The sequence below is a fragment of the Camellia sinensis genome, chromosome 6 (assembly GCF_055761805.1).
Source record: "Camellia sinensis isolate YWXY chromosome 6, ASM5576180v1, whole genome shotgun sequence".
NCBI classification, from domain to species: Eukaryota; Viridiplantae; Streptophyta; class Magnoliopsida; order Ericales; family Theaceae; genus Camellia; species Camellia sinensis.
This window is the reverse complement of record NC_138966.1, coordinates 189760549-189825710: the sequence shown is the minus strand read 5'-3', so window position 1 is coordinate 189825710 and position 65162 is coordinate 189760549. Positions and strand designations below refer to the sequence as shown.

Below are 65162 nucleotides of genomic sequence, written 5' to 3'. Positions count from 1 at the left end.
CAATGCAGAATATATTTTTGTGAAATTTTTTCAGAAATTAATTTTGGGTTTTAGAAATTATTTTCTGAGTTTTCATTAATTAAAATTCTGATTTAGTATTTTAATTATTGAAGTGTTACAGAATTTATTTTCTATGTGGAATTAATTTGATTAAATAAAATTTTATTTTATTTCCAAATTAATTGAAAAAATAAAAGTTATTTTCTTATTTCTTTTATTGTACAGAATTTAATTTTTTGTGTGGAATTATTTTGGTTAAATAAAATTTTATTTTATTTTCAAATTAATTGAAAATAAAAGTTATAATTTTTATTTCTTTTATTTTACAGAATTTAATTTTCTGTGTGGAATTAATTTGGTTGAATAAAATTTTATTTTATTTCCAAATTAATTGAAAAATAAAAGTTATTTTCTTATTTATTTTATTTTACAGAATTTAATTTCCTGTGTGGGATTAATTTGGTAAAATAAAATTTTATTTTATTTCTAAATTAATTGGAAAATAAAAGTTACATTCTTGTTTCTTTTATTTTTACAGAATTTAATTCTGTGAATTTGGATTAGTTTTCTGTGTGGAATTAATTTGGTTAAATAAAATTTTTATTTTATTTTATTTCAAATTAATTGAAAATAAAAGTTACATTTTGTTTTGTTTTTTTTATTTTAACAGATTTTATATCTGTAGTTTGGTTTAATTTATTTAAATAAAATTTTATTTTATTTTCAAATTGATTGGAAATAAAAATTGCAATTCTTGTTTCTTTTATTTTTACAGAATTTAAAATTCTGTGTTTTTTGGTTTAAATTTTCTGTGTAGTATAAAATTCTAATTATAATTTTATTTTATAATTTAGAATTTATGGCTACTAAAACTGGTCAAACTAATGTTCAAACCAGTACTAGTATGGTGTTTGCCATTACGCCAACCTCTCATTATGTTGGGATTGTACTAATGAATAATGGTGAAAAGTTAGAGAAGTTCTGAAGAACTAATTTTTGCAAAGGCAAAGGAAGAACAAGTAAGAAGGTTACTAAAGCCGATATAACCGAAATGGATATAATTTCCAATGGTGAAAATGTCATAAATCTTTCTGCAGTTGTTTCCGAGGCAAATCTTGTCGGAAATCCTAAAGAATGGTGGGTGGACACTGGTGCTACTCGCTATATTTGTGCCGACAAAAAGATGTTCACATCTTATTCTTCAGTGAACAATGGCGAACAACTTTTTATGGGCAACTCCTCAATTTCCAAAGTTGAAGGATAAGGAAAGATTGTACTTAAGATGACATCTGGAAAGGAACTCACTCTCAACAATGTGCTGCATGTACCGGACATTCGCAAAAATTTAGTTTCCGGATCTTTATTGAGTAAGAATAGGTTTAGGCTAGTATTTGAGAGTGATAAATTTGTACTTACTAAAAATGGGATGTATGTAAGAAAAGGTTACATGTCTGATGGCCTTTTCAAGTTAAATGTAATGGCCGTTGTACCCTCAGTTATTAATAATAATACATCTTCTTCTTACTTGCTTGAGTCTTCAAATTTATGGCATGGTAGACTAGGACATGTTAATTATGGATCTTTGCGTATACTAATTAATATGGAAAGTTTACCTAAATTTGACATTGATTCAAATCATAAATGTGAAATTTTTGTTGAGGCAAAATTATCTAAAACTCCTTTTCATTCAATTGAAAGAAGTATGGAACCACTTGAATTAATTCACAGTGACATTTGTGATATTAAATCAATTCAAACTAGAGGTGAAAAAAAGTATTTTATCACTTTTATAGATGACTATACTAGATATAGTTATGTTTATTTAATTCGAACCAAGGATGAAACTTTGGAAACTTTCATTCAATATAAGAATGAAGTTGAAAATCAACTTGGTAAGCAAAGCAAGAAACTTAGAAGTGATAGAGGTGGTGAATATGAATCACCTTTTGGTGAGTTTTGTAAAGAACATGGAATAATTTATCAAACCACCGCTCCTTACTTACCTCAGCAAAATGAAATTGCTGAAAGGAAAAATAGGACTTTAAAAGAAATGATGAATGCCATGTTAATCAGTTCTGAATTACCTCAGAACTTGTGGGGGGAAGCAATACTTTCTGCTAATTATATTTTAAATAAAGTACCCCGAAAGAAAGTGAATCAAACACCTTATGAAATGTGGCATGGTAGAGTACCATCCTACAAATACTTAAAAGTGTGGGGGTGTTTGGCTAAAGTGGCTATTCCTAGTCCTAAAAAGACTAAGATAGGTCCTAAGACCATTGATTGCATTTTCATTGGTTATGCCAAGAATCGTAGTGCATATCTGTTTTTGATTCATAAATCAGAACATTTCGAAATGCATGTGAATACTATTATTGAGTCTCGGAATGCATCATTCTTTGAACATGTATTTCCAAATAAGACTGGACAAGAGACTAGTAATAATAAGAGATCTTTTGATGCTATTACTAGTAATGATCAAGAACATGATCAAGAGTAAGAGTTAGATCAAAATGAGGAAGAAGAACCTAGGCGTAGTAAACGTGCTAGAACCTCAAAATCTTTTGGTCCAGATTTTCTAACATTTTTGTTAGAAAATGAGCCTTTAACTTTTAAAGAGGCTATGTCCAGTCCTAAAGCTCCTTTATGGAAAAAAGCTGTCAACAGTGAAGTTGAATCCATCTTGCAAAATTACACTTGGGAATTAGTGGACTTGCCACTAGATTGTAAGCCACTTGGGTACAAGTGGATTTTCAAAAGAAAAATGAAAGTGGATGGATCAATTGACAAATCAAGGCAAGACTTGTGGTCAAAGGTTTTAGATAAAAAGAAGGTCTTGATTACTTTGACACATACTCACCAGTTACTAGAATAACATCCATTAGAATGCTAATTGCCATTGCATCTCTATACAATCTAGAAATTCATCAAATGGATGTTAAAACTGCTTTCTTAAATGGTGAGTTAGAGGAAGAAATTTACATGGAACAACCAGAAGGGTTTTCTGTTCAAGGGAAAGAAAAGAAAGTGTGTAAATTGGTTAAATCATTATATGGTTTAAAACAAGCGCCAAAGCAATGGCATGAGAAATTTGACAAGGCAATGATGTCAAATGGATTTAAAATTAATGAGTGTGACAAATGTGTTTATATTAAAAACACAGATAAAGGCTATGTCATTGTATGTCTTTATGTAGATGATATGCTCATCATTGGTAGTGATAATGACATGATTAAAACTACCAAGAAAATGTTGAATAAACATTTTGACATGAAGGACATGGGCATTGCTGATGTAAAACTTGGTATGAAAATTATCAAAACATCAGAAGGATATGCTTTTTCACAATCTCATTACATTGAGAAAATACTTGACAAATTCAGCAAAGATGATGGTCATCTTGCTAGAACTCCTGTAGATATTAATTTGTATCTTTCTAAGAATGTACCGGAAAGTATTTCTCAATTAGAGTATGCCCAAATTATTGGAAGCTTAATGTACTTGATGAACTGCACTCGTTCAGATATAGCTTATGCAGTAAGTAAATTAAGTAGATATACGAGTAATCCAGGAGTAGAACACTGGAAAACAATGATAAGGGTTCTAAGATATCTCCGATTTACTCGTAACATTGGGCTTAATTATACTAGATATTCAGCAGTACTTGAAGGATACTGTGATGCAAATTGGATATCGGATACTAAAGACTCGAAGTTCACTAGTGGGTATGTCTTTACTCATGGTAGTGCGACTGTATCTTGGAAATCTTCCAAACAGACTTGTATTGCTAGGTCTACTATGGAATTTGAATTCATAACTTTAAACAAAGCAGGGAAAGAGGCAGAATGGCTTCGCCACTTCCTTGAAGATATTCCAATATGGCCAAAACCGGTGCCTGCTATATGCATACATTGTGATAGCCAATCAGCAATTGGTAGAGCATAGAGTCATATGTATAACGGTAAGTCACGACACATTCGTCGTCGACATAACACCGTAAGACAACTACTCTCTAATGGAATTATTTCCATAGAATATGTTAAGTCTAAAGACAACATAGCGGATCCACTAACCAAAGGGTTAGCAAAAGAGTTAGTTGAGAATTCATCGAGGGGAATGAGACTTAAGCCTATTAAATAAGAGTTACCACAACGGCAACCCAACCTAGTTGACTGGAGATCCCAAGATCTAGGTTCAAAGGGACAACCGAGTTGTGAATGACTTAGAAGGATCACTAGGGAGTCTATCTCCTACCCATTTCTTTGATGAAATAGTGATGTCTGCAGCGGTTTAGATTAAGTAATACTTTTAATGATTCTTATATCTAGGTAAACCTAGTGGAGTATGGCAGGATATTTTTTATAAGAATCACCTATGTGAGTGTGAACTGGGCCGGTTCTATAAGATTTGTGAAGGGCTACAAGTCTTTAGAGCACTCATGAAAGACCAAACTGTTTAGGGCCAAAATGAACACAATAGTGAGAACTAAACTGTGTCTGGAGATATACTGTGTGGGTTCTATTGTCTTGGTTTACACAAATGGCTGAACAGTTCAAGACATCATATTCACTGTTTAGCTAGTAAATCCGATAGTGTCTCACAAGGGAAGGATCAAAGCCAAAAGTTACTTATCATTTGCAGAATATTTCCAATTTCTGTACTCTTTGTAATAGATCATGTTGTTGCATTTTCTCTTCGTCAAATTCCATTCATGTGGGGGATTGTTAGAAAAATGGTTTAATATAGGCATATTTTTTAGCCAAAATTTTGAGTGGGTCCGAGTAGGTGAAGTGTTCCTTGCTGTGTGGCAAGTCACACGGAGAAGACGGAACGACAAAACCATTTATGAGTGAATGGAAAGTTGACGTCGTTTTCGGGTCTAACATTAATTTTTTAGATAAAATTCATTTGAATTTTTTCAATAAAAATTATTGTGGGAATTTAATTTAATTCTAAAATTCAAATTTTGGGTTCCTAAGTGGTTTCTTAAAATTTGTAATTGTGAGAATTTAATTTAATTCTAAATTCAAATTTTAGGTTCCTAAAAAGTTTCCTAAAGTTTGTAAATGGTTTAATATAGGCATATTTTTGAGCCAAAATTTTGAGTGGGTCCGAAGAGGTGAAGTGTTCCTTGCCGCGTGGCAAGTTACACGGTGAAGATGGAACGTCAAAACCATTTATGAGTGAATGGAAAGTTGACGTTGTTTTCGGGTCTAACATTAATTTTTTAGATAAAATTTATTTGAATTTTTTCAATAAAAATTATTGTGGGAATTTAATTTAATTCTAAAATTCAAATATTGGGTTCCTAAGTGGTTTTCTAAAATTTGTAATTGTGAAAATTTTATTTAATTCTAAATTCAAATTTTAAATTCCTAAAAAGTTTCCTAAAGTTTGTACCTCTTTATTTATTTATTTAACTATTTCATTAGTTTTATATGTATATATATATATATATTTGAAATAGATTAAATAAATAAGGTGGCAACAGGTTTGTTTTGGTCCACCAACGGTTCACTTTTCATTGGTTGAATATTGTGTTCTTGCACCAACGGTCAGATTTGTTTGAATCAACAATTGCATATGTTTATTCACTTTTTGGGACCTGTTCGGGGCAGAGATTTTTTCCTATACATATAGCCATAAATCCAGCATTCGAGACCCCCGGAATATTGAGTCTTGGTAATCCAATTTTCCATCCTAGATTTTCAGTCTGAAAATTTTCTCTTTGCTGTCCAGATTTCTTTTAGTGCATTATTCTTCATTTATAATTTTAGGAATAAATATTCAGAGAGTTAGAATACAGGTTTGGTTCGCCGAACAAATTGTTTGGAGTACTACTACAATTTGTGAAGATCATTGTATCCTGAGAGATAGACGCCACTCAACCGTAAGTACCGTAGCGGGGCGAATCTGTCTTAAGGACAGAGTGTCACACACTCGACTTGGCCTTAATTTTAATTCGGTTCGATAAATAAATCCGGTATGTTAATTATTTATTTTGTTTGAATTTATTTCAAGTTATTTTATTTACACAGAAGATTGTTCCAACACCTAATCCTTCTCCACGAATCGGTGCTTCAGTTATACACAATAACTATATTTTCAGAACAATCAACCGAATAGTCATAGTCACGATGAGAAATTCTCATGACTTGGATGAGTCATAACCAAACCCATAACTCTCTCAACAATATTTAGACTTGATTGAAAATGGGGATTTGGGTAATTTTCTAGATTGTCTAGTAGATGGGTTCACCAAAGAACAAATGAAAACATCATCGATCATCAATAACAACCCATCGCACGAACTCCAAATCTTCATGCAATGATTTGTTCATGTTGTTTTTGGTTGTTGGTGTTGCGATTGAGGTGGGTTTCGATGAAATAAGGGTCACAGATAAGAGAGAGTCGAAAAGCACCTGAATCGGCAGAGAGAGGTGAGTGGGAGTCTCAATAGTATGTCGGTGATGATTTCTTCTGGAAGCTTCGTCATCATCGCAATCTGTCTCTGTCAAACTCCATTATACTCGTGAAGTACCACGTCCTATCATATCTTATTATTTACAGCAATGGTAGAGGGTCCAAATTTTGTGGATCAAATGTGGCTCAAATGGCCAAAACGACGTCGTTTTGAGTACAAAACAACATCAAAATGGCCAAAACGACGTCGTTTTGACCATTTGAGCCATATTTGAGCCACAGAATTAGGGCCCCCAACATTTTTCTATTATTTATTCATCCTGTCAGGTACCAAAAATATCTCGTCTTTTCCATTATTAAATCTTAATCCTAACTTTTTAATTCTAATTGTTTTCAATCATCCCCCGGCCACCCTTCCTCCGTTTGAAAATTTTGTACTGTTTTATCTACTTTTTAATGTCTTTTTTCATATTTGCTATTTCTTTTTAAATCCTAGACATTGTGACTTTCATATCTACACTACTTTATTTGTTATGAATATAGCGTTTTGCATCGTCAGAGAAAAAGTCCGGGAGGATGATGCCGGAAGTGGAAGATTTTTTTAATTTTTTTGTCATACCATAGGATAGGGTGTTGAGAGTTAATAAATTAAATTATAGTGAAAGACTTTAGTTGTCGTTCTGTTGACTCGAATTCTGAACTTTTGACCTTCTTACTGTTATCGGAACAATTATATAGACAATTGCTTTGTCCGAATGGTAAGAGATTAGAACTTAGATATTAGTGTTTTGAATGAAAAGATAACGGGCTTGTTTGATTTGTATCTCAAGATACAATTTTTGAAATTTTTTTTAAGAATTTTGTTTGGTTCAAATTTTTTGAAATTTTTTCCAAAATTCCTTTATTTCTCCTACACATCAATCAATCACTTTTTCTCTCTCCTCTCTCATTCTCAATCATTTTTTCTCTCACACACATCTACTCAACTATAACAAAATATCAAATCATTCTAAACTCTCAAACTATTTTCAAAATATATAACTAAACAAAATAGAAATATTCTTTATTATTCCTGTTTCCCTGATTTTTTTCTATTTTGTTTTTGGTAAATTATACCTACACTCTTCTGTTTTGTTTTGTTTGTTTGTTTTTTTTAATTGACACTCCTCTGTCTGGTTCAAATAATATTGACACCCCTATATTATCTAAAATATGATTGCTCTCACTTTCTTTGAAATTTTGGATAATGCTTACTTTTTGTCAATCTACCGTTTGTTAACTTAGGGGTCTTTTGAAAAGTGAGTTATAATTCACTTATCAGATTATAACTCACTTCTCTCTCACATAAAAAATTGATTATAACTATCTTTCAAAAATAACCCTTAACATATATAGTGATAACATCAAATCACTTTCTTTAAAAATATAGATTACTTTTTGTCAATCTAGCATGTGTTAACATATATAGTTGACAGCATCAAATTTGTGAAGTGTAAATAAATTTGATATATTTAAGCTCCAATCCTCCATATGCAATAAATTTGGTAAAACTAGACTATCACTAAAGGAAAGTAACCATTATGTCATTTGCTACCTTATTTATAAATAGATTTGAGATTTGATGATCAAAGCAAACTTCATTATTTAATTACTAATTTTTAGTTATCATTAAAATGAAATGAATCCCTCCAATAGATTTCCATCTTTTTGGTGAATTTTTCCCAAGTAATATTCAGTGTGTTTGATTTCAATTTTTTGAATTCAGTTTTCTAGAAATTGAGTTTTTTATTTTTTTCGTATTTTTTTGTTTTTAGTAAATATTTTTAAAATTTTAAGTAATTTTTACTTTTTTAGATGCACATTACTTAGTTACATCTAAATAGTAAAATATTTATAAAAAAATATTTTAAAAAATTAATAAATACACAAAATACGAAAAATATACTGAATTTTTATATTTTTTTGTATTTAGTGAATTTTTTAAAGAATTTTTTTCACAAATATTATGCTTTTTAAATGTATTTATGTTAGGTGTGTCTAAAAATTAAAAAAACTGCTTAAACTATTAAAAAAATTCATTGAAAGCAAAAAAATATGAAAAATAAAAATGTAAAATTTTCTGAAAACCAAAATCAAATAAACTGATTAGGTTTTTAAAAAACTTATCAAAATTTTACACAATAATTACATGTGTGTAGAATTCAAATAAAATGAGAGTCACACTTATACAATACAAGTATTGTGTAAAATATTTAATAATTTTTTTAAAGTCTCATCGTTTTTTAAATTCCCCCACCTCCCACTGAATTGTAATTTTCATTTTAATTTTCGGCAAACCATCAAAAGCTTCTAGGGATATTTGTTAATTAAATTTTTTTTTTTATTTTACTTGTTGAATTTTGTTCCCTGCCTTATTTCAAAATTAGAGTAGCTACTAAGGCCAGCTTCACGAGTAAGGATCCTCTAGAGTGATTTTTTCCTAAAGTTTCCTAAAGTGCTACAGTGTATGGTTGAGATTTACTGGCAAGTCACATCAATTTTTTTGATGTGACTTGCCAGTAAATCTCAACCACACAATATAGCACTATAGGAAACTTTAAGAAAATTTCACCCTAGAGGATCCTTGGTGCAGCTTCACTAATTTGCACTACAGAGCACAGTACTGCATTTGGCATAAGCCAAAATGTGCCCTTTTATACTACACAGCCTGAAAAAAAATTCAACCAGAATAAAAAAAAGAAAAAGAAGACATAGCACTCGTTTGGGAAGAAAAAGCGTATAATTTTTTTGGCTAAAATAGTTATTAAAAAATAAAATAGATTAAAAAAATAATAAGACAAAATGTTATATTCAAATCATAATTATTATATTTTTTCTCTCACAAAAATAAAAAAAAAATCAAAAAATCCATCTCAAACGAGACTTTTAACCCCAGGCTAGAATAATCAAAAAACTAAAAAATCAAAAAATTAACTCACATCTCAAACCAACCCATACAGACACCAATCTAAGGTGGAGAAAGAACTTGTACAACATAACATAAATATAAAAATGACACTAACGTTAACAAATTTACATTACTGCAGACACCACGAAATAATATCAACCCAACAAAAAAAATAGAAACCACTCAAGCCTATTCAACTAAGAGTTCGTTTGGGATGTGAGTTGGTTTTTTAGTTTTTTGACTTTTTAGCTATTTTGGCTAAAAGGCCTTATTTGGGATAGATTTTTTTGAATTTTTTGACTTTTGTGAGAGAAAAAATAAAATGATTATGGGTTAGATGTGACATTTTATCTTATATAGTTAAAATAGCCTATTTTATCTTAGATGACTATTTTAGTTCAAATCTTCTTCCTAAACAAGCTCTAAGCCATCATCCTTTCCACATGCATCTTGATAAGTACCTACTTTCATTGAGGATCTCAAATAGCCTGGTGGCTCTCCAAGCAACAGGAAGAAACGATCACTCTTGGAACTGGATAGCCCGCTCATCCAACCTATATCGCTTTGCCTATGACAAATCTGCTTTAGTCTTGGCTTCGTATGCTTCCATCTGTGCTTGGAGGGACCTAATAGGAACTTTGTTTTAATAAAGAAACACTTTCATTCAGGAAACAAAATAAATAAGGAGCTTCACAATGATTATGGTAAGTAGCAAATTTTTTTATTAATTACGCTTAATTACTTACATGTATCCCTATGATCAGTTTATTTCAACAAATGTATAACTAGAAGAATAAATGAAAGTGCAAATGAAATCATTGCAAAATGTAAGAATGGATTTTTATTCAAGAAACAAAGAATAGATGCGTAAAAACATTCACAACTTTCCATAAAAAAATACAAAACCTATTAGTCTGAACCACTAGCCTTTGGGCATCTTTAGTTCTCAATAAATTCAGGGACCAACAAAAAAAATTATGCCATTTTTTTAACAGCCTACTGGAGCCTTTACCTAAAAATATTGATGCAATGCCTTTGTCACATTGTCATTGTTTTCAAAAGCTGGTTGAGAGGGAGATTTGTGCTGGACAAGTACGGCCGAGCTACGGTAACGCAGGTTATAGCGGGTGGCCGAGTCACATCGTTTGCTCGATTGGAGCGGCTCCACGGGCCGTCGCGCCGAGCCAAGCTAGATCAGTCGACCGGAGCATGGGGTCATGTATGTTCCCGACCGAGCTGTGATTCGGCTAGGCATTCGTGTTCCTGATCGGAACCGCGCCAAGCATAGCCCGGAATGAATTTAGACCGGGGTGAAGGCCGGTGCGCCTCACGGCCAGTCAATCCGGAAGAACCGACTTCTTACAGCCCGACCGTATTGATCGTAGTTGTGTTTCTTCAAGGGATAGGTCGGTCATGATATCCTGGTTGAGTGTGCCACCTAGACCAATGATGTGGTGGAGGGGAAACCCGTTCCAAGCACGCGTCAATACCACTTGGTAGTTCTGCATATATTGTTTTGAGGGTTTGGCCTTTACACGCGTATGGTGGTGAGAGGCGAGCACTGCCACCTGTCCAGGAAAGGACAGCAGAGGTAGTGCGCGCATAATCCCTGAGGCTGCATGGCCAGCCTAGAAAAAAAGGAAGGAAAGAGAACGGTTGAGGTATGCCATCTAAATGACTCTCTCTCTCTCTAAAATAGTATTCTTCTTCCTCAAGTGATCTGACTTGATCGTCGGAGGGTCTATTCGGCAACACACCGCCGGGTAGCTCATCGTTTCTCTGTTTCCAGGTCAGACGTCGTTACGTGAAGCTTGAGTTCTAGGAGTACGGAAAACAAAGGATATTTTACCCCCGTACAATTGGCGCCGTCTGTGGGAAGAGTTTGATACACAAACTTTGCTCTTCAAGCTTTTTCGACTGTTTCCATGGCTAACAACGACGAAACTCCATTGTCCGTCGTCGATGGTGTCACACCAGAATCTGTTCGTTGGAGAGAAGGCCCCCCAAACATTCCAGCCATGGCGGGCCTAGAGACCTCTTTGAGAGGTGCGTGAGACAAACGCGCAAGAAGTACTGATTGCTTGAAGAGTCCAGAGGGCCGTCGTCTGTGGGGGGATTCGCATGCACAGCACCTGGAGCACAAAATCAAAGATCAGGACGCCCTCATTCGCAAGATGGCGGCTGAAATAGAGGTACTGAAGCGCTAGATCAAGGGGAAGGGTGTTGCTGGAGAGGACAACCTTAGTGAGCGCACCCCGTTTCCTCGTTCTGGCAGTCACCGCCAAGGAAGGACGTATTCTCTCTCTATCACCAGGAGCTATGGGGTTGGGGACTCCAACCCACAGGAGGGCAAATCTCTTACTCGCGACAACACCTACCGTCCTTCGCACCCATCGTCGACGTTGCGATACTCTTTTTTCGCCTGTTCTATAGACCTGAGGGATATGTTGGAGGAGAGGGCATGCCGTAAAAAGACTCAGAGATTGCCGGCGTTGCAGAGGCTAAGTTCCTAAATCTGGTGTAGTGAGGAAGTGGCAATGCCAACGCTTAGAATGGTGGCCCCAGCGCTTGTGGACAAAGAGCTGGCGAGACTTACAACTACGCCGCTGTCTCCAGAAATCGAGAGTACACCACTCCCTGCCGGATTCCACCAGCCTAAGTTCACCTTGTACGACGGCAAGACAGATCCGTACATGCATGTAAGTCATTACCGGCAAGTAATGGATGGACACCGGCGCAATGACGCCTTGATGTGCCTCATATTCCCGGCAAGCTTGGGAGAATTGGGCCTGAAATGGTTTGAAAGGCTTCCGGAGGGGAGTATCGAGGGGTGACAGCAATTAGCGGAGGCCTTCGTCACCAGATTCAAAACCAACACTCGTACACCAAAGGAGGTCGACCATCTTCTGGGCGTCAAGATGGAGTCTCTGGAGGTTCGTTGAAGGCGTATAATGCGAAGTACTGGGAAACTTACAATGAGATCCTCGACTGCCCCACCAATCTGGCGATTACTAATACAAGCAAGGTCTCCCAGTCGGTCATAGGCTGCGAGATTCGCTTACAATGCACCAGCCCACAATCATGTAATCCTTGATGTAACAGATCAATGAACACATCCGTGTGGAGGATGATGCCGCCTCCGCAACAGAGAAGGCTAATCTGGTCGCGGCGGATAGAATAGTGACGGGGAAGGTTCACTCGGTCGGGCAGGAGGACAACTGCCCAAACGACCGGTCAAAAGATCAACGTCGTAACTCAAACCGCGATGATAGAAACAAAGATCGCAGAAACGAACGAGCTAACGCTCCCCGTGATGAAGAGGAAGACGCCAAGAGGAAATTGAAGGCGTGAACTGGTATCACCACGGTCTTTAAGATCCCCATTTACCGCATCCTGAGTGAAATCCAAGGTGAGCCCTTCGTCCACTGGCCGGCAAAGTTGGGGAATGCACAGATAGGCTTCAACTCAAGGTATCGTTGCACCTTCCATGAGGAACGGAGGCACCAAACAGAGGATTGCTTGCCGCTCAAACAACATTTGGAGGAGCTGGTGGCGGCGGGACATTTGGACCAGTACATAGATAGGGGTATGAAAGCCGTCCTGCCGGGGCAAACCGAGCCAAATGGCCTGGCCGCCCTGGAGGCAGCGCCCCAAGGCGTAATCAATGTCATCCATGGCATCATTGAATCGGCAAGGGTCTGCGAGCTGAGAGGGATGATTAAGGAAGCCGAGCACATGAGGGAAGTGCTCTCCGTTCAGCCCGCTGTGAAGAAAGGAAAGTCCAAAGAGAAGGATATCCTCACTTTTTCCAGTAAAGACTTGGAGAGAATTCAGATGCCCCACAATGACGCCCTAGTAGTGACTCATCGCGTCAAGGACTTTGACATCAAAAGGATCTTGATTGACCAGGGGAGTTCGGTCGAAATCATGTATTACGACGCGTTCAAGCAAATGAAGTTGGAGGAAAATCATGTATCCGGTGTAGTTCAAAGGATGGTAACCAAGATGTTCGCTCCCCTTCTGGGACGCACTATGAAGGCTTACATAGATGATATGGTGGTAAAGAGCAAGGAAAAATCTCAACACCTCACCGACCTAGCAGAGATGTTCGCTACACTAAAACATCACAAGTTTCATTTGAATGCCTCCAAGTGCGCCTTCGGAGTCGGCACTGGAAAGTTTCTGGGTTTTCTAGTCACGAACCGAGGGATTGAAGCCGACCCATCCCAAATCAAGGCAATACAAGAGTTGGAGCGGCCAAACTCCACGAAGGACGTGCAACATCTCGCCAGGATAGCAGCCGCGCTGAATAGATTTATAAGTCGGTCCTCAGATCGTTGCAAGCCCTTCTTCAAAACTTTGAAGGCCAAGTTCTTCTGGGACGACGAATGTGACCGTGCGCTGGCGGATCTAAAAGTGTACCTATCCTCAACCCCTATCCTGGTTACACCACAGCCGGGCGAAGAACTGTATCTCTACTTAGCGGTCTCTCAACATGCGGTGAGCGTGATTTTGGTCCATGCTGAAGGCACCCAGCACCTTCCCATCTTTTACGTAAGCAAGACCTTGCTCCCTGCTGAATCTAGATATCTGCCACTAGAGAAATTAGCCCTGGCCCTGATGATGGCTTCCAGAAAACTAGCACACTATTTTCATGCCCACACGATAGTGGTGTTGACCGAGTTTCCACTCAAGGTGCTCTTTGAAAAGGCAGACTTTACAGGGAGAATTTTGAAATGGGCCGTACAATTAGGGTAGTACGACATCAAGTTCCAAACGCGTACCGCGATCAAGGCTCAGGCTCTTGCAGACTTTGTGGCGGAGTTTGCCCCTGGAATGCGTCCGGTTTGCCCGGTTGATTTGGCTAGTGTTGATTTGGCAAGACCCATGGTACAGCCAATAGAGACAAGTGTTGGGTCACAAATGGAAGAAGGACAAATGACAGCCGAACTACAAAAGCCGGATAACTCATCGAAAGACAAGCCTAACCGAGGCATGGAGAAAGACCAGAATGAACCAACCGGAACCTTGGAGTTGAGGAGCTCCTAAAACCCATCCGATTGCTGAAAGTTGTTCATTGGTGAGATGTGGAAGCTCTTCGTTGATGGGGCCTCCAACAGATATGGCGCCGGGCTGGGTATCATGCTAACTTCCCCGGACGGGCTGATTATCGAGCAGGCAATTACGCTCGGCTTCCTGGCGTCCAACAACGAGGTGGAATACGAGGCCCTCCTTGCCAGACTGAGGAGTGCATTAAGAATGAAAGCATCGGCTCTTATGGTATTCAACGACTCCAAGTTGGTGGTTAATCAAGTCTCTAGGGAGTATGAAGCCAGGGATGAAAGAATGGCCAAGTATCAAGTGCTGGTGCGCACAGAAATAAAGAAGTTTGCCGAATGGGAGTGGAACAAATCAACCGTGAAGAAAATAACACAGCTGACAAGTTGGCTGGCCTTGTATCCACGCAAACAGCTTTCCCTAATCCTCTGATGATAGAATTCCTACCTCGGCCAAGCATAGAGGAACCAGAAGTGTCTGAGGTACTCTGCACCGACCTGGGACCATCCTGGATAGACCCCATCATCGCCTTCCTAAAAGCTAGAGTTTTGCCAGAAGAGAAGAAGGCGACCAACAAAATTTGGGCCAAATCAGAGCGGTTTTGGCTCTCTTCATCCGGAGCCTTGTACAAGAAGTCTTTTACCGGGCCGTATCTGAAGTGCGTCCACCCCAACAAGGTTGAAGCTTTCCTCTATGAGATGCATGAAGGCATCGCGGGAGTCATACTAGGGGCAGGTCTCTGGCTTACCGAGCGATTTCCCAAGGTTACTGGTGGCCATGCATGTAGGCGGACGCACAGAAATACGTTCGCAGGTGTAAAAAATGCCAGAAATTTGCTCACCAAATCCACCAACTGGCCAGAGAATTGCTCCCCCATACAAGTCCTTAGCCGTTAGCGCTTTGGGGTTTGGATATTGTAGGACCACTCCCAGCAGCCCCGGGCAACCACAAGTTTTTTATCGCTGCCATTGACTACTTCACCAAGTGGGTTGAGGCCGAGCCATTGGCAACCATAAAGGAAAAAGACGTGAAGAAGTTCGTTTGGCAAAATGTCGTCACTCGCTTCTGTATACCAAGGGCCCTCATCTCAGATAATGGCACCCAATTTGACGGTAAACTTTTTCGTGGATTTTGCGAGGAGTTAAAGATTGAGTTCTACAACTCTACACCGGCCTACCCTCAGTCAAATGGTCAAGCAGAAGCCTCAAACAAGACCATCCTGGACGGGCTGAAGAAGCGACTAGAAAAAGCCAAAGGGAAGTGGGTTGAAGAACTCCCCAATGTGCTCTGGGCATACCACACCATGCCCAGACGCTCTACCGGGGAAACACCGTTCGCCTTAGCCTATGGCATGGAGGCTGTCATCCCACTAGAAATTGGTATGCCTACCATCCAGTCTGAAAGTTTTGAGCCAGACTTGAACAATGAAGTAGTGGCATTGGAACTTGACCTAGTCGAAGAAAGAAGGGAACGGGCTCTGATCCATATAGCAGCCTATCAGCAAGAGCTGTCCAGGAAATACATCAAGGTCGTGCATCCGAGGCTGTTCAAGGTTAGGGACTGGGTCTTAAGAAAGGTGATGGGCAACACGGTAGTCCCTGGCGAAGGAAAACTTAGTGCAAATTGGGAGGGGCCATATAAGGTGACTAGCTTGGCAGCCAAAGGGGCATACCATTTGGAAAACTTAAATGGAAAAGCTATCCCCAGACCATGGAATGTAGCTGTCACGACCCAAACCCGCCCCTGTAGGTTTAGCATCGTAACCGGCCAGTAATCCGTGGATTACCAAAGGCCTCTGAACAGATTAGCAAATAATAAGGGGCTGCAGAAGCAATAATACAAAATAAACAAGGTCCAATGAGCTGTGATAACGTACATGGGACAGAACATTTCAAAACTTATTTATATAGACATAAACATGCCAGTCCAGACACATAATATTTACAAGGTATTTACAAAATGTACTTCCTAAGACCTGACTTTACAAAGCATACACAAAGACTAGCATGAACACAAAAACAGCCATGGCAATAGACTTCGATCGGAACCTTCTCGGGAGGCACAACGGTTGGCTGACAAAAGCAGAATAGAAGGCCGTCAATTTTGGCCCTGGTCACACGCCAGCTCACCTACATACATAATATAAATTGTGAGCGAAAACCCAGTGAATAATAACAGAGTAAAGGGGTTTCAATGAATGAGTTCGCACAGATTCAGAAATCATAATTCAGTTTCGTATCAAATCCATAATTGGTCCAGATCATATACAGAAATAATAAGTCATGTTTGAGTTTACGTGATACATCCATTAGCAATAACAGAGCAGATACAGAACAGAGGTAGACACGTGAGGGTTACAAGTAACCAGTTCCTTAAAGGAACCTCCGGATCCAGGTAACAGAACAGAAGCTGAGCCCCCATGACGGGGCCTCCGGTACGGGTAACAGAGTGCAAACAGATATAAGTTCCATAAAGGAACCTTCGATACCAGGTAACAACCAATAAATATCACATGATGCTAAGGATGTCACGAATAGATATCAAAAATTGGACAATCATTCATTGTACAGAACATATCATTTCAGAAAACATATCTCATTTTGTCACACATAAAATAAGTATAGTTGAACATAACTTTACTAAGTTATTACTCACAGTTGGCCTTGAGACAAACAGATGGAGCAGATTAGTCAGACAGAACGCGGCATGTGACCTGCATAACACATAACAGATACACACTTGAAACACACATTCTAATTGTATAAAACTTACGTCGTTGGCCCTTAATGTGTTTCTAACCTTTAATCCTCATTAAAGGGCCTTAAACATGGCCTAGGAATGCCTAAGATGGAATAAGGATGCAAAAATGCCTTGAAAACCATTTCTTAAATTTTGCTGAAGATAAGGTCCACGCTCGAGCGTGGATTACCCCGCTCGAGCGGACATGCAGATATTGAAGCTCCGCTCGAGCGTGAACTTCATCGCTCGAGCGGACTGTAAAATCGACAAAAGTACTGGATGTAATATTTTCACGTTCAACGGGCGCTCGACCCTCGCTCGAGCGGACTGCAAAACACACAAACTACTGGGTATACGCATTTCATGCTCGAGCTTAACTCTTGACGCTCGAGCGGAAATGCATGTACTCGGGATTCACGCTTGAGCGTGAAAGTACCCGCTCGAGCATGGGTCAAATTTTTGAAAAATCCAGATTGACCTCCAAGCATGAAACTCGACCTTTAAGCCTTCAAAACTCATTTTTTCTGGGCCAATATTTGAGAAAACATAAAATAACTCATAAAACAACATGTATTAAAAATCATTTCAAGAAATCATGGCCCAAGAGCAACCAAATTTGTGCAAAAACCAACATGAACTCTAAGAACATGCCATTAATACAACATGCAAGAATCTCATTGAATCTAAACCCTCCAAAACATGATCAAACTTGATAATTTGATGGACAGCAAGATGAATGACCATAATGTGAGTGAAATTAACACATGGATGGAAGAAATCTTAGAATTCAAACTCAAAGCATGGAAATCTATGCATGCATGCATGGATGGACTCTCAAAACCACACTTTGGGCTAAATCTTGATTTTAAATACCAATTTCACCATGAACCTAGCAAGAACAACTCACATTCATAATTAAAAGGGTGAATTCTCTACCTTTAGGTCTTCAATTCCAAGTATGGAGGCTCAATTATGCAATCCTCTCCTCAATTTTTCTAATTTTCCTAGCAATTCTTGAAGAACTCTATTTTCTCCTAACTCTCTCTCTCTCTAGTCGGTTTGGTCAAGAATAATGGCTGAAGAGAGATGCTACTAAGTGTAATAGGTTGGTCTCAATCAAGCCACTAAGTGGCATTTGTGTAATTAGGCAAACTAATGCAATTCAACATTATTTAATCTAATTTAATCAAACCAAATCAAATTTTAATTAAACCTACCGTAAAATCACATATATTCTTACTAGTATAAAACACTAATCAATTTCTGAATCGGTCGCCAATAAGGCTTCCAATTCGCAGTTCAAAGTCAACACGTAAACATATCACCTTATAGCAAACAGATAGAAACACAGAATTAATGCAATACACATGCAAATTAATCCCAAATCCTTCCTAAATTACCATCAGACATAATTAAGTACGGATTAACATTAATCAGAGGTTGGGGTTGTTACAGCAGCTAATCTTAGGATTTTTTACTTTTGAAATGTAATCGTTTTTGTTACTTAGCCTTTTGAATCTTTAGCCTTTTGGCATTTGATGTAAATCGCTGGGATGTAATGAGAAATAGCCCCACTTTTTTATATTATGAGTTTCTACATAATGACATCACAGGGATATTAGGTCACTGAAGACGCTAGGGGCAAGAAGACCAACTTACACTGAGCCGAACTGACTTTTTCTCGCCGGTGTAGAGACAGGCTATACAAACAGTTGGTATTCTGTCTAAATCGCATGAAGGCCGAGCTGATTTTTGCTCGTCTACAATGAAATATTGGTGCCTGTCCAACTTCCTTAAGGGCTGAGCTGACTTTGCTCGCCGTGTAAAAAGTTGGCACTCTGACCAACCTATAAGGGCCAAACTGATTTTGCTTGCCCAAACGAAATGTTGGCGCTTGTCTAACTTCCTTAAGGGCCGAGCTGACTTTGGTCGCCCGTGTAAAAAGTTGGCGCTTTGACCAACCTATAAGGGCTGAGCTGATTTTGCTCGCCCAAACGAAATGTTAGCGCTTTGTCCAACTTCCTTAAGGGTCGAACTGACTTTACTCGCCCGTGTAAAAAGTTGGCGTTCTGACTAACTTGTAAGGGCCGAGTTGATTTTGTTCGCCCAAATAAAATGTTGGCACTTTGTCCATTTTCTTTCAGGGCCGAGCTGACTTTGCTCGTCCGTGTAAAAAGCTGGCATTCTAACCAACTTGTAATTGCCGAGCTGATTTTGCTCGCCCAAATAAAACGAGCTGACATTGCTCGCTGCGTGAAATGTTGGCGTTTTTCCAAACTTCCAACTGGCCGAGCTGATTTTGCTTGCCCAACGAATAAGTTGGCGTTTTGCCCAATTTATGTAAGGGTCGAGTTGATTTTGCTCGCCCGTAAACTTTGTAGCCGAGATAAAAGTTGGCGTCTACATTTGAAATTGAAGAAAATTTGCACATTACGGGTGAAAAGTAGAATTTTCATTGATAAAACAAGTTGGGTTACAAAAGTGGGGCCAAGCCCGGTTACATTAAAAAAAAAAAAAAAAAAAAGAGACAGAAGAGATCAATCTAAATCTAGAAGGACATTTTGTTCGGCCAGGCCCACCTCGGCATCTTCTGTCTCGGCATCAGCGACCGCGACAACCTTTTGCTCCGCCTCACGGTCCTCAGCCCCTTCAGAAGCTTCGGGGGGATTTGGCTCGGTTGGTTGTACGGCGGCTGCCTCTTCCTCAGCTGCCTTCTTCGCCTTTTCAATAAGTCTTTTTTGTGCGACGCTAGTATAGGCCTGTATATAGGCCGGGATGTAGGCAGCAGGCGGGTTTTGGAACATCTCGGCGTCTTGACCAAGGCCAACTTTTTCCACGGCAGCTTTCCAACCGCACTGGAAAAAGATGTCCTTGGTCGCTTGAACTTGCTGCTCATAAGTCCTTTCATCCTCTGCATACCCGCGGTCTTCACCATCGTCTACCGCCTTGTCCCTCTCGGCTTTGTGGGCATCTCGAAGCTTTTGCAGCTCAGCGAGGTAGCGAGCCTTTGTCAGCTGAACGACCCTTTGCTTGTCTTCTTCAGCCCGGGCCAATTTCTGACTTAGTGTATCGCACTCGGCCTCTGCCGCCTCCTGCGCGGCCTTCAGGTTAGTCAACTCGGCCGTCTTGGCCTTGTTGTCAGAAATTGCATCCCGCAGACTTTGCCGCACGGCGATCATTCGCTCATGGGCCAAGTAGTTCTTCTGCGCGGCCTGAAAGCACGTGAAAATTGTCAGAATGGAAAAACCGAGCAAAAACTTGATGAACAAAGGAGACTGTCAACTTACCAGCACTATTGATTTCGCCGCCAAGCGAAGCACCTTCAGGTCGGACAGCTCGTCATGCTTCTTCATGTCGGCGGGAAGGAGCAGCCCTTTGGTCATGTTAAAACCGAAAGAGTAGTCCTTGTCCGCGTAAACTGAATCTGCAATGGAGACAGCCTGACCTTTGTATGATAACTTGGGCGACCAGACCGGGGGGGCACTCGACCTTTTGGATGGCCCAGTGATCGGTTGCTCGGTCTGGTCCCCCAAGTCGGTGGAAGCGTGCACAGTTGAATCCTTATCCGCTAGGTTCTGTTCAGCCTTATCCTTTCTCGACCTCTTTTTCGACCGGCCAACAGCTTGTTCGCTGGCCAAAGCCAACACAGCACCCTCCCCTTGCGCGGCCGGCGTGGAAGAAGTCCCCCCGGCTGCCTCCGGTGGCTGAGAGTCACTTGCCTTGCCGGTGATCATCGATTTGATTGCCCGGATTTTGGCCATATCTTGCTCGGCCGTCAGTGGGACCAGTTTGATCAGTGGAAGGTTTGGATCTAGTTTTGGGAAAGGCGCATGCAAAAAGTCGGTTACCTTGCTCTTGCGCGGTGCTGTGTAGTGGTAGGTCGGTTCGAAGTCGAGTAGTTTTTGGTGACTCTCGCTCCTCGGCCGGATGGCGCAACACGACCCTTATAGCTTCCTGGTTAGTGCGGGAGTAATCCTCTGCCAAGAGCTTATAATCTACAAAAAGAAGACAAGTGTTAGATCGGCAAAAGAAGACCAATGCAGAAAGAAAATAACACGGTTCACCGAGCTACTCATCGGCACTCCCGAAATCTTTCCTAATGTACCAGCCCAGTATGGGCGCCTCGGTGTCCTCATAACGACCGGACACCCACAGGAAATCGTCGTCGTTGATTTCTTTGTCCGGATTACCTTCAATGAGGTTTGCTCGGCCTTTCCTGACTTTCAGATACCAGCAAAGCCCACCTTTATTTTTGCTAAGGGTATATTGGTGAAACATCTCGGCGAGGCCGAGATTCAGGCCAAGTAATCCATTTAGCTCGACACACCATTTATTATTTTTTATGTATTCTTGGAAACCTGGGTCGGGCAAAGCCTGGTCTGCCTAAAAAACTCGCAGATCAGGGGCTAGACCGGGAAGCGTAGTCCTCCTTCTACTATGGACATGACCATGAAGGGACACTTGTCTAGCTCGCCCCATGGGGTGTCTGCTTTCTTGGCGAGCTCCAGATGGACATCGTCTGGAATGTTGTACTCTCTACGGAACTCAACAAGGGCCCTGGGAGAACTCACCATGAACCAGTACTTTCCCATCTATCCCGGTTTTATTTATTGAGGTGACTTAGGTTGTATCTCGGTGAAAAATTTTGTGTGTTTGCTCGGACTTTGAGCCTCACCGGAACTAATGCTGAATGGGCCTGGTCGGTCCTAGTTTGTTCTGCATTGTTAAGAAATCAGTCTAAGGGTTAGTGCGGCATAAATTGCACGGCTTCTATGTGGAGTTCCTAGCTCGGTAAAAGGTTTCTGGGGCGTTTGACTGGCCCGACCCCTATCTCGGCTTGACTATCTGGCCGATTTGGCCTTCCTAGTTCGGTTCTGATTCCCTATGTCCAGCACAGTCGTGGCCTCAACGAGAAGCCGCAAACTAGTTTTTGCTCGGCTGAAGTTCTATCTATGGATCTAAATTATTTTTTTATCAGGCTCTTCATCCCGAATACAGAGTTAGTGCTTTAAAACTTAGGGAAGCAAGGGGCACAGGAGCCCCATCTACTTCTCCGATTCTAGTTTTTCCTAGGGTGTACCAATATTGCCCCTAAGAGGGGGCGCTAATAGGATTCCAACAGTGCCAGGCAAAAACGTAAAAAACAAGAATGAAGAACACGAAGAACAATGAAAGCAAAACGCAAAGAGGGGCAGGGAAACTTACGGATGATGGATGCCTGGGCAAGTTCAGCACACCTTGAGCTCGCCTGCTGTTTCTGAAAGATCGAAGGTGGTCGAAAATAGCTTGAGGAATGGCGATAACAGTTTTGAGAGCTAGGGTTTCGGGCTCGAAAACGAAGATGAACAGTGGGGGCACGAATGACCCCTCGTGTGTGTATAAAAAGGGTGGGAAACCCAAACGGCGACAGCCGTTTGAATTTTGCACATGAGAGAGACAACTGTGGGGCTGCACGGAGCCAATGGAGCGAAGCGACGTGGCAGCAAAAAGATGGTTCTGTCAGTACGGCTGTACAACCGGTGACAAGACTACTGGTGCAATTCAGAAGACCGACCAAATAGGATAGCTCGGTCATGGCGGTAATCCCAATCACGCTTAGCTTGGATGGGATTAAGGGGCAATTGAAAGAGAGATTTGCGCCAGACAAGTACGGTCGAGCTACGGTAACGCAGGTTATAGCGGGTGGCCGAGTCACATCATTTGCTCGGTTATAGCGGCTCCACGGGCCGTCGCGCCGAGCCGAGCTAGATCAGTCAACCGGAGCATGGGGTCATGCGTGTTCCCGATCGAGCTGTGATTCGGCTAGGCATTCGTGTTCCTGATCGGAACCGTGCCAAGCATAGCCCGGAATGAATTTAGACCGGGGCGAAGGCCGGTGCGCCTCACGGCCAGTCAATCCGGAAGAACCGACTTCTTACAGCCCAGCCGTATTGATCGTAGTTGTGTTTCTTCAAGGGATAAGTCGGTCATGATATCCCGGTTGAGTGTGCCACCTGGACCAATGATGTGGTGGAGGGGAAACCTGCTCCAAGCACGCGTCAATACCGCTTGGCAGGTTTGCATATATTGTTTGGAGGTTTTGGCCTTTACACGTGTATGGTGGTGAGAGGCGAGCACTGCCACTTATCCAAGGAAGGACAACAGAGGTAGTGCGCGCATAATCCCTAAGGCTGCATGGCCAACCTAGAAAAAGGAAGGAAGGAAGGAGAACGTTGGAGGTATGCCATCTGAACGACTCTCTCTCTCTAAAACAGTATTCTTCTTCCTCAAGTGATCTGACTTGATCGTCGGAGGGTCTATCCGGTAACACACCGCCCGGCAGCTCACCGTTTCTCTGTTTCCAGGTCAGACGTCATTACGTGAAGCTTGAGTTCTAGGAGTACGGAAAGCAAAGGATATTTCACCCTCGTACACCAGTAAAGCGTCATATCCTGATCAACATAACCATATAATTTGGTGTTGGAAAGAAATATATGAGATGGAAAGAAACATTGGTAAAAGGGCAAATTACACTAACGGTCCTCATAGTTTAGAATTTGTGTTATTTTGATTTTTAACTTTTCAATTGTGATATATTTGATCTTAAATTTTGAATCTTGCTCTAAGTAAAGATAATTGAAGATATTATTACTCAATTTGAAGAGCAAAGTCATCAATTTGATAAAATATAAATTAATTTGATAAAAATAAATGTCAAAATGAATTTTTAAAAATATTTCTATCCACCAAAATAAAATTATGTAAAATTGATAAATCTTTTACACATTTATTTATTTATTTATTTATTTTATCAAATTAATTTTTATTACGTGTTTGGATGATGATTATGTAATGAGTGTTGGAAAATTTGGTTTATAAAGCTTATTTTGGGCAATCTTTGAGCTCAAAATTGAGTGGGTCCCAAACGTCTTTTGGGATGGGTCCGAAGAGGTGACGTGTTTATTGTCGCGTGGTAAGTCACACGGTGAAGACGGTTCGTCAAAACCATTTATGCGTGAATGGGAAGTTGACGTCGTTTTCGGGTTCATGGAATTGGACATTTAAAGAATTAAATGTAGGTTTCCTTGAAATGAGTTGTCCCACATTTAAATTTTAAGAGAGCTTGTCTATGTATACAAGCTCTAGAGTACAGTACTTGGGTTGAGGCCCAAGGGGCACCCCAAGTTTATAGAAGGGATGAGTTATCGACAAAATGAACCTTAACCCAAACTACCACATACGTGCATCGTCGTACCGAGAGCGGGTATGGGTCAGGTCGGTTTTAATATTAATTTTTTGGAGAAATTTTTTTTGAATTTTTTCCAAAAATTCTTAATGAAATTGAATTCAAATTTTGTACCAAAATAGAATTTAATTTTCTGTCCAAACTGTATCTGATTTTCAGTCTATTTTCCAGCAGTTCAACAGGTTCAAACTGTCAAACAGATTAGATAAAACTGCCCAGCAGTTCCGAGCAGTTTTAAAACTGCCAAACAGTTTGCATATCTGTTCAAAATAGTTTCAGATCTGTTGCACCCGGACAGATTCATTTTTGGACAGATTCAAATTCAAAACTGCTTGGGCAGTTTAGGCCGTTTCTAAACAGTTATCTAACTGTATAGTTACCATATCTGTTCAAGTTTCAAATCTGAATCTATTCAAGAGTTTTGCACTTGTTCAAGTTCAAATTCATACATTTTTGGGACTGTTTTTTGCCTATAAATACCAGCCCTATTCCAGTAGATTTGACATTCGAAATTGACTGAAATTTCATTTTGCAATCCTATTTTTCTCATTTGCATTATTTATTCTTCATTCTAGCGTTAGAGAAAATTAAAGAGAGTATAGAACACAAAGTTCTAGTTCGCCGGACAAATTTGTTTGGAGTGCTACTACAAATTTTGAAAATCATTGTATGTTGGGAGATAGACGCCACTTAACTGTAAGTACCGTAGCGAGACGAATCTATCTTAAGAACAAAGTATCTCACACTTGACTTGGTCTTTAATTATTCATTCGGTTCAGTAAAAATAAATTTGGTACGTAATTTATTTTATTTATTTGATTTTGTTTGTATTTATTTATTGTACACAAAAGATTGTTTCAACAATGAGTGGCTGTTTTAATATTCATTAAATTAGTTTCTATTTTTTCATAAGTCAAATATGGGGATAACTTTGATATCATTATTAAACCAATTCATTAAATCAAAAAATCCAAAATTGAAAACATTTAATATATTAAAAATATCGATTATACATTAAAAATCTCACAACACCCATTACATGATTATCATCCAAACAGATAATAAAAATTAATTTGGTAAAATAAATAATAAAAAAATGCGTAAAAGATTTATTAATCTTACATAATTTTATCTTTGGTAGGTAGAAATAATTTTTAAAAATTCAAAAATATTTTTTTGACATTTATTTTTATCGAATTAGTTTATATTTTATTAAAATGTCGACTTTTCTATTGAAATTGAGTAATGATATTTTCAATTATCCTTATTTGAAACAAAATTTAAAAATGTGTCACAATTGAAATGACACAAATCCCAAATTATAAGGTCGGTTGGTATAATTCACCCTTGATAAAAATCTAACCAACTATGCCACGTGGAATGACAGATTCGTTGCAAAAATGAAGATGATAACCTCAATTGTCTTCAAATTCTAACCAATCAAGCCATGTGGTTGACAGATTCATTAGCAGTAAACCAAAAACAAACGGCAAAATCGGCATGACAAGTTACTCGCACAATCCAATTAAACATAACCTCAATCGTCCTCTACCTTATTTTATTTATTTATGTGGTTGTTTCTCTTTGTCTGTGAGCATTGATGACAAGCACACCTAAGTTGAGAATTTGACCCGAGCCACTCTAACCCAGTTAAGCCAAAATTAAATGATCAAAATATATAAACAAACTCTAAACAAGGCGACAAATTAAACTCACACCGTTCTACTTAGCATCAAGGGACAAGAGACAACCATGCAGCAACATAGACAGATATAAGTTTCTGCATCATAATAATATGGAGTGCCTTGAACCACTAGTTCCTCATAGGCATCCCTCTGTACGAGAAGGAAAGGTTCGGGAACCCAGATGAGAGACTGACTTTCCTCTAGCAGATTGAAGAGGAAAAACCTATTTCCACTTGTCTCAAACAAAAATTCACCAGTGCTTGATGAAGATAATGGTTTCAACCAAGTGAAATTACCATAATTGACGGTAAATTTGGTCCAATAATCCCGAGGAACAAACACACAGAGGCACCCTCCAACAACACTAAGTTGTTGAACTACAATAGAGTCATCAACAAAACCTGGACACGGCGCACTATGAAAACTTTCATCTGCTAAATCAAGTGAAGCAATTACAGTCAATTTATTCGACCCCACAACACTCCTAGAAACCCAGTGAAGAGCCCCACCAAGAAAGCATCGTCATGTGAATGATCAAAGGGAGAGTCCCCAATCCTTCTCCACGAATCGGTGCTTCAGTTATACACACTAACTATATTTTCAGAACGATCAACCGAATAGTCATAGTCACGATGAGAAATTCTCATGACTTTGTAATCATCATTGGATGAATCATAACCAAACCCATAACTCTCTAAACAATATTTAGAGTTGATTGAAAATGGGGATTTGGGTAATTTTCTAGATTGTCTAGTAGATGGGTTCACCAAAGAACAATTGAAAACATCATCGATCATCAATAACAACCCATCACACGAACCCCAAATCTTCATGCAATGATTTGGGTTTTGCTCTGGTGGGAATTTCATGTGCAAAGCCTCGAAATCATCACGGGAATGTAACGATTTGAGATCCACGGAGTGGAAATCGCGAGGTTCCGAAACGAGAATGAGTCGGTCGTGGTGTTGTTTTTCGTTATTGGCGTTGCGATTGCGATTGAAGTCGGTTTTGATGAAATAAGGGTCACAGATAAGAGAGAGCCATGGCTTCGAAACGCACCTGAATCGGCAGAGACAGGTGAGTGGGAGTCTCAATAGTATGTCTGTGATGATTTAATCTGGAAGCTTCGTCGTCATCGCAATCTGTCTCTGTCTGTCTCTGTCAAAGTCCATTATATTCGTGATGTACCACGTTCTATCATATCTTATTATTTCTTCTGGTGGGAGATTTTTATTTTTTTATTTTTATCATACGATAAGATGATAAGCATTAATAAATTAAATTACTGTAAAAGACTCTAGTCGTTGCTCCATTATTCCAATTTCGAATTTTTGACCTTCTCATTATTATCGAGATAATTACATAGACAACTGCTTTGTCTAAAAGGTAAGAGATTAGGATTATGTTTGGATTGAGTGATTTGAACAGAAAAGAAAAAAAAGATAGAGGCAAATATATTTTTCTTATTTGTTTGGATAATTTAAGTTGAGAGAAATGGAGAGAAATAGAGAGAAACATAGAGAAATTTATTTATCTTATAACCTCATTTTCAATCTTTCTAAAAATGGAGAGATTGAGAAAGAAAAGAAATCAATGTTTTCATAATATCAATTTTGTCCATTTAAAAATAAAAGAAATAGGATGATTTAAAATATAAAAAAGTTATTTTGATAATATAACATAAAATAATTTTTTTTTTCCTTTGTCTTATGAAATTTAACTACATAAGAAGGAAAAAAAATCATAATCATTTCTTTTCTTTTATTTCTTACTTATCCAAACAAGAAGGAGAGGAATCGCAATCATTTCATTTCATTTCATTTATTTTATTTTATTTTTTCTTATAACTTAAGTAATCCTTTCTTTTTTCTTTTTTTTTCTCATAAATTCCCAAACATAATAGTGTCTTGAATGAAAAAAATAAGATTATTTTAATAATTTTATTTTAGGAGTTGAAGCTCCGTTTGGAAAAAGCTAAAGTGGGTTTTTTTTTGACTATTTTAGTCACAAAAGATAAAATAAGCTATTTTAGCTACAAAAAATAAAACATCACATCAATCCATAATTATTATACTCTTCTCTGACAAAAAAAGTCAAAAAAGTCAAAAAATCCTTTCCAAATCAAACTTTTTAATCCAAGCTAAAATAATTAAAAAGTCAAAAAGTCAACCTATTTTCCAAACTTACCCTGAATACACATATAATATGGAATCAATCCTCATGATTTGCATAGGGAGATTGGGTTCGTCAAAGCCAGGTTACAAGGGCAGGGATCAAGCTCAGAATCAGAGGCGAGTTAATAAAGTTATGGAAAATGCGGGGATCCCAGTACGGGGCGACCCCAGTGACTCCCAGTTCACATGGTTGTGGGTGATTGATAGGAAAGAAAGAAAAAAAAATAAAATAAAATTGGCGAATGGCGTTGCGCCACGTCATTGGGGGTCGACCACCAGTGGGGGTCTATAGCAGTGTTGTAAAGTTATAATAAGATCAAGTTTGGCATTTCTCATATAATTCATCTTTTTATCTTTTTTTTTATCACATTATCTTTTTATTTTTTTACATATCTTTTTATAAAAAGATAAAAAATACACTTATTTAGATCATTCCAAACAATCCCTAAATAAAAAAAAAAATTAACGAGTGTGCACAAAGGGTATCTTGTTTATTTTATTTTTGGATCAGTATCTTGTTTGTAGAAATGTAATTACCCTTTATCGTCCGCTGATTACCCAATTTTTTATTTTTTATTTTTCTAGTTATTTATTTATTTGTTTTGAGTAAATTACATTACATCCCTCTGTTCCATCACTATAACAAATGATTTTTAACTATTAAATTTTTAGTCGCTCAAACCTTTTTGTCGAATAAATTTTTTTCATCGCCAGCTTCGTTGAATGATTGTTGGGAAAGGTAATTGGCGACTAGAAAAGATTTAGTCACTGAAAGTCCATAATTTGCGACTAATTTTTTAATCGTCAAAAGCTCTCAATTAAATTTAACATGACATTTTCAACGACTAACATTTTGTGTAGTCAAAAACTTAAATTATTTAGCTATTAAAATTTTAGTCGGTTAAGATATAATATTTTTTGTTTTGCTATTAAATATTTAGTCGCCAAAAGTATTTTTTTTTTATTATTTATTTATTGTTTTAGCAACTAAATCATTAGTCGCCTAAAGTCTTATTTTTTATGACTACTAAATATTTAGTCGTCAAATGTTTTCATTTAATTCTTTTTTTAGGTATTAACTATTTAATCGCTAAAAATATTTACTCCATTTTTGACTGCCAATTGTTTAGTCGTTGTGTGAGTGATTTTCCGATCACATAGCCCAACTTAGTACTCAATTGGAGAACACCGGCAGAATAGGTTAAGCCCGAACAACCTGCAACAGAAAGAAGAGTTTCTGGCGGTGGCTCGTCCACCCGGGGGTACTCCGACGATTAAGTCAGTACTCAATATCTCTCAAAGATAACCAATAGTGCTTAATTCACTAGACAGAATATCAAAAACATCACAGACATACCTTAGACCCATGGGGGTGCCTCTCTTTTATAGCCAACATAATCCTAGTCCCAATAGAAGCCTAGCTCTAATGGACTTAGGATTACTACTAATCTTGAACTCCCAATAGGATTAGGAAAAACTCTCTAAGAGTCTCATATTTACCTAAACTGAAGTCTTTTCTCAGTCTAGGACTCTTGTCCCTTATCTGCTTATCTCGGATTCCGGTATCTTCGGAGATAACCTCGGCCTTGCCGAGATCACCTCGACATTATGACCAGGACACGTGGCACCTCGGCTGGCACTTCGGTGACACCTCGGTCACGTGTCGTTATTCAAAATTTTTATGTCCCCACAACTGCCCCCTAGGTTCTATTACCTCGGCATCTTGAGGTGATGGAACCTATATCATTTCTTCGAATTTAGCACATCTGCTAAGCTTACTCCATTATTTGTTGCCGAAGTCAGAACTCGTCGGCTCAATATGACCAAGACCTATAGTCTGCTTTCATCAATGTTTTGGAACTAACAACCAAGCTATGTTCGAGTTTCTTAGCCGAAACCGTCCTCCTAGCTGAGGTATTTGCTTCATTGAATCAAGAACTCCAAGAGTGTCATCACGCGTGAAAGCTGTCACGCACAGCAACCCAACCGTTTCAGTCATGCGTCTTTCCCTCACTGGATTGTACTTTGTTTTCTTTTTGAAGTAATGTAAACTCTTCACATTGCCGATGTGTTTTTAATATAACAACTCTTTTGCTTTTGAATGCTTGCATGCTTGCTTTGTATGCCTCCATACTTCAATCCTCGTGCAATCTTCTCGGGGTGATACACCTCGGTTATACAAACTGATGTTTTACCTCGGTAAGTACCCAAGTACTTTAATTTGATACAACCTTAGCCCTGATTTGTAAATTTATCTCAAATTTTAACAAGTACAAGACATATCCTTTGTCTTACTTCAACTTGTAAACTTTTCTCAACTTTCAATCATTGTTTAAATAATGATCTCGGTTTAATTTTAACTTGTAAATTGTCCAAAATTTCAACAAGTGTTAAACAATGATCTCGGTTTAACTTCAACTTGTAAATTGTCCACAAATTTCAACAAGTGTTAAACAATGATCTCGGTTTCAACTTGTAAATTGTCCACAAATTTCAACAAGTATTAAACAATGATCTCGGTTTTAACTTGTAAATTGTCCACAAATTTCAACAAGTGTTAAACAATGATCTCGGTTTAACTTCAACTTGTAAATTGTCCACAAATTTCAACAAGTGTTGAACAATGATTTCGGTTTAACTTCAACTTGTAAATTGTCCACAAATTTCAACAAGTGTTAAACAATGATTTCGGTTTAACTTCAACTTATAAATTCTCTCAGAATTTCAACAAGTGTTTAACAATGATTTCGGTTTAACGTAAATTATGCACAAATTTCAACAAGTGTTAAACAATGATTTCGGTTTAACTTCAATTTGTAAATTGTCCACAAATTTCAACAAGTGTTAAACAATGATCTCGGTTTCAACTTGTAAATTGTCCACAAATTTCAACAAGTGTTAAACAATGATCTTGGTTTAACTTTAACTTGTAAATTGTCCACAAATTTCAACAAGTGTTAAACAATGATTTCGGTTTAACTTCAACTTGTAAATTCTCTCAGAATTTCAACAAGTGTTTAACAATGATTTCGGTTTAACTTCAACTTGTAAATTGTCCACAAATTTCAACAAGTGTTAAACAATGATTTCGGTTTAACTTCAATTTGTAAATTGTCCACAAATTTCAACAAGTGTTAAACAATGATCTCGGTTTCAACTTGTAAATTGTTCACAAATTTCAACAAGTGTTAAACAATGATCTTGGTTTAACTTTAACTTGTAAATTGTCCACAAATTTTAACAAGTGTTAAACAATGATTTCGGTTTAACTTTAACTTGTAAATTGTCCACAAATTTCAACAAGTGTTAAACAATGATCTCGGTTTCAACTTCTAAATTGTCCACAAATTTCAACAAGTGTTAAACAATGATCTCAGTTTAACTTCAACGTGTAAATTATCCACAAATTTCAACAAGTGTTTAAACAATGATCTCGGTTTCAACTTGTAAATTGTCTACAAATTTCAACAAGTGTTAAACAATGATCTCGGTTTCAACTTGTAAATTGTCTACAAATTTCAACAAGTGTTAAACAATGATCTCGGTTTAACTTCAACTTGTAAATTGTCCACAAATTTCAACAAGTGTTAAACAATGATCTTGGTTTCAACTTGTAAATTGTCCACAACTCTCAACAAGTGTTAAACAATGATCTCGGCTTGAAAATTCCTACTCCCAAGCATCATTCTCCAGCCCTATACATGGCTTCTACCTACTCCTTTGCGGACCTTATATAAAAAGTCTTTAACTTAAGCTGAGCTTTTCTCTTCTCAGACTTAATCATCTAGGCCGAGATCTTGTCTTCTGGAATCTGGGATCTGCTCACTTTAGACTGAGCTCTTCTCTTCTCGGACCTAATCATCTAGGCCGAGATCATGTCTTCTGGGATTCTCCATGCCCGACCTCCCGCGAAAGCCGGTGAGAATGTCCCTTGGACCCGCCATGCTGAGGGATTGTAGAAACCGTTTTCTGCCCCCCTTTTTGGGCACCTTTCTTGGTCGCTGGAATCGGTGTATCTTGTAGCGGGAACAGTGGCTACATGACGTTATTTCGGAGGTCGTCCTTGTTATAATACCCGCTTCGGTCCGATTTCTTCAGTACGCCACCCTCCTGGCCGATGTTCTTTCCTTCGTGATTCTTATCACGTGTTTCTTCGTTGCAGTTGTCTTCTTCGACGTCAAGGTCAATGTGTTTCTCGCTCCCAGTATGGGTGTCATCCCCAACCTTCTCTTTCTGTCCATCGTTGGCCATCTATTCTCCTTTCGTTCCCACAGACGGCGCCAAATTGTGTGAGTGATTTTCTGATCACACAGCCCAACTTAGTACTCAACCGGAGAACACCGGCAGAATAGGTTAAGCCCGAACGACCTGCAACAGAAAGAAGAGTTTCCGGCGGTGGCTCGTCCACCCGGGGGTATTCCGACGATCAAGTCAGTACTCAATATCTCTCAAAGATAACCAATAGTGCTTAACTCACTAGACAGAATATTAAAAGCATCAAAGACATACCTTAGACCCATGGGGGTGCCTCTCTTTTATAGCCAACATAATCCTAGTCCCAATAGAAGCCTAACTCTAATGGACTTAGGATTACTACTAATCTTGGACTCCCAGTAGGATTAGGAAAAACTCTTTAAGAGTCTCATCTTTACCCAAACTGAAGTTTTTTCTCAGTCTAGGACTCTTGTCCCTTATCTGTTTATCTCGGATTCCGGTATCTTCGGAGATAACCTCGGCCTTGCCGAGATCACCTCGACGTCATGACCAGGACACGTGGCACTTCGGTGACACCTCGGCCACGTGTCGATATTCAAAATTTTTATGTCCCATAGTCGCCAAAAACATCTTTTTATGTTTTAAAAAAAAAAATTAATTTGTCCACAACCACAACCTGTATGTATTCCATGCAACATGTACCTGGTATACAAACAAACCAATGCATATGTTATCACTCATTCCACAATCTGCATCCATTTCACTTCCAATCATCTAAAAATGAATAACTTTAAATGTCAAATTTCATATAAATCAAGTATGTTCTAATTTAAAATAATAATTCCATACAAAACAAATAATCATACGAAAACTATGCCCTCTGTACACAAAAATATATTTACTACCATTTGGCATGGTATATATCACAGCAATAATTATTTGTTCGATGCCAAAAGCATTTTGTACCCCGTCAAAAGTTATTTGTACGATTAATATAAATCCACACAAAAAGCAGAGAACGACAAAAAAATGGGATTATACAAAAGTGTAAATTGTCCTCTGTACACAAAAATGGAATATCCATAAGTCCATGTCAAAAGCTATCTACAGAAAAAAAAAAAAATTACACCGATTAGTTCCATATAGCATTTGAGGATAATGTCATACTATCTACAGAGAATCTGACCAATACAAATTTTAGGAGTGTTTTGGGAAGATAGTTAAAAGCTGACCTTTTAATTTTTAATTTTTTTTATTATTTTATGTGAAAGCTGATATGACATAAAATGAGTTAAAAGCTGACTTTTGACAATTAACTTATGTTCTCAAACCGCTTCTTAATTGCCAAAGGATTAACTTTTGATCGCCAAAAGTGTAAATTGTTGTAATGCATTCAAATAATACTGACATACCTATATTATCTAAAATATCAATGTTCGCACTTCCTATAAAAATTTGGATAATAGTAAGACCTTTTTGTCAATCTAACGTTTCTTGACTTAACATATATAGTTGACGGCATCAAATTTGTGAAGTGTAAATAAATTTGATATAAAACCTCCGTATGCAATAACTTTGGTAAAACTAGACCATCACCAAAGGGAAGTAACCAGTATGTCATTTGCTACTTTATTTATATGTAGATTTGAGATCTGACAATCAAAGCAAACTTCATTATCTAATTCCTAATTTTTAGTAATCATCAAAATGAAATGAATCCCTCCCATAAATTTCCATCTTTTTGGTGAATGTTCCTCAAACAATGATATAGGAATTTCAAAAAACTTATCAAATATTTTATATATTATTTACATATGTGTGGAACTCTCAAATAGCATGGTAGTCACACCCATACAAGTATTGTGTAGAATATTTTATTGGAACAATTACGCTGACAATGTTGATAGTGCAAGTTATTTACAAATTAAAAAGAAATTCATAATTTTAATTAATAATATTTATAATGATTTGCACCTTTTAATAATTACTTTTTCCTGACTTCATTATCAAGTTATTTCTCTTATTTTATTCTCACCCCACCTTCTACTGAATTTTAATTTTATTTTTAAGTTTTGGGAAACCGTCAAGAGCTTCTAGGGATTTTGTCTAGTTGAATTTTTTTTTTTTTTTACTGGTTGAATTTTGCTTCCTGCCTTATTTAACTACTAGGACAGCTCCACTGATTACAAATTTGCAGACCACAGAACACAGGGACACAATATAATGAAACCACAGTACTGATATTGGCATAAGCCAAAAAGTGCCCTTTTATACTGCACAACCTGAAAAAAATTCAACCAAAATAAAAAAAGAAAGGAAAAAAAGAAGACATACAGACACCACTACAAGGTGGAGAAAGAACTTGCACAGCATAACATAATATCAAAATGACACTAATGTTAACAAATTCACATTACTGACCACCCCAAATAACATGGAGTAACATCAACCCAACAAAAATATAGAAGTCACTCAAGCCTATTTAACTTTTAAGCCATCTTCCTTTCCATAGGGATCTTGACGAAAACCTACTTCCATTGAGGATCTCAAATAGCCTGGTGGCTGCCCATGTTATTCTACAGGATGAAACAATCACTCTTGCAACTGGATGGCTCGCCTCTCTTTGCCTTTGACAAATCTGCTTTAGTCTCGGCTTCGCATGCTTACGTCTGTGCTTGGAGGGACCTAATGGGAACATTGTTACATAAAGAAACAATTTCATTCAGGAAACAAAATGAATCAAAATGATTAGAGTAAGTTACAGAAATTTTTGTCAAGTATGCTAAGTTACTTACATTACATGTATCCCTACGATCAGCTTATTTCAACAAATGTATAACTGAAAGTGTAAACGAAATCATGGCAAAATGTAAGAACGGATATTTATTCAAGAAACAAAGAACAGATGTGCAAAAACATTCACAACTTTCAATAAAAAATATAAAACATTGTCTCAAACACTAGCCTTGTGTATCTGTAGTTCTCAATAAATTCAAGGACCAAACTTTAACCACCTCTGGGAAACTTTCCCTGAAAATATTGATGTTCTTTGTCACATTGTTATTGTTTTCAAAAGCCTATAAACAGAACCATATGGGGCATGTATATTATTTGGTGTTAGAAAAAATTTTATGAGATGGAAAGAAATATTGATAAAATGAAGATGATAACCTCAATCATCTTCGAAATCTAACCAACTATTTTTTTTTTTTGAACGGCGAAAAAGAAGATCTTTATTGATGAAACATACAAGTATGACAAAGATACATCAATAAAGAGGAGCTTGAAGCTAACACAAGCTTGGAGCTCCAGTTGGCAAGGAGCCAACAAGAAACAGAGAAGAGAAGGAGAACCGAATACACCTGGCCATTGACAACACCAGATTACAAAATGTAGCCAGCAAGCAATCCACACAGGTAGCAGAATTACACAGACAGCAGCAAACCAGGTAGCAGAATTACAAAATGCCAAGAAGCAGAACCGAATACACCTGGCCATTGACACAGGTAGCAGAATTATACAGACAGTAGCAATGGCCAGTTAGCAAACCAGAATTACCCAGACAGCAAACCAGACAGCAATGGCCAAACAGACTGCACTGCCCAGAAAGATAGAAATACACAGCTGCAAACCAAACAGATAGAATTACACAGCAAAACACAGCAGAATTGCACTACCCAGAAAGCCTGAACATATCAGATAGCAACTCAAGAGCGTATGTAGTGCCTAACACTTGAAGCGTTAAAGAGAAAATCATTGATGGAGAATGGAAAGTGTTTGGAAGAGGACTTTAACCATATTGCTAACCTGATGATGATGAGTTCCTGCAGCTGCTAGGTGTTAAGATGGGAGGCTTGAAAGAGACACTCATTTCTGATCTTCCAAATGGACCAGAGGGTGACCAAAGGGATGGCACGCCAGATTTTCCTCTCATTTTTCTTGCAATTGAACCCTGCCCACCACTGCAGCAGATTTTCAACAGAGGCAGGAACCACCTAGAGAATACCCCACCAATGTAATAACCCAGTCCAAACTTTCCACACCAAAGGGCAGTGAATTAGAACATGCTGGACAGTTTCATGCTGCGATTTACAGAAAAGACATGAGGTGGAAGCCGACCTATCCAAGACACCAATCCGTTGCAAGAAGACAGAAGTTTTAACCTTGTGTTTCCAAGCGAGCCAACCGAAGAATTGTATTTTGGGAGGCAGATAGTTGAGCCAAACCAAATCACTAGAGTGAACAATGTTACCCAAGGCAAGATTAGAATGATTGTAAAGAGTGGAAACGAAAGACTTGCTAGGGTGAAGGGCTGCCCACACAGCTCTGTCAGCAACTTCAAGATTCAAGGTAGGGGGAGCAGCTATGGTGGTAATAAGCCTGTGGAGTTCATCATTTTTCCCATTCGAAGAGGGCTCTCCTGAAGGTAAATAGCCAAATGGAAGAAGAGTGTGACACAAAGTCCTTGAGAAAACCTTCCTTACTATTGGACAGTTGAAAAAGTCTGGGGAATGCATCTTTGAGGCAAATACCCCCATACCATTGATCGTACCAAAACGTAATACGACAGCCATTCCCCACTTTTAGATGAAGATTACTAATATAGAACAAAAGGAGAGGCTCATGCTTATCTGCTGCTGCCACTATGCCACCCCAGATATTAGAATGATGAATGTTGGAACAAAGGTTTGGAAGCCAAGACCCTCCTAGGAACTTATATTTACTACATAAGACCCTCTTCCATAGTGAATCATGATCTGAGGCAAATCTCCACCACCATTTGAGTAGTAAACATACATTCATATCCCTTATTCTTTTGATGCCCAATCCTCCTTGCTTTATGCTTTTTGTTACCTCCGACCACTTAACAAGATGTATTCTCCTCTTTAGATCTGGGCCTCCCCAAAGAAATGAAGCTTGAATTTTATCTAACTCCTTGGCTACGCCTTCAGGTAGCTTAAACAGAGATAAGAAAAATACAGGCAAGCTTGACAACACTACCTTCACCAGGGTCAACCTCCCGGCATAGGAGAGAAACCTCCTTTTCCACCCGGCAAGCCTCAATTTGAATTTATCTACTATTGGTTTCCACATCCTTTTTCTTTTGGGATTAGCTCCCAGCGGCAATCCAAGATACTTGAGTGGTAAACTTTGAGTCTTGCAATTCAACAGAGATGCAAACTCCTCTAGAGTATTGCCAGGAATACCAACCCCGCAAAGCACGCTCTTATGATAGTTGATTTTGAGACCTGACACTACTTCAAAGCACCTTAAGATCCTTTTCAAAGTGAGAACTTCCGATAACTCCGCTTCACAGAACAGAAGAGAATCATCTGCAAATTGGAAATGAGATAGCTGAACTTGGTTATTTCCAATGACGACCCCTTTGAGCAAATTCAACTCCCGAGCTCGGAGGAGGAGGATGTTAAGAGCTTCAACAACCATATTAAAGAGGACAGAGGATAAAGGATCTCCTTGTCTAAGACCTTTCTGAGGATTAAATTCCTTAGTTGGAGAGCCGTTTACGAGGATTGAAATTCTAGAAGTAGAAACACATTCCTTGATCCAGGAATTCCATTTGGGACTAAACCCAAAGTTTGATAACATTGAGAAAAGAAAATCCCAAAAGAAAAGAAATCTTACCAACTATGCCATGTGAAATGGAAAGGATTGATAAAATGAAGATGATAACCTCAATTATCTTCAAAATTTAACCAACCAAGCCATGTGGTTGACAGATTCATTAGCAGAAACAAACAACAAAATAGGCATGACACGTTACCCGCACAATCAAACTAAACATAACCTCAATCATCCTCTACCTTATTTTGTTTATTTGGTTGCTTCTATTTGTCTGTGAGCATTGATGACAAGCACACTTAAGTTGAGAATTTGACCCCAGCCACTCTAACCTAGTTGAGCCAAAATTCAATGATCAAAATATATAAACAAACTCTAAACAAGACGACAAATTAAACTCACACTGTTCTACTTAGCATCAAGGAAAAAGAGACAACCACAAAGCAACATAGACAGATAGAAATAAAATGGAATGACAAAAGACAGTTTAGTTCAATCATCCATGTTACCTATCCAGTAGTAATCTTTTATGTGATGCTTGGCATTGGCATTGGCTACATTGCCTCTTGATCATATTTGCTGGAATTGGGAGAAACAAGGGTCTCCATGTAAGTTTCTGCATCATAATAATCTGGAATGCCTTGAACCACTAGTTCCTTAGATTTTTTTCTCTAGCGGATTGCATAGGACAAACTTATTTCCACTTGTCTCAAACAAAAATTCACGAGTGCTTGATAAAGACAATGGTTTCAACCAAGTGAAATTAGCATAATTGATGGTAAATTTGGTCCAAGAATCACCAACACCGTACTCTTTCATCACCCAAACATCATTACAACCTAAATGGCGAGGAACCATGACAGAAAGGCACCCTTCAACAACACTAAGTTGTTGAACTACAATAGAGTCATCAACAGAACCTGGACAAGGCACATAATGAAAACTTTCGTCTGCTAAATCAAGTGAAGCGATTACACTTACTTTATTCAAACCCACAATACTCCTTGCAACCCAGTGAAGAGCCCCACCAAGAAGAATCCCCGGTCACGTGACTGATCAAAAGGAGAGTCCTCAATCCTTTTCCACGGATCGGTGCTTAAGTTATACACACTAACTATATTATCAGCACAATCAACCTCATCCTCATTGTCATGATGATAAATCCTCACAACTTTGTAGTCATCATTGGATGAATCATAACCAAACCCATAACTATCTAAACAATTTTCAGACTTGATTGAAAATGGGGATTTGGGTAATCTTCTAGATTGTCTAGTAGATGGGTTCACCAAAAAACAATTGAAAAATCATCGAGCAACAATAACAACCCATCACACGAACCCCAACTCTCCATACAATGATTTGGGTTTTGCTCTGGTGGGAATTTGAGATGCAAAGCCTCGAAATCGTCGTGGAATTGGAACGATTTGAGATCCACAGAATGGAAATTGCAAGGTTCTGAAACGAGAATGAGTCGGTCGTGCTAGTTTTTTTTGTTGTTGGTGTTGCGATTGCGATTGCGATTGCGATTGCGGTGGGTTTTGATGAAATAAGGGTCGCAGATAAGAGAGAGCCATGGCTTCGAAACACACCTGAAGCGGCAGAGGGAGGTGACTGGGAGTCTCAAGAGTATGTCGTTGATGATTTCTTCTGGAAGCTTCGCCATCATCGCAATCTGTCTCTGCCAAACTTCATTAAACTCAGCACGTACCGAGTTCTACCATTATTTAAATCTTAACTTAAATCTGTCTCTGCCAAACTTCATTAAACTCGGCACGTACCGAGTTCTACCATTATTTAAATCTTAACTTAATCCTAACCTTTTATTCCTTAATGTTTTTCATTCATTAGCCCTGTTTGGTACAGCTTTTTTTCAGCTTATTTTAACTTTCAGCTTAATTTAAGCTATTTTGATGTGTTTGGTTTAGCTTAAGCTTATAGCTTTTAGCTTTTTGTAAATTAGAAATCAGCTTATTCTTTGAGTGGGGCAGGAGAAACTTAATTTATAAGTCAGAAATCAGCTTATGTTCATAGTTATAAGTTATAAGCTATTAAGGTATAAGCTATAAGCACTTTTTCACAGCTCTACCAAACATGGCCATTGTCCGCCAGTCACCACCGCCTCTCCCTTCAAAGATTTGTACCATCAGTCATTATCAACAATGTCTACTTTTGCCATCTACTATTTTTTTTTTTAATCCTAGACATCATGACGTCTAATATCTATATTCCTTCATCTATCATGAATATAAAATCTTAAAGGGTCAGAGAAGGAATCAAGGTGGATGATGCCAGAAAAAGAGTTGGAAAGTATGATGACAGAGAAAGAGTGGAAGAGGTCGACATGACCAAGGAAATGGTGGGATATTTTTTAAATTTTTGTTGTACACGATAGGATTTAAGGGTTAATAAACTAAATTACAGAGACGGATCGTACTCGTCGCTTCATTAACTAAAATCCTAAATTTCTGATCTTGTTATTGTTCTTAGAACAGTTATATAGACAACTATTTTGTCCGAATGGTGAGAGATTAGGGCTTCAAAATTAAGATTTTAAATGAAAAATGTAAAGTTATTTTAATAATTTTATTTTAAGAGCTGAGCCATAGTTGGAAATGGAATCAATTTAATCCTAACCTTTTAATTCTTATCTCTTTTATTCATCGTTGGCTTGTCATAACCTGCTCTGTTGAAACATTTGTACCGTTGTCACCATTCTATTGGCTATCATTATCAATTTATTAATTTTTCATTGTCTACTTTCGGTGTCTATCATTTCTTTTTAAATCCTAGGCATCACGACCTTCATATTTATCATGAATATAAAGTCTTGTAGAGTCAGATAAGGAGTTAAGGAGGATGATGCCAGAAAAAGAGTTGTGAAAGATGGTGACGGGAAAAGAGTAGAGGAGGTCGGCACCACCAAGAGAATAGTGGGATATTGTTATACGATAGGATCTAGGGGTTAGTAAGTTACAACGAAGGGCTGCAGTCTTTGTTTCATCAACTCGAATCCTGAATTTCTGACCATTTCATTGTCCTCAAAACAGTTACATGGACAACTGCTCTGTCTCAATGGTGAGAGACTAGGGCTTAGAAATTAAGGTTTTGAATGAAAAAGATAAGATTATTTTGATAATTTTATTTTAGGAGCTAAATCATCATAGAACATGGAATCAATCCCTATGATTTGCGTGGGAAGAGTGGGTTCGTCAAAACCGAATGGAAGAGGAAGGAACCAAGCTCAAAGTCAGAGACAAGTTGATAAAATTATAATTAAAAAAATTATTAAGTATGCACAAAGAGTATCTCGTTTACAAAAATATAATTATCCTTTATCGTCCTCTGATTGCCCAACTATGTTATTTTTCTAGTTTTTTTATCTTATTTATTTATTTGGGTAAATTACACCACACCCCTCTGTTCCATTCAAATAATATTGACACCCCTATATTATCTAAAATATCACTGCTCTCACTTTCTGTAAAAATTTGGATAACAATAAAACCTTCATTTGTCAATCTACCATTTGTTGAATTAACATATATGGTTGACGGCATCCAATTTGTGAAGTGTAAATAAATTTGATATAAAACCTCCATATGCAATAAATTCGATAAAACTAGACCATCAGGGAAGTAATAGGTATGTCATTTTCTGCTTTATTTATATGTAAATCTGAGATACGATAATCAAAGCAAACTTCATTATCTAATTACTAATTTTTAGTTACCTTCAAAATGAAACGAATCCCTCCAATAGATTTCTATCTTTTTGGTGAATTTTTCCCAAGCAATGATATAGGAATTCCAAAAAAATTATCAAATATTTTACATGATACTTACATATGTGTAGAACCCATACTTAGGACTGCAAAATGAATAGAATCGTTTGTGAATAGACTTGAACTTGGCTCGAGCTCGGCTCGGTAAGAGTTCGTTCGAACTTGATTTGTTAATTTTTTTTTAGATTCGAGCTCGAGCTCGAGCTCGTTACATTTTTAATAAACAAGCTTCAACATACTAAAACTCGACTTATTAGTTGGCTCGTTTAATAGTTATTATTTATATAGTAAATAATGTAAAACTATATATAATGACATGGGTGGGCCCATAAATGACATGGCCTACCACTTAAGGCCCAGTCCATGATTCTCAATATTCTTGAAGCCCAACGTCACACCAAGCACCAATAACATCTAAATACTTGGCAAGTAAAGAGCCAGCCATGTTAGCAGACAAAGGTCCTGCAAAGTTATTGCACCACACATCAGCCATTAATGAGGTTCTCTGCAGTATTTATTGCGATAACCCTTCCCGTCGGAACGGAACGGCCTCACCATGAACAAGGCAAGCTAGAACATAGACTTTCGGCCAACGTGACAGGTCGAAAGGGACAAGGAAATGATTAGTAGAGGATATAAACGGGTTTCAAAGACAAGGCAAAGGTTAAGCTTCTCTATCACTAATCTATTTCTATATTTCATCTCTCTCTTTCTAACTTGCTCGTCGGAGGGTTCGCTGGGGGACTCCCCGTTCCCTGTTGAACTCTTGTGTAGGTCTCTCAGTGGGCTTGGTATCTCGGGCACTAGTTTGGGAAGTGTGGATCAAACCGACCCGTTCCGTCTGGAACTCGCTGTATCATCAGTTGGCGCCGTCTGTGAGAAACCTTTCGCTCTGTGTGCCAGTTGTGCTCATTGTTGCCGGAGACCCCTTCCCGATGACCCCTACCTGCCACCCACCAAGGTGGATGGTCACAACTAGATCCACGGCTTCTCACCACAATATTGCCGACCACCAAGCCGACCCTTCTAACCCAAACAACCCACCGCAGTATTTCACAGAACTGACCAACAGCATCAACTGCTTAGCCGAGCAAAACTAAGCCCTGATCAATGCTTTGCTTCATAGAGACCTTTCCATCTCTCCTACTTCACCTCAAGATATCCCACCCAACCAAGAACGAGCCCCGAGCCATCCTGTCCAACAGCCCCACCCATCCAACTTGGAAGGCTTGCGACCCCCTCCCCCAGATATGAACCCGCCACCTTAGGCCCCACATCCGTCGGTCCAGGAACCCACCCCAGAGGGAGAGGCCAGTAATGTCCAGCCTCCGCTGCATTCTGGTGGTGACAATGTTCCTCTCTGGGATGCAGAACTCAGCCATGAAGCTCTAGCTTTAAGGAGTCATGCAGAACAAACAGAATAAACCATCTACCATAGCCAACTCACTGTTTGTTGCCTCCATCAGGGACAAACCCTTACCTCCTAAGTTCAAAATGCCCTTGCTCGACTCTTTCGACGGCACAACGGACCCGGTTGACCATTTGGAAACTTACAGGACCCTCATGGTCCTCTATGCATCCCCTAACGAGATCATGTGTCGGGCTTTTCCCGTAACACTTAAGGGGTCAGCTCGACTCTGGTTTAGTCAATTGCCAACAGACTTTGTCTCTACTTTCCAGCACCTAAGTGACTTCTTTCTCAGCCACTTCATTGGTGCCCAGCGCCAGCGACGTCCGGCAACCCAACTCCTCAACATTCGTCAGACCGAGGGGGAGTCGCTGCATAGCTTCGTTACCCGCTTCAACATCGAAGCCCTGTAGGTAGCAGAAAACGATGACAAGGTCATTCTCACTGCTTTCATGGTCGGTTTACGATCATCTGATTTTTTTTTCTCTCTTCAAAAACCCCCCGACCTCCATGGCAACCATACTTTCCAAAGCCCAAACGTATATGAGCGCCGAAGATTTCCTAGCTGCCCGACAAGATCCTAAGCCAAAAACCCGACCCCCAGAGAGAAGAAAAAGGACTCTGAAACCAGAAACACCCAGTACACTCACCAAACACCTCAGTATATTGACTGACCTACCCGAGCCGACCGGTCGACACCTATTCGACTGCCCGGCCAGTTCAAATGATACACACCCCTCAATTCTCCCATGGAACAAGTCCTGAACCAGATCCAATGAGATTATCCCCTAAAATGGCCTTAACCGTCACGGTCTCCTTCCAACCGGTGAGACTAGTCCAAATACTGTCGTTTTCATCAGGACCACAACCATAATACCGAGGAGTGTGTTAACCTCAAAGACCATGTCGAGGGTTTGATACGTCAGGGGCGTCTCAGTCGGTTCACAACAGCCCGCCCTTAACAAAGGCAAAGGACTGAACCTACCAGGAACAACTACCGACGCACCTCTCATCGATAACTCGCACAACCTAACCAAGGTCATGATAGGCCCCCACAGCAACCCTGGGCACAAGGCAACCCTGCCCCCCCGGTTGGAGAGATCAGAGTTATTGCATGAGGGCTTGCTTATGGTGGACCATCCCATTCGGCTCAACGGGCAGAACTCAGAAAAATAAGGCAGGGCTTAGATAAATAAGTTGCCACATTGGACCGCCCTTTCAAACACCCCAAGCAGTGGATGGAGCCCATCACCTTTACGGAGGCCGACTGCAAAGGCATCCGCTACCCCCATGACGAGCCCCTCGTCATCTCTGCCCTCCTCTCCAATTACAAAGTCAGACGGGTTCTCGTCGACAACGGTAGCTCTTCATACATCATCTTCCTAAATGCCTATCGCCAGCTCAAGGTCAAGGAAGAAAGTTTGTCTCCTCTCTAAACCCCACTAGTTGGCTTCATTCGACGTCAGAGACGAAGACGAGCTGATTAGAGGGAAACCAGTGGAAGAACTTGTTGAGGTCCCCATCGACCCCACCAACCCAACAAAAACAGCCAAGATCAGCAGCCAATTATCCCCCCAAGCCAAGGCCGACCTTACAACCCTCCTGACTGAACACAATGATGTGTTTTCCTGGACCCATTCCGACATGCCAGGTATCGATCCCTCCTTTATCACTCACCATCTCAGCATTGAGCCCCATTTCTGACCCTTCAGCTAGAAACAACGCACTCTTATTGCTTCTGAAGTAGATAAGCTCCTTCAGGCACAGTTTATCAAAAATGTGGACTACCCCAGATGACTGTCAAATGTGGTCCTGGTCCGTAAAAACAAAGGTAAATGGTGACTCTATGTTGATTACTCCGACCTCAATCGAGCTTGGCCCAAAGACAGTTATCCCCTTCCTCGCAAAGATATGCTTATCGACGCTATGGCCGGACATCAAATGCTCAGTTTCATGGACGCCTTCTCTGGCTACAATCAAATTCTGAGGCACCCGTCTGACCAGGAGCATACCTCTTTCATTACTGACCTGGGAACCTACCACTATCGAGTCATGCCATTTGGGCTAAAAAATGCCAGAGTAACTTACCAACGGTTAGTCAATGCCGTCTTTCATCACTAGATAGGTTAGAACATGGAAGTATACGTCGATGACATGCTAATCAAGAGCAAACTCTCCTCTGATCATCTAACCGACCTGTGGGAGACCTTTGGCACCCTACGAAAGTATCAAATGAAGCTCAATTCGGAGAAATGCACCTTTGGCGTAGGATCTGAGAAGTTCTTGGGTTTCATGGTCAGTCAACGGGGTATCGAGGCCAACCCCGAAAAGATCAAGACCCTGATAGAAATGCAATCACCCAGAGCAGTTAAGGAGGTTCAAAGGCTTACTGGCAGAGTCGCCGCCCTCAACCGTTTCATTTCCTGCGCAACGAACAAGTGCCTTCCTTTTTTTAAAGTTCTCCGGTAGGCTTTCGAGTGGACGACCGAATCCGAAGAGGCTTTCCAAATTGAAGCAGTGCATGGCCAATCCCCCCTTACTCTCTCAAGCGCTCACGGGTGAACCCCTTTTTCTCTACTTAGCCGTATCGAGCACCACAGTCAGCACAACCCTCATCAGGGAGGATAGCTCAGTACAGTGGCCGGTTTATTACATTAGCCGAGCTCTTAGGGGAGCAGAACAGAACTACCCATTGCTGGAAAAAATGGCCTTGGCCTTGGTCACTGCCTTAAGACGACTCCGACCTTACTTCCAAGCCCACTCCATAGTGGTTCTCACTGACCAATCTTTGAAGAAGATAATGCAACAACCAGAGTTGTCCGGCAGACTTATGCAATGGTCGGTCGAGCTCAGCCAATTTGACATCTCTTACCGACCTCGAACAGCGATCAAAGGACAGGCTGTCACCGATTTTATCTTGAGATTCACTAATCCCACTTCAACCACGGCCCCCCCGCCCATGCAGTTCCACATTGAGGCAGAAGATCCCTACTCTTGGACCCTCAATGTTGATGGGTCATCCCACAGAGAAGGCAGTGGGACAGGTCTTATCCTCACTACCCCAGAGGGTGGCTATTTCAAATGTGCTCTTCGTTTCCTGTTTGACGCAAGCAACAATGAGGTTGAGTATGAGGCCCTGATAGCAGGTCTTCGCTTAGCCAGAGACATTGGTGTGAGCCATATCTGAGTCTTTAGTGATTCCCAATTGATCGTCAGATAAATCACGGGGGAATTCGACGCCAAGGACGAACAATGCGGGCCTATAGGGACATTGCACTCCCCCTTGTCCACCACTTCAACACTTTCCAGACCAAGCACATCCCTCAGACGGAAAACTCCAAGGCAGATGAAATGGCTCAATTAGCTTCAGTCGACCAGTCCGACCTCTGCCATGGCGTCCGCCTTGAATACTTGGCCCACCCTGCCATCGCCCCAAACCAGCAGCAAGTCCACTTCCTCCAAAATGAACCTATTCCATGGGCGGCTGACATCCTCCGACTTTTGACAAATGGGGAATTGCCCGACGACAAACAGCAGGCCTCCAAAGTCAGGGTCCGGTCATCCAACTATATTTTTATCAGCAGCCTCTTCTACAAACGCGGCTTTTCGCGTCCATACTTGAGATACCTCAATCCTGCTCAAGCGACCTACGTGATGAGGAAAGTCCACGAGGGTGTATGTGGTAATTATTCGGGTGCCAAGTCACTAGCTCATAAAATACTTTGCACCGGTTACTTCTGGCCTACTCTTAACTAAGATGCCACTGAATTCGTGCGTAACCGTGACAAGTGCCAACGCTTTGCCAACATCTCTCATGCTTCTCCTACAGAACTGATCACACTTTGCAGTCTCTACCCATTTGTCAAATGAGGGATTGACTTAGTTGGCCCATCGCCCACCGGTCGAGGCCAAACCAAATTTGCAATCGTCGCCATTGATTACTTCACTAAATGGGTGGAGACAGAACCCCTTGCCACAATTACCGAGCGGAACACAATCCAATTCATCTGACAGTCGATTGCATGCCAATTTGGCATCCCTCAAGCCATCGTCTCCGACAATGGCAAGCAATTCGACAATGCCATGTTCAGGAAATTCTGTACAGAACTTCAAATCCAGCCATGTTTCTCTTCTCCTGGTCATCTCGAAGCCAATGGCCAAGTTGAGGTTACCAACCGTTCTCTTCTGAAGATCATCAAAACCAAGGTTTTAAAAATCGGACCGGTGAACGAACCGAAAAAATGATCGGGTGGACGGGTCACCGGTTCAACCGATGGGTTGAACCGGATCGAACCGTGACGTCATAATTACGTCATAAATAATTTTTTAAAAAATATAAATTAATAATTTAAATATAAAATTTTTGATTTTTTTAAAAAAAAATTCTTAAATATTTTTAGTGATATTTTTCTATACTTAAAAAAAAAAAATTCCTGAATATAAGCCATAACACTTCACATACTAACAACAAATTAAAGATGAAAATTTAGCCATAAAAAACAACAATCATAGTAATAAAAATTATGAAAGCATCCAATTAAAGCAATCCATAAAACATAAGTCACAAAAAAGACAAAACAAAGTCCAAAGTTTACAGACATCAACAAACTAAGTCCAAAGAAAAAAATTGAACACAACACAACATAACATCACAAACAATAGCCGAAATCTCTTAGGGACGATAATTTAGCCAATCATCATCATCATTTTCGTTTGCATTTGCACTAGAGCTCGAATTGTTTGATCTATTATCAATGTTTACGTTAGGGGTGAGCAGCGGATATACCGATCCGCCAAAACCGACTGAACCGAACCGATCCGCTGCATTTTGAACGGATGCATGATGACGAGTGGACAGTTGCGGATTGATTTTCTCCAATCCGCCAATTTGGCGGACAGATGGCGGATTTGAGGTTCCTTTGGCCGCAACCGAATCGCCAAACCGCAAGCACCCTTAGTAATTTATAAGATTTTGTATTTTCAATTTGTTTAAATGTTTTGTTTATATTTTCAATTGAAAAAAAGTTCAAATATTCTGTTGAAAAGAAGTTTTCAACTTGAATATATTTTTTGAATTGAAAAAAATAAAGGTATTATTTATCTATATTTTTTTATTTTTAAATCAAATTCTAAAAGTAATAAATAAAAAATATGATATATACTGGTTGGTTTTTGTTTTAAAAAACATATATAAATGTAACAATGCAGAGACATACACAATATCTACTATTGCTCTGTTCATTGTTTTGGTGGTTTGAATTGTTTTTATATTTTAAGAATCACAGATTGTAATAATTTATGTGGATGAGGCATATTGTGATTGTAATATGTGGATGAGACATGCAGTGATTGTGATATTCTAAAGTTTCAAACTTTCTTTCTTTGGATGATGTATGCAGTAATTGTAATACTTTTTTAAGTCATTGACTGTAATACTTTTTTTTTTTTTTTTCAAGAAATGCACAAGTTGAATTATGTTGAAAATTTATAAAATTTCAAACCACCAAACCAATTCGCATCCATCCGCCAAACCGCCAATCCGCTCAATCCACATCCGTCGGATTAGCGAACGGATGCGGATTGATTTTCTCCAATCCGCCAATCTAACGGACGGATGGCGGATTGGAAGTTTCATGGCTGCAACCGACCCGCGCCCACCCCTAGTTCACGTCACCAAAAGATCCCAAGTCGATATCATCTCCAAGAAGTTCTACCTCCATATCATCCTCAACATCATCTACAATAGTTAAAATAAAATCATTAAGCTATCATTTTGATAATGATAGATAAAAAAAAAATTGTTGCATAATGATGAAACATTATTTTCTAACCATTTCGTAGACCATGACACTGCTTCTTATATCGTGGAGGCTCATCTTCTTCATAAAGCATTTTTTTGAGCTCATCATAATCAATCAATGGAGGCTCCTCTTGTTCTAGTCTTTCTTCTTCAATAATCCAAAACTCAATTTTGTCAATGCTTTCAATGTCAATGGGATCATAATTCCTTGATTTGTAATACCTCCTATATTGATTCAATTGTAAGACTAAATAAATGAATAAAATAAAGAATCCATTAGTTACTATATGAGAAAGATTAATTTACCTATTCTTTAATGGCAAGTTGTAATGAACATACACAAGATCATTAAGCCTATGATGTTTTAGTCTATTCATCTTCTTTGTATGTATGCGTTCAAAGACACTCCAATTCCTTTCACACCCAGAAGAGCTGCCAGTTTGACTAAGAATTCGAATAGCCAACTTTTGCAAATTTGGAGCACTATGTCCAAACATCTTCCACCATTCATCTTATTATCAAGAAAGAAAGAAAAATATTATAAAAAATAAAAAGAAATAAGAAATAGATAAATGAGATAAAATATTCCAATCAAAATCAAATAATAATGATAATTACTATTAAAAAAAAAGTGAGAGTGATTACCAGGTTGTGTTTTCTTAGATGTAGTAATGGCAAGCTCTCTTCCAAAACTATCTTGTCGATCACGAAACAATCTAAGTTCATTCATGAGCTTCGTTTTACTTGATGTGGCTTTAGTTTCAATCACATCAAGTACACTATTCATAACCTCTGGCTTTTTGCAAAATGAAGCTTGATCGTATTGAAAACCTGGGTTCAACCAATAAGCTGTCGCATGTATGTTCTTCCGCAATTGATTATCCCAACGAGTTTTAATGATTGTTGTGTAAGGACTATACAACCTCTTATTTCTGTTGAAAATATCTTTAATACCTTTGATTGCCTTATACATGCCTTCATAAACATATCCCATGGACAGTTTGTCATCTCCATCAACAATACGCAAATGACGCATAAGTGGCTCAACAATCTTAACAGTGATGAAACAATCCTTCCAAAATAGTTTATCTAAAATGATATCAATGGCATCCTTCCCTTTCTTCTCTTTGGAAAACCTTGAACTTGTAAACTCCTTACTTGTCACCAAAGCTTGCAAATCATGCATATGCTCATGAATACTATGCAATGCAAGGAAAGTAGTGGCAAAGCGCGTTGCTCCTGGGCGCACAATTTCAGTCCAACTCTTCTTCTTTCTCAACCGAGCTAACAACCATGAACGGTTATATATGTACCTTGTCACCGTTGATGCCTTAATAGCAAGCTCATGTACATGATTCATCTTAGAAATTTCACTTAAGATTAAGTTCAAGCAATAAGCTGCACATGGAGACCAATTTATAGATTTGTAAGTTGCATTTACAAGTCCTCCAGCAGCTTTATAATTTGCTCCATTATTTGTCACCATATGAATAACATTCGACACTCCCACCCACTCAATAACCTCTAGAAACAATTTAGAAAAAAGAATAGCATCTTTGACAGCATCAGAGGCATCAATTGATTTCACAAAAGCAATTCCCATAGGGCTATACACAAGAAAATTTATTAGATTTCTTTGTCTACCATCAGTCCAACTATCACCCATAATAGTACATCCACACGTAGCCCATGAACTCTTCAAAGTGTCAATATACAATTGAAGCTTTTTTTTGAGTCACTCAATAAAGGAACTCGAAGTTGATGGTAAGTAGGGACCTTATATCCTGGACCAATGGCAATTGCGGCATCAAACATGGGCAGAAAATAAATGGAGTTCACAGCATTGATTGGAATACAAGTATCATAAAAGAATTTGCCAACAATCATATATGCTCTATGTATGGCTTCTTTAGTTTGAAGGGCACTTTTGATAGTTGGTTGAGAACCGGAGTGGTCCTTGGTGCCAAATAATCACCGATTTTTGTTGGTTCATGTTTCTTCCCCTTCCCTTTATGTGTCATTGGTGCTCTACTCTTATTTCCACTTCCAGCTCCTTCATTGATTGAAATGCCCTTATTGTTCCGAGGAATTGTTTCCACAACCTCATCATCATCATCAACATTAACGTAAACATCGTCACCCTCAAATTGAAAACCACCTGGACCATAAGGATTTAATTCATCATAATTTTCTACACTTTGCTTCTTCTTTTCATAAAATGCTTTCAAAGACTCATGCATTTGATACTGAATATCTGGGGGAACTTTTTTACATGGCCCAACCTCACCCGACTTCTTTGCAAGATGTTGCTTCATTATATTAATCCCTCCACCTTTAATAGTTTTCCCACAATACATACATGAGTAAGTCTCCTTCCCATTAACATCTCGTCCCTCAATAACATGTGCCCATGCAATATCAGATTTTTCCCTTGTGGCATGGGTGGAATTAGCTGTTGAATTTTGGCCAGATGACATCTCTCACAACTACCAGGTAGAATAAGAACAAATGAAAAAAATTAACTGAAATAATTTTTTTAATGGGATCATAATCACATGTAGGATCCACATGAAGCTTTTGATTTTTCAATTCAACTATTACAAGAGTGATTATTTAAAAATGAACAAATCAAACCACAGCAACAACTAATTATAAATACATGGTAAATATTACAAATATTAATAATTAAAATTATAAATTTCATCATAAATTTGTAATATATTTTTATTGACACCTCTGAATAGTAATTTTCCCTTAAAAAATTTCAAAACACTAATTCAATATGTTCATTTAATCCTTCCGTACCAATACAAGCTAGCTACAATCAAAAAATAAATAATATTGATCTAAATCATCTTAAGAGACAATTATATATATATATATATATATATAATTCATCAACAGTGTGCATAATTCCTACACAGAGCATTCTTCAAGTGTTTTATTATTATTATTTTTTTTTATTAAAAGTTGATTTCTAAACCTAAACAGAGCCTTCTTCTTTTCCTCTCTAAAAAAAAAAAAAAAAAAAACGGAGCCTTCTTCAAGTGTAGACCCAAGTGTTTTATTATTATTTTTTTTTAATCAAAAGTTGATTTGTAAAAACAGAGCCTTCTTCTTCAATTTAAGATACCTGTGTGTTGATTCAAGTGAAGAAGAAAAACAGAGCCTTCGGAGATTCAAGTGTTGATTTTGGTTCTGTCAAGTGTAGACCCAAAATTTCTAAAAAACAAAGAAAGAGATCAAAGATCCATCAAAATAATACCTGGGGAGGCTGGAGGCTGAGATCGGTTGTCGGAAAAAAATAAAAGTAGATCTGAAAATTTTCCTTCAATTTGAGATACCTGTGTGAAGAAGTGAAGAAAAAAATAGAGATCAAAGATCCATCAATTTGATTCGTTAATGGCGGAAAAAAATAGAGAGACAGATCGGAAATGAATGAAGAGGAAGAGATACCTGTGTGAAGAAGTGAAGCCCTAGCCGCTGCTCTCTCTGAAATGAATGAAGATCAACAAACAAAAATAAAATAAGATTTGAATTTTTTTTTATATATATACAAGAAAACCGTCCCGGTTTGGTCAACCCGTGACCGGGTCAACCGGTTCACCGGTTTAACCGGGGGTTTTACTGGTTTTCAATAAATACCCTGGTTTTTGCACTTGGCCGGTTTAAGAGGGCTAACCGGACCGAAACCCCATTCGGTCACCGGTTCAACCGATTGAACTGGCCGGTTCGGTCCGGGTTTCAAAACCTTGATCAAAACTAAGTTGGAAGCCGCTAAGGGACTCTGGGTTGAGGAATTACCAAACGTACTCTGGGCCTATAGCATTACAGCCCGAACCCCCACTGAGGAGACCCCTTTCCGCTTAACATACGGCGCTGAGGCGGTCATCCCAGTGGAAATTGGCCTGCCCACCCCAAGAGTTTTGCACCCGAGTCCAGAACTAACGGAAGAATTGCGTCGGGCTGACTTGGACCTAATCGAAGAGCTCCGAGAGATCGCTACCGTCAGACAAGCCTCATACCAACAGAAAATGAGGACATACTACAACCACAAAATCCGACCGAGGGAGTTTGCCGTTGGGGACTTAGTCTTGCGCGAAGCCACTCTTGCCACCAAAAATCTGGCCGAGGGCAAACTGGCCGCCAAGTGGGAAGGGCCTTACGTTGTCAAGGCCAGACCTCGCCTCGGCACTTTCCGACTCCAGGATATGGAAGGCCGAGACCTCCTCCACCGGTGGAACGCTGAGCACTTGAAGCGCTATTTCCAGTAAAGCACCATGTCTTATTTCTGCATTGATCAATTGCTGGATGTTATTTTTCACAATCTACACGTTTGGTTGTTTTTGTCCTTTTCATACATGGTGTAAATTTGTGGAAAACGAGCTACGTGATAAATGACAATGATCTTACACTTCTATTATCTGCATTGTGTTTCAATAAAGACTTGCTAAAACTGAGTTAATTAAAGCCTCAGCCAGCCAGACTGAGCACGAAGGGCTCAGCCAGATTGAGTTAATTAAAGCCTCAGCCAGCCTGAGCACGAAGGGCTCAGCCAGACTGAGTTAATTAAAGCCTCAGCCAGGTTGAGCATGAAAAGCTCAGCCAGACTGAGCTAAGTAAAGCCTCAGCCAGACTGAGTTAAAATTCAGGTCCATACTACGACATCTTTTGACACCCTTTACATTTTTAATTTTACATTAATTCAGACAACATCTACGTCCATAGTCATCAAAGTCAACCTTTTTCTAACACTTTTAACATTCTGATGTGTACCCATTTTTTAACGTTTTTGCATCATGATCCTCTCCCGTAGTTCATGCACAAGTCTTAATGTATACCCATTTCTAACTTGCTTTGCCATTTTCATTATTTTGCAATCTACAACTCACAAGAAATAACAACAGTACGAAAAAGCACAACTCATTATTTTATTTACAAACTTACACATAATCCAATACAGCAATTACACCCACAAAAAAAAAAGAAAAAAAAAAAGAAACAACAACAACAAAAGTACAATTTTCTACATAGCTCACTCCTACTCACTAAAGGCCAGGTCTTCCTCCTCAACCCCCTCGTCCAGGGGGGTCTGGGTAACGTTGTCTTCATCTATTTTCACATTGCTGAAGTCCAAGTCTGGGAATAGCTCTTCTGTTCTACGTTTAAAGGTCTTCCAGCCGCTGTCCCAGAACTTAGCCATCTCATGCTTGTAGAAGTCTGACTGTTGGAAGCTCTGAATCACTTCCTCTTCGCTCCTTCCTCCAGCGGCCGCACTCGACGACCCAGCACCCCCTCACCCTTCTTTGCCAAGCTGCTGGCGACAGCGGCATCAATGGCCATCTGGAAGTCGGCAGACCCCTTGAATTGCTCTACAACCGCCATACATAGGTCAGGGTACGCTGCCCTCTCAGATGCCGACGTGGTTCTCCAACTCTGCCCTTTCAGATGCTGACTTGGCCCTCTCGTCGGCTAGGACCTTCTCCAACAATGCCCTGTCAGACACCGACCTGGCCTTTACACCGGCTAGGGTCATCTCCCACTCTGCCTTCTCAAATGCCGTCTTGGTCCTCTCCTCCGCCAGGGCCTTCTCCAACTTCGCAGTTTGATCATTGGCCTCTTCCTTCTCCTTGACCGCCTAGTCGCGCAGCACTTCACAATTGCTCATGGCCTCCTTCCACCTCTCATTAACAGTGGTGTAGGCCTGTCTGGCCAGCTCTAGTTGTTTCCTATCGCTCACCAACTGAAACTCCAGCGATACCACCTTGCGGCATTCTGCTTCCAACTCTGACCTGGTTACCAGGAACTCAGCACCAACACGGTCTACGGCATGGCCCTGCACCACTGCTAACACTTCTATTTTCTTCACTCTTTGCACACGTTCTAGTGCCTTCGCGCCTGCGCTCTGGGCAGCTTTCTTCCAGCCCGCTGTCTCCTCCATCAGTTTTTGCAGCTGCCCCTTCACCCCTTCCAGCTGAACCGTTAGCGGTTCTATCTCCATCTTCACACATGCTGACTTATTTAACAAAGTAGCCGCCAAGGTTGCTGCCTCCATTTGGGGTGAGCACAACCCTCTTAGGAGGTCGGCCTCCCCCAACTGTGCCATCGACCGCACGGCAACGTCCTCCAACACTCCAACTAGGGGGTCGGCCGCCGCCCTGGCTTTCCCCCCTTCCTCCATAGAGCGCCCTGCCAACACGCGCGCGTGGTACAACGAGGTCGTCAACGAGACACCTATCCCTGGCGTGCTAGCCCCGGTTTTCCTTTCCATGGGGCTGGAGGTTACTTCTAGCATAGGCAGTGTCATCACCGTTTGGGCGCTTGGGCTTACGTGTTCTTGTAACACTTGGGCACTTGGCCCCTTGTCTTTTTTCGCCACCTGGGCGGTCTCTAAGTTTTCTTTCAACACTTGGGCGCTAGGACCCTTATCCTCCTTCGTCGGGGGGCCGATTCCCCCTTTTGGAGGTGCCCCACCATTCCTTCGTTCACCTTCTCCACCATAGGGATGTCTTCACCCCCAACCTTCATATTCTTCACGGTAGGGGCGTTCTTTCCCCCCTCGACAGCCGCCCTTCTCTTCTTTGGTTTCTTCAGCACTTCCTCCACTTCCTTCTTACCCCTCTCTTTCAACGGGTCTACTGTTGGTGGCAGTGGGGCGAAACCAACTAAGTCTTTGTCGCCCAATGGTTTGGGACGCGGTCGGACCTGCTCCCTCATCACTAGTTTTGGGACAGGCCCCAACTGTGCCTCCTTGTACTTTTTGGCTCTGGTGAAAGTCTTTCGCTCCTCCGCTTCCTCCGCCTTTCGCTTCGCCTCCACCTCCTCCACTGCAGGGTCCTGTAGACACCCCATTTTTGACCGACCTTAAGACTCAGACGTCACCAGTTGAGCGCTCAGTGATAGTGCATATTGTGCTCGTTCAGAAGTTTCAGAGTCTCGGCTGCGAGCCTTGCCTCCGGACTTCCAGACTCTTTCGTGCCTTGCCTCGATTTGCGAACCAGGCTCTGTTTTCTCTGTTTTCTCTTCCCGAAGGGAGGGAGAGGTCTCAAAGATCATCTCTCAGTGGCTGTAGGCTACGCTTTGTGGTCATAGGCCATTTTTCCCGTTTGGAGCCCGATTTTCGGTTTTTTTTTTCGGAGCCGACGGCCGTGTGCCTCGGTTCGGGACCGCCTAACCATCTCCGTTTGCTCCGGTTTTTGGTACACACCTTATTTACTCCCTTTTGGGGGACACTGGGGTCCGAGAGACCAACTTCGTGGTTAAACGCCACCTCCGATGCTTAACAGTCAGTTTTTGGGTCCTCGGGCCGCGTGTTTCGGTCCTCGAACCTCCATTTTGCATCCGTTTTGGTTCATTTTTGGTGGAGACCTTATTTTCATAGTTAGGAAGCTTGTAAGAGGGTGGGAGGCCAGCCGTTGTTCCAAAAAACCAGTTTTATTTCTTCATCTCTCTCCGACGCCCGTTTTCCTCACTTGAAAGCCAATGTTGACCACCCTGGAGCCACTTTCTTGAACCCTAAACCCCATATTTGTGATGTACACACCTGGGAGGCCACCAATAGTTGGTGGCCGACCAGTAATTGTTCCTGACCCTTTTGACCTCCTCTAAAAAGTGGTATTTTCTCTCTCCTAGTTCACTTTTTTTGGGTTTCAATCACATAATTGTATTGTGCACACATGGGAGACCACCAATATGAGGTGGCCGACCAGTAATTTTGCTTGACCCGGTCGGCCGGCCATGGGAGGTGGTCGGCCGACCACCTGAACCCCCAAAACCTGGCCGGCCATGACCCCCACTCCCTGTTCCTTCCAGCTGTGACCTCTTTTTCTCCCCAGATCCTGTATCCGGGAGGGTGCCCTTTTGGGGGAAAATTTGAATTCATTTCCCCCCCTTTTTTCCTCTCCTCCTTTGCCTATATAACCAGCCCCTCAGCTGCATTTTGAGGGGTTACAAAATTGGTTTAAGGCCATTGCATACAACTCTCCCTCTCCCACTCTTCCAAGCCTCAAAACACCCTTAGCCTAACACCATTTACCCTACACCTCATAGCACGAGGCCTCCATCCTCCATTCCAGCCACTTGAGGCTGCTTTCCAGAGGTGAAGAACTCCCAAACTTGGCTCAAAAGTTGTTGGAGCATTGGTCTACAAGGGTGAGCCACTTTCTTCCATTTTCTAGTCTTTTTTTGCTTTGTATATAAGCCTTAGTTGCTTGCATTTTTGGGCTCCGACCCTAACTGTAAATAGTCATATTTTGAGCCCCTTTTCATGTTTAATTAAGGGTCTTTCTCTGTTTGAGACCTCTTGCTATCACTTGCTTCTTTAACTCTCTTTTAGGCCTTATTTTTGCATAGTATTTTTGGCCTGTTTTTGAGCTGTTTTTGTCACGACCCCAAACCCGGCCCTATGGGTTTAGCACCGTAACCGGCCAGTAATCCGAGATTACCGAAGGCCTGCTTAACAGTAATACAGTAAAACAGAGTACAGGGCCTGGCGGAAGCCAATACAGTAATTAAACAATGTCCAATGAGCTGTGACAGTCTGTATGCAAAAGATCTTCCATGCATTTATACATAAACAGTACAGAACAGTATGTACAATATTGACATTCATTCAATCTAGGGACTCAACCCTAGATAGCGGTACAGAAAACATTCCGTCTGTACAAAACAGTACGGTCTATACAAAGTTTACAGTCACATAGTACAGGGACCTAATCCCTTTATAACAGTACAGTAAACAGTCAGTCTATACAGTACAGTTAGACAGTATGAAGACAGGCGGGGGAAAACAAACAAAACACCCCCAAGCCATAGCATGGCAACTCGGAACCTCGCAGTGAGGCACAAAGGCTGGCTTGACAAAACTGGAGTTACCCTGACGCTCCTAGCTCCGTTCTGGTGCCTGTACACCTACATATATATATGAGCAGTGAGCTAAAGCCCAGTGAATAACATAAAGCGTAAAGGGGTTTAGAATGAATGTCCTTACAGTAATGAAAACAGTTCAATTCAATCAGTATTTCAGTTGTTCAGTACAGTAAACAGTCATATGTGGTACATCCATTAGCATAACAGTAACAGTAGGTCTTAAAAGACCGAACAGTAATGATGGCCATCAGTCAGTAAACAGTAGTGGTTCCACGAGGGAACCGACAGAGATCTCTGTAACAGTAACAGTAACAGTAAACCGTAGGTACTAAGGATGCCACAGTACAGTTCAGAAATAAAGGACATACATTCATTCAGTAATACCAGTTCAGTAAACAGTTCAGTTCAGTATTCAAAAGATATCAGTTGAACATATCTTTACACAATCGTTACTCACAGAGTTCTGGGCTACAGTATGCTAGAGCGTGTCTCCCCAGTTGCCAACCCTACACAGTTCACAGGTTGAACACACACTAAGCTATACAGTTGGGAAATATAACAACTTAATCCCTAATTCCTCGGTGTGTTCTACATCTATATCCTCAACAAGATGCCTTAAACTAGGCCTAAGAATGCCTAGAATGGGATGAGGATGCACAGATGTACATTTAAAAGCATGTTCAGGATTTTCAGAAAAACAGAGTCCCGCTCGAGCTCAGGTTTCCCCGCTCGAGCGTACAGGCAAACAAAGGTACACGCTCGAGCGCAAACTTTCCCGCTCGAGCGTACTGTAAAAGTACTGGATGAGTGAAATCTCCGCTCGACGCCCGCTCGAGCTTGAGACATGACTCCGCTCGAGCGCCCAATACTCCGCTCGAGCGGACTGCAAAACAGTGCAGAAAGATGCTGGTTGCTCGGATTCCACGCTCGAGCGTAAATTTCCCCGCTCGAGCGGAAGTGCGAAATCTGGAAAACCCAGATTGCACCTCCAAGCTCAAACTCAAGTTCAAAGGCATCAAAACTCGACCTCCTGGGCTAAATTTCCAGAAAACATCTATAAACGTATAGAATAACATGTTTTAAAGCCCAATTTGAGAAATCAAAGCCCAAGGGTGTTTAATTCAAACCCAATTTCAAACCAATTTCAAATCATTTTCCAAGAACAATCTTCAAACATGACATGCATGATCTTAAATCATTTTCAAAGCTTTAATGCTGTTTCAAGAGAGCTCAAGCCTTCAAAAACAAGATGAACTCATGGAGTATGACCAAAAGATGGACATGCATGTGAGGTATGATGAACCACAACCTCAAAACTTCAATATATGTACATGCATGCAACACTTAAGCTTCAATTCACCATTAATGACCCAAATCATGACTTAGCTCTACAATCTAACATGGACCATGCAACAATCAACTCAAAACATGGACAAGAAGACAATGGAGCTACCTTTAGTCTTGTAGTCAAGAAGGGAGCTCAAATATGCAAATACACTTCAATTCCAAGCAAGATCAAGCAAATCTCTCAAGAACAACTCAACTCTCTCTCACTCTCTAGCTTGGGTCGGTTGAGGCAAGAAGAGGAGAAGAAATGTTTAGTTTGATCACATACGTGGAGTGTAAAAGGCTCAAGTGTGTGTATATGAGATAGTGGCAAAATGGTAAATATGGCAAACTCTTTAATTGGCTTATTTTAATCTAATTTAATCATACCCAATCAATTTTCAGATAATTATACTATAAAATCACCTTAATTCTAAGGATCATAGAACACTAATCGGTTTCGGATTCGGCCGTCGGTAAGGCCTTCAATTAGCAGTTTAAACATATAAACATGAACAGATAATCAGACAATTAAACAGGTAGAATGCAATTAACTAACATATACTCAGTCAATTCAGTTTCAATTTCAGTCAGTTATCAGTTCCATTTCGCAGTAATCAATGATTAACGGTAATCATTCAGTCATTAATCAGTAAACAGTATGAGGGTTGTTACAGTCTTCCCTCCTTATAAAGAGTTTAGTCCTCTAAACTCGAGTTACCTTCATTCTGGAAGAAAACAGGATTCAGTGGAAACAGTTCAGGATATCGTTTGGCCATGTCATCTTCCCTTTCCCAAGTGGCATACACACCACCATGGTTCTGCCAGTCAACTTTCACTAGCGGGATCTCTTTGTTCCTCAGTTTCTTGATCCGTCTGTTAACAATCTGTATAGGCCGTTCCTCGTAAGTGTAGTCATCACTCAGCACTACACGAGTAGGCTCTATTACATGGAAAGGATCCCGAAGGTAGTCTCTCAACATAGAGATGTGGAAGACGTTATGCATATGCTCCATTTCAGGAGGGAGCGCAACTTGATACGCCACCGGATTGATTTTCTCAATGATCTCATATGGTCCGACGTATCTCGGTGCTAACTTGCCTTTGACTCCAAAACGAGTCTGGCCTTTCATTGGTGTCACTTTCACAAAAACGTGATCACCCACTTCATACTCTCTGTCCCGTCTTCTGACATCTGCATAACTTTTCTGTCTACTCTGTGCAGTTTTCAGTCTTTGCTGTATCAGTTTCACTTTTTCAGTTGTTTCATACACAATCTCGGGCCCAAGCAACGGCCCATCTCCAACTTCTGCCCAGCAAATCGGAGATCTACATTTTCTGCCATACAATGCCTCGAAAGGCGCCATACCAATACTCGAATGGTAGCTATTGTTGTAGGCGAATTCAACTAATGGCAGATGACTTTCCCAGTCTCCATGAAAATCAAGGACACACATTCTCAGTAAATCCTCCAGAGTTTGGATGGTCCTTTCTGACTGTCCATCTGTCTGAGGATGATAGGCACTACTCAGTCTCAGTTCAGTACCCAGTGCCGTCTGTAGGCTTTGCCAAAACCTCGATGTAAACTTCGAATCCCTGTCAGAAACAATAGACACAGGCACTCCATGCAGTCTAACAATTTCATCAATATAGATGACAGCCAATTTGTCCGCATTATAAATCGTCTTGACAGGTAAAAAGTGAGCAGATTTGGTTAGTCTATCAACAATAACCCAAATGGAATCCATACCTTTTCTGGAGCGAGGTAATCCAACGATAAAATCCATCGTGATATGCTCCCATTTCCACTCTGGTATGGGTAGGGGTTGCAATAGTCCGGCAGGTCGTTGATGTTCAGCTTTGACCTGTTGGCAATGAAGACATTTGGATACAAAATCAGCAACTTCTTTCTTCATTCCCGGCCACCAGAAATTCTGTTTCAGATCTTGGTACATTTTCGTATTCCCCGGGTGGATAGACAATTTCGAATTGTGGCCTTCTTGCAGGACTCTTTTTTTCAGTTCAGTATCATTTGGTACACACAGTCTTTCTTGAAATTTCAGTACATTGTTCTCGAATTTGAATCCCGGTCTCGGTTTAGATTCTCTTTCCTCGATGATCTTCTTCAAGAAATCATCCAGTTGCTGTTTCTCTTTAATCTCTTCAATCAGTGCTGGTTGAGCAGAAATAGCAGCTAAGGTTCCACCTCGTTCTCTCAAAACAATTTCTATTTCAGATTTTTCAAGGTCACAAAGCAACTCTTTCTGTCCTGTAAGCAAACATGCTAAGTTTCCAATCGATTTCCGGCTCAATGCATCGGCAACGGTATTGGCTTTTCCCGGATGGTACAATATCTGTAGGTCATAATCCTTTATCAGTTCTAGCCATCTCCGCTGTCTCATATTCAGTTCTTTCTGTGTGAAGAAATACTTCAAGCTCTTGTGGTCGGTATATACTTCACATGTTACCCCGTACAGGTAGTGACGCCAAATTTTCAGTGCAAATACTACTGCAGCAAGTTCCAGATCATGGGTTGGGTAGTTCTTTTCATGTGGTCTCAGTTGTCGGGAAGCATAAGCAATAACTTTCCCATTCTGCATTAAAACACACCCCAGACCCTTATGAGAAGCATCACTAAATACAGTATAACCATCCGTACCTGAAGGTAAGGTAAGAACTGGTGCGGTCACTAATCGAGTTTTCAACTCCTGGAAGGCAGATTTTCTTTGGTCAGTCCAGTCAAATGATGTCCCCTTTTGTGTTAACTGTGTCAGTGGTAGGGCAATTTTGGAGAAATCTTTGACAAATCTTCTGTAATATCCAGCCAATCCCAAAAAGCTTCGGACTTCAGTCACATTTGTTGGTCTAGGCCAGTTCACTACAGCTTCAATTTTCTGTGGATCAACAGAAATTCCATCTTTGCTAACAACATGCCCCAAAAACATAACATGGTCAAGCCAAAATTCACATTTAGACAGTTTAGCATACAGTTTCTGTTCTCTTAAGGTTTGCAGGGCAAGTCTCAGATGATGTTCATGTTGTTCTACACTTTTGGAGTAAATCAATATGTCATCGATAAATACAACGATAAAGTCATCAAGGTATGGTTTAAAAATTCTGTTCATAAGGTCCATAAAGGCAGCAGGGGCATTCGTGACTCCAAAAGGCATAACCAAAAATTCGTAGTGTCCATACCTTGTTCTAAAAGCAGTTTTATCAATGTCTTCCGGTTTAACCTTCAACTGATGGTATCCGGATCTGAGATCAATCTTGGAAAATACTTTAGCACCCTGTAACTGATCAAACAGGTCATCAATACGCGGTAATGGGTATTTGTTCTTTACAGTTACCTTATTCAGTTCACGGTAGTCAATGCACAGTCTTAATTAATTAGGGTTTTGTACATATTTGGACTGTAATTATTCATTTGGGACTGTATATTATTTATTCGGACTCTCTGCGCGAGGGCAATGTTGTAATAAGTGTGCGTGTGTGTGATGTATGTTTTCCAACCCCACGTCTTTCTCCCTTTTATTTACCCGCTTATGATGGTTAGATTAGGGCACGTTTCAATTAGCATACAGTATGATAGTATGTTTGCATTCATTTCATTTGTCTTGCATGCACCGGGCTCGGCGCATCATGCCAACTGCATTGTATTTTCAATTCCAAGTTGAATACATGTTAGCTGTAGCATTTCATATGCCATGTCTAGAATAGCCGAGCCTGCTATAGTTGCACTTTCGCATGTGTCGCATTAGGCATTTCTGTATAATTAGGATCATGCATGGATTTCTAATTAGCTTCTGTTTTGGCTTGGAGTACTCGGTAAGTGTTTATGCTTTAGCATCCTTGCATGCGTGTGAGTGACTGCCATGATAGCATGCTTACCATGAGGCTAATTGCTTATGTGATATATCTGCCTGAATGCCTGTGGGTGAAGGTTGGGTTATTTGAATTGGAACAATTCATTAATTGTGAGTTTTAAGCCCACTAGATAGTGGCAAAAACCATGTTTTCTAAATCCACCCGAGGGTGGCAAATCCATTTCTTAGCCTACTTGCGGGTAGCACCATCAAACCATTTTCAAATAAACAAACATGAAATGTTTTGTTCCAATTTAGGCGATCCAGTCTATACTTGTATGCTGTGCGCATCACATAGTAAATCTAGGCTAATAACCGAATAAGAACGCATAATGTTTTCAAAATTAGATATCATGGTCAGTAGAGGCCGATCTTTGATCGGGCGAGCGGGGGTGCTCACGAAGTGACCTTCCCCAATCGTACCCAAGTTCCCGAGCTGAGGCAACTTGTCACGACCCAAACCCGGCCCTATGGGTTTAGCACCGTAACCGGCCAGTAATCCGAGATTACCGAAGGCCTGCTTAACAGTAGTACAGTAAAACAGAGTACAGGGCCTGGCGGAAGCCAATACAGTAAATGAATAATGTCCATTGAGCTGTGACAGTCTGCATGCCAAAAAGATTTTTCATGCATTCACATATACAAACAGTACAGTCTATACAAAATTTACAGTCACACAGTACAGGGACCTAATAGCAGTACGGTAAACATTCAGTCTATACAGAACAGTAGACGGTACAGAAGGGGGAATTGTAAAACACCCCTAAGCCTTAGCAGATAGGCTCGGAACCTCGCAGTGAGGCACATAGGCTGGCTTGACAAAACTGGAGTCTAACCCACGCTCCTAGCTCCGGTCTGGTGGCTGAGCACCTACATATATATATAAACAGTGAGCTAAAGCCCAGTGAATAACATAATGCGTAAAGAGGTTATGAATGAAATGTCCTTACAGTAATGAAATCAGTTCATTAAACAATACTTCAGTCTTTCAGTCAGAACAGTTATTCAGTCATATGTGGTACATCCATTAGCATAGCAGTAAACAGTAGGTCTTAAAGACCGAACAGTAATGATGGCCATCAGTCAGTAAACAGTAGTGGTTCCACGAGGGAACCGACAGAGATCTCTGTAACAGTAACAGTAACAGTAACAGTAGATGCCAAGGATGCCACAGTACAGTTTAGAATATAGGACATACATTCATTCAGTAAACAATAGCAGTTCAGTAAACAGTTCAGTTCAGTATTCAGAAGATAATCATTTGAACATATCTTTACACAATTGTTACTCACAGAGTTCGGGCTACAGTAAGCTAGAGCGTGTCTCCCCAGTCGCCAACCCTACACAGTTAACAGATTGAACACACTAAGCTACGCAGTTGGGAAATATAACAACTTAATTCCTAATGCCTCGGTGTGTTCTACCTCTATATCCTCAATAAGATGTTTTAAACTAGGCCTAAGAATGCCTAGGATGGGATGAGGATGCAAGGAGGCACACTTAAAAGCATTTTCAGAAAAACAGAGTCCCGCTCGAGCGCAGGTTTCCCCGCTCGAGCGGTCATGCAATAAAGGTACACGCTCGAGCGTAAACTTTCCCGCTCGAGCGTACTGTAAAAGTACTGGATGGGTGAAATCTCCGCTCGACACCCGCTCGAGCTTGAGACATGACTCCGCTCGAGCGCCCAATCCTCCGCTCGAGCGGACTGTAAAACAGTGCAGAGAGATGCTGGATGCTCGGATTCCACGCTCGAGCGGAACTTCCCTGCTCGAGCGGAAGTGCGAAATCTGGAAAACCCAGATTGCACCTCCAAGCTCAAACTCAAGTTTAAATGCATCAAAACCGATCCTCTTGGGCTGAATTTCCAGAAAACATTTATAAACACATAGAATAACATGGTTCAAAACTCAATTTGAGAAATCAAAGCCCAAGGGTGTTTAATTCAAATCCAATTTCAAACCATTTTCCAAGAACATGGAGAACATGCAAACATGCATGATCTTAAATCATTTTCAAAGCTTTAATGCTGTTTCAAAAGAGCTCAAACCTTCAAAAACAAGATGA

The 65162-nt window shown here is 39.9% G+C and overlaps 3 protein-coding genes across 3 annotated transcripts; 1 reads left to right on the top strand and 2 right to left on the bottom strand.

Moving 5' to 3' along the window:
* Positions 1-26104: 26104 nt before the first annotated feature.
* Positions 26105-29619, bottom strand: LOC114261276 (F-box protein CPR1-like). Its single transcript, XM_082876830.1, has 3 exons — positions 29609-29619; positions 26663-27136; positions 26105-26561 (listed from the first exon to the last, which is right to left on the bottom strand). The coding sequence occupies exons 1-3, from the start codon at positions 29617-29619 to the stop codon at positions 26105-26107; spliced, it is 942 nt and encodes a 313-aa protein (XP_082732956.1).
* Positions 29620-46490: 16871 nt separating this feature from the next.
* LOC145793924 (uncharacterized) lies at positions 46491-46994 on the top strand. The gene has a single exon (XM_082876828.1). The coding sequence runs from the start codon at positions 46491-46493 to the stop codon at positions 46992-46994; it is 504 nt and encodes a 167-aa protein (XP_082732954.1).
* Positions 46995-48898: 1904 nt separating this feature from the next.
* On the bottom strand, positions 48899-50704 carry LOC114261278 (uncharacterized). Its single transcript, XM_028201513.2, has 4 exons — positions 49684-50704; positions 49345-49549; positions 49070-49263; positions 48899-48975 (listed from the first exon to the last, which is right to left on the bottom strand). The coding sequence occupies exons 1-4, from the start codon at positions 50702-50704 to the stop codon at positions 48899-48901; spliced, it is 1497 nt and encodes a 498-aa protein (XP_028057314.2).
* Positions 50705-65162: the final 14458 nt, after the last annotated feature.

What these genes read in the sequence shown, in the direction of transcription:
- LOC114261276 (XM_082876830.1), bottom strand. An exon ending in TCTGAAAATATAGTTAGTGT is followed by an intron (nt 26,562 to 26,662) that starts GTATAACTGAAG and finishes CTGGGTTTCTAG; the next exon opens with GAGTGTTGTGGGGTCGAATA.
- LOC145793924 (XM_082876828.1), top strand. Translation starts at nt 46,491, where the DNA reads ATGCGGGCCTATAGGGACATTGCACTCCCCCTTGTCCACCACTTCAAC.
- LOC114261278 (XM_028201513.2), bottom strand. Translation starts at nt 50,704, where the DNA reads ATGGGTGATAGTTGGACTGATGGTAGACAAAGAAATCTAATAAATTTT. An exon ending in AACTTGCCATTAAAGAATAG is followed by an intron (nt 49,264 to 49,344) that starts GTAAATTAATCT and finishes GAATCAATATAG; the next exon opens with GAGGTATTACAAATCAAGGA. An exon ending in GTGTCATGGTCTACGAAATG is followed by an intron (nt 48,976 to 49,069) that starts GTTAGAAAATAA and finishes TAACTATTGTAG; the next exon opens with ATGATGTTGAGGATGATATG.